General features: G+C 34.2%; 2 protein-coding genes across 2 annotated transcripts; one reads left to right on the top strand and one right to left on the bottom strand.

Annotated features, from left to right (window-relative positions):
• Nucleotides 1-18854: 18854 nt before the first annotated feature.
• LOC131064034 (F-box protein PP2-A15-like) lies at nt 18855-37014 on the bottom strand. The gene is made up of 3 exons (XM_059217562.1): nt 36859-37014; nt 19430-19548; nt 18855-19317 (listed from the first exon to the last, which is right to left on the bottom strand). The coding sequence occupies exons 1-3, from the start codon at nt 37012-37014 to the stop codon at nt 18855-18857; spliced, it is 738 nt and encodes a 245-aa protein (XP_059073545.1).
• Nucleotides 37015-41455: 4441 nt separating this feature from the next.
• LOC131064121 (probable glutathione S-transferase parA) lies at nt 41456-42588 on the top strand. The gene is made up of 2 exons (XM_057998154.2): nt 41456-41903; nt 42109-42588. The coding sequence occupies exons 1-2, from the start codon at nt 41574-41576 to the stop codon at nt 42532-42534; spliced, it is 756 nt and encodes a 251-aa protein (XP_057854137.2). The 5' UTR covers nt 41456-41573; the 3' UTR covers nt 42535-42588.
• Nucleotides 42589-72089: the final 29501 nt, after the last annotated feature.

Here is a 72089-nt window from a genome sequence, read left to right as displayed (position 1 = left end):
AGCTAGGTGCAACATTTAGTTTAAGTGTTGTAAAATCCTTTAGCAAGGTAAATCTAATAGGTCTTGATACTCCTAACAGGGTAAGCTATCAGAAATAGTTGAACATGTAGCTCTAACTGAGCAACCTTTATTATTGCAGTAGTGAAGTTGTGGGTGCCATCCCCACCACAGTTTTTCTCTCTAACCAAGAGTTTTTGCGTAACCAAAATATGAGTTATGGAGTAAATCATGTATGATTGTTATTTATTTGTTTTAGCTTTATGTTATGTTGCAGCAGTTTTGGGTTTATGCATAACAATAAAAATATTGTTGATAAAAGGATTTGAAGTACTGATTCACCCCTCCCCTTTCAGTACATTATCTTTCCATATTGGGCCTAACAATTGGTATCAGAGCTTGAATCTTGGAAAAAGGTTTAACAAACTAAAGAGAAAGATCTTATCAATGGAAGGCTATAAATAATCTCAAAGAATTGTGTATCTGCAAGAAGAGTTGGATCATGCTAATCAAGTGATTGCAGACATGCAAAGACAAATGCAAAAATTATTGAAAGCTAGAAGGAGATTATCTGATGATTTGCAGGACTCTCAAGAGTTAGTGGAACAAATTGAAACATCATCTGAGAAGAGTATATCTGAAGAGACTGAAGAAATGATTGGAGTATTGAAAGAAAAGAACAAAGCACTAGCTGATTAGCTAAAAGCAATGAAAAGAGGACATGAATATTTTAGCACACAGATGACTAAGAATCTTGATGCATTGAGGACAACTGAGGATAAAGTAAGAGATCTAGGAAGAGAAAAACAACAACTTGAAGCATTAGTATCTAAAAAGAATGATGAAATCATAAGATTGATTGGGATTCAACAAAATCTGTCAAATCAATTAGGTTATGCACATCATGAAGCAAATCTAAAAGATGATGAGAATCAAGCATTGAAACTTGAAATATCAAGGTTGACAAATGAACTTGAAATAGAAAATAAATCCAAGGAAACACTCAAGAAGAGCTATGAAGCATCAAAGATGTTGGATGAGCACCTAAATACAAGAAGAACCAACAAAGAAGTAGGACTCAGTTACAAAGGAAAAAACTCTACCGAGAAGGGAATTCATACAACTAAGAGAGGAGAATCATCAAAGCAAGCTAGAAACAAGAAGAACATCAAAAGAAAGAAGCCTATTTGCAACTACTATGGAAATCAAGGTCATACTGCTAACATGTGCCAAATTAAAAAAGGTAAGCAACTGAATGTCACTAAGTCTAATGGTTATTGTTACAATTGCAATAAATATGGTCACACATTTAACCAATGTAGGACAAAGTCTGTTAACAATTGTAAGAAGGAAAATTACAAAGGGTTTTGTAAAAATTATAATAGATATGGACATAGTACCGAAGAGTGTTGGTTTAAGCAGAAAAATTATATGTGGTCTGCACACTGAACAAATACTAGAGGTTACCGAACTCACATAGATCCTTATCGACAATATTCTACAGTACCATGGGATTACAATACAAGGATATGGTGTGAATGTTGTGGAATATATGGACATATAAGTGCCAACTACTTTATAAGGTTTAGAATGAACAACCGAAGATCATGGAAAAATCCTGGTATGACATGTTTTCAGTATCACAAAGTTGGACACTTGGCTAGAGATTGTAGAGATCAACCTAAAGGAGACACTAAAGAAATAAAAGACAAATTATAGATGATTTGGCAAAAGAAAGAAATTGTGTCAAATGAAGAAAGCACCTTACCTACTGAGTTAGGTACACCTATTCCAAATTAATCGGTAAAGGTATGAAGGGACTGCATTATCTCAAAGGTCAAATCTTAATAGTTCCTATTTTATTATGCACTTAATTCAAAATCTACATAACTAAGATGTATTAGTAAGTTTGAAATTCTATCAAAGTTTTTTGGAGCACTATATAGGAGGACTGTCAAGTCGGTGAATACAAGAAGCCTGTCAAGTCGGTAAATGAAGAAAGTCTGGTTACTCGGTTAAAGCGCAAAAAGGAAAGAAATTTTAGTGGAACCGAGTGCATTTATGTGAGGCCCTACCCCGACCCAGCCTATCTCTTCAGTTATTTTCATTTTGGAACCATTTTGGATGCTAGTTTTGACACACTATGGATATAGAACTTTTCATGATTCCACGATTTTTGGTAACATTGATATATATGGATGCTTCATTTCTATGCCTTGTGGATTATAGAATATTATATGATTCTAGATTAGGGTAATATTGTGATGATGCAGGTTATTATCTGAATTTCAGGATTTGATAAAATGTTTGGAAAATGTTTGCATATATTGTAGATGGATCAAATTTCGAGGATTATGAGGAAATTGCTTTGAATTGTGACAAATTATATTTCATAATGTCAAGTCTTTGTAGAATGAATGTATTGCATTCTGATTTTGTGATTTTATATATTATATGAGGCTATTTGGGAAGTACTAATGTTTAAATTGAGATGTGCAGGAAAATATCCATGTGACCATGGAAATATTAGGGAGAATCAAGCCTAGGCCAATGTGCGTTAGTAAAACCAGGGGTTGTCTATTTGGAGAGACAACACCCCGTATGTACTGTATTTTATTCGTAAATGTAAAATGTTGCATGAGTGTAATTTGTATTTATTGGATTGATTAAATTGTTTAAGGGACAATTGCCATGTGGTTATTGTGATGTGGAATTATTTTGTAGTGTCACTTGACACCTATGTAGTATGTTGTGTTGGCAATTTGTCATGTCACCTTTTTGAAAGTTTTATTTTTGTTAATGGTTATATCCCCTAATTATCCTTGAAGGAACCAAGAAATCTAGGTTAGAGAGCCACAAGGAAGGTCAACTCAGAGTTGACCCGTAGGTTAACTTCAGGTGGACTTTCTGAAGGTCAAATCAACTCCTAGAGTCAATTTTAGAGCTTTTCTATTAGGCCTCATGGGGTACCTATGGGTGAAGGCCAAAATTGGCCATGTGTCTTTCCCTTAGGACTTGTTTAACCACCCAAAAAAGTGGTTTTCCCAAGATGGACGAATTCCATCTATAGGAGTGCCATCCTTGGAAGGAGAACCTTCTTGGAGATAGTAATCCCTCTTCCCCATTCCATTTCCCTTCTCTAGGCACCTAGGTTAGGGAGTGTGTAAGACCTAGGGAAGACCAACCCAATGGGAGATCACTCACTCTATCCAAGAGGTTGGAAGGAGTGAGAGAGGCCTTCTTAGGCTAAGAATGGAAGCTTAGTGAGTTAATCACCCACTCTCCATTCTTGGAGATTTTTGGAAAAACTTGGGAAAAAAAAAAAGAAGAGAAAACCAGTTTTAGGAATTAGAGGAATTTGGGGGCCAAGGATTGCAGAAAGTTGTGTGGATTGGGCAGCTCATCTCCAACTAAGTTTAGCATACCTATTGGCAGAATAAGGTTGGTTGTTATCTCCTCTTGTTCATGTTGTTTATCTTAGTTATGTTGTTTTGTTGAAGGAAAGAAATGCTTGTAAAGAAAGTGTGTATGTATAATGTTGTTGAAGAAAATAATGTGTAGTTCTTTCCTATGTTTCTTTTTCTGTTTTGTGTTCTTGCTTTGGGAGTGTCCAAGATCTTCTACTCTTGGGAGAGTAGGATGATCTTGGGGTGGAAGAAGCATGACAGCCTTGGGTGAGAGGCTCTCCTTAAGGAGAGTGATCTCAAGGGTGTCCTTTGTGACCCTTGCTGCATAGCCTTGTGTATGCATTTGGGGGTCATAAGGGGAGAGAAATGGCTTTGAGCCCTTGGGGGGCATAAGGTGTATGAGATGAATTCTGTTGGGTATTTTGTGTTGCCATGAGGTGGCTTGTGTTATATTTTTGGCTGCAGTCTCCCCAATGGTACTTGGTCCACTTCCACCCATAGATTGATCTCCACAAATGTGGTGATAGTGTAGCTTGGGATGGGAAAGTGTATGTGTTGTGTGTTTTCCCTATTGTTATGTTGTATTGCTTGGTTGTAACCCGTCTATGTCTTGATTCTCCTAGCTCGGGGGTGGCTTCTGGTAAGCCTAGGCTGGGAGGTGAGCATCCCATGGTCACAGTCCTAAAATTTACTTGCAGGTGGCTTGGGAAAAAGACTAGGAGTTGCAGATTTTGTGTTGCAGACTTCTATTTCAGATTTCTGATTTTTATTTGAATGCAGAAAAGAAGAAAGAAATGTAACTTTATGATTTGTAGCAAAAAAAAAAGAAGAGAAAGTGCAGATGTAAATATAGGACTTAAAAGGATTCTGTTTCTGTTTAAATAAATGTAGTTAATATTTTCTGTGTAAAAGATTAGAGAAAAAGGGGACTGTTAGACTATTTACCCATTTTTCATATTTGGGTTATTGTAACTATCATTCTGGAAAAAAAACAATGTAAATGTGACTTTTATTATATTTGATGACTATTGTGTTTGTTGTAGTCTACATTTAAATCTGGTTTGTAACATGTTATTTACTGCAATATTAAAGAAAAGAAAACAAAAAAAAAGGATGCATTAGGAGTTCTTATTCAATATTTACTAGTTTTATTTACTGCAAATGTTAAAGAAAGAAAAAAAAGAAGAAATGCAGTAGGGTTATTATTTACTTGCATAGTGTAAATTCTGTAATTTTATGACTGTTTTAAAAAGAAAAGAGAGAACTAGTATTGTCTTTATTTCTCACTATTAATTTGCACAATTTAGATTTCTGTTATTTTATGACTGAAAAAAAAAAGATAAAAAGGGGGTAAACAGAATTTGTTTTATTTCTGTAGAAAACTTTAAATAAAAGAAATAAATAAATAGATCTATTCTAAATGCTGTTAGAAGACTAAAAACGGAATGTAGAGGGTTAAAAACCTCAGATCAATATAAGGGTTTTAACCCTATTACTTCAACATCTAGTCATATATATCTTTGTATGTATATAAGTATATATATTGAAAATATATACCTATATAGATATAAAATATATATATATATAAGCTTCCTGTAATGTGCATACCCCTGTAACAACAAAATAAAGGATGCTTTTTGAACTTGTGCATCTCTGTTTCAAACATATAAAATATAATGCAGAATAAACCCTTTAATCATATATATATATATATATATATATATATATATATATATATATATATATTCTGCAATCTAAAATCATACTCTGTGGATGCCTGTAGAAGAAAATATCTTCAAATTCATAACTGATATTGTGCATATTATATATATATATATATATATATAAAATATACATTGATATTCAAAAATAAACACAACACATAAACTATGCCCCACGAAATATTTAAATGAAAAACAAAAAAAATATATATAAGTTGGCCGAACCACTGTGTGTAAACACAGTGGACGGCTCACGAGCCGCGCCACTGTGTTTACCCACAGTGGACGGCACGACAGCCGAGCCACTGTGTGTAAACACAGTGGGCGGTGCTCGGGCCGCGCCACTGTGCTTACCCACAGTGGACGGCACGGAGGGTGCCGCCACTGTGTGTAAGCACAGTGGACGGTCCGCGGCCGCCACTGTGCTTATACACAGTGGACGGCAACCGCCGTCACTGTGTATAAACACAGTGGCAACCGGGAGAGCCCGCGCCGCCTCCTTCTCTCAGTCACCCCCTTTGCAAAACCCTCAGCCTCTCCCCGCATGAAACCCTCCGCCTCCGTACCTGCAGTTACATTTCAAAAAAAAAAAAAGAAAGCAAACAAAGAAAAAGGGGTAATATAAAACCCTAACCCATTCGGGTTAGGGTATAAAATGGTAAAGAGGAAATAAGGTAAGAGGTAAAATATAAAAAAAAAGAGCAACGCTAACCCAATTTCGGGTTAGGGTTAGCATTTTAGGTAATTAGATATATATATATATATATATATATATATATATATATATATATATATATATATATATATATATATATATATATATATATATATATATATATATATATATATATATATATATAAAGGGAATTTAAATTGGAAATTTAAAGTTAGATTTTAGTATATAATTTGGGGTTAAGTTTATAATTGAAATATTATGGAATTTTGAACCCTGATTTTAATGTATATATTTGGGGACAAATTTAATAATTGGATTATTATGGGATTTTAGACTTTTGATAATAGGGGTTAATTTAATATTTGAATTATTATATGTCCTCATTCTTTAGAAATTTAATTTTAATTAATTCAAGGGGGTTAATAATAAAGGATTACTATAGTTGGATAAACTATACGTTTAACCCAGCAATATATTCAATTAATCAATGGACTTACCCCCCCATATCAATGGACGTTAGGAAAATTTATTTAGGAACCTTAAGCCCTTGAGATCGATTTTTGGTCGGATTGAAAATTAATTGACAAAATCAAGGGGTTTAGGGAAAATCAGAATTTGGCCTTAGCTTATTGTCGGTTTTAGTGGGCAAATGACATTGTAGTAAATTGAAACCCTCATCGGGTGGATGCGTATAATAAATTTTATATAAGCATCAAATAATCATTAGCAATATCACTATATGACCTGGAATGATTTAATACGTTAAGATAGCCAATTATCCCTTGGTTTAATTAGCGACAACTTGTCTTAGGTAATTGAGCTAGCTATCTAATCGGCAATGCAAATTAATCTTCACCAAATCAAGTCACTCGCTCGAGTTGGTTATTTAACTTAACCTTAGTAAGTAAGTTTATTTACATCCTAGATAAGACAAAACTTTAGATACAGTTGTTATGTATTAGGATTTATAGCGAGTTCATGACGTCAAAAAAAAAATTTGTTGTTCCGTTTTTGTGCCCTAAAGTTTGGGCACGACAATTTAATGGTTTTGACCTAACCTGCATGGAGCCCGATAAGGTATATTGTATACTTAAATCATTTACGCGGTCATTTTTCACTCACTGAGTTTTCAAGAGAATAGAGCAAAGTGAATCAAAGGCAATCAAACCTCCTCCAAAGCAAAATTCAAGGTATTTACATCAATCTCAACACATTGTTAAGCTAGTTTACCAATCATATCAAGTTGTTATTATCTACTAAGTGTGAAGCATCTACCGTTTGAAAATCTTCAAACCCTAAGGATCTTTTGTTAATTTTTATCTGAAATCTGCAATGGAACCTAAGATCCAAGATCTCGTTGTTGTTGAGAACATCGAAAAGCCCTCACTAAAATACTCTTTAACTCCCAAAATTGCATCTGAGCCAGATGACAAAACTGCATTTTCACTCATTCCAGATAGAGTTTTATTAGTCGAGGATGTGAGATTCTTTACCAAATGCTGAGTTGAAGAACTAGGTCACGTTGAAAATAAAAGACACATATGATGAATTGTGCACCGATGGTAAAATGGATAGAAAGTATGAGCACATTAAGATCAAGGGATTGACTGAAGCCCTAACCTATCCCCGTGTCTTCAAACCCCAGTGGGTCAAGTTTGTTCTGAGCAGAGTTCATGATGACTTCATGTGGCTAGAAGAGTAACCGTTTAAGATCACCAAGGAAATCATTCATTTGATCACCAGTTACCCTATTTATGATCATGCCCGAGCTCAAAAAATGATATCATAGAAGGAATTGATCAGTTTAACCAGAGTAGAATCTGATTGTAGGGGACTAAAATTGAACAATGTCACTGATGCAGAGCTAAAGTTTTCCATTAGAGTAATAGGTTACTATTTCTTCCAATCGGCAAGGGAAAATAGTGTACCATGTGCAACAGTAGACTTAGCATATAAAATTGTGAAGAATGGCATGAAAATTGATTTATGTGAGGTATTGCTAAAAAACCTGCTTGAGAATCTGAACACCATAAGGAAGCCAAAGAAGAACAATAAGGCCAATACACTAAAGTTTGGATCACTGTTAATATGCATGTTTTTCTATTTTGAAAAATTCTTTCCATCAGTTGGTAAAGTTGTTTGGGAACTACACCAACCAATCACCCATCAAATCAATGACTTCATCAAGAAGCTAGGTGATAACTTTAATGATATTATGGATGATTACTTTAGCAAGTTTTAGGAAAGGATGCATAATAGGTACCAGATTCCACCCAAGCTAGTGGAGAAATACAAGGATGACATATGTTTTGAAGTGGACACTGATTACTATTATGTGAATGTTGTGGAACCAAGAACTCAATCTTTGCCACCTATGGGTTACGAGATTGATTTTGACATCACACAACAGTAGATAGATGCATTTCTTACATTACCAAGGCATGCTATCGAGCTGAGGTATGGAACATATGAAGAAGTGAAGGAAAATGTAAAAATGAGCATTGTAGTACCAAAAGCTACAAGGAAAGCAACAAAGATGATAAAGGCATTAACGGAGAAATTTGGAGAAGATTCTTCCTCCACACCTATCAAGGGCACTATAGCCATTACCAAAGAGGAATCTGAAGCCCAAGAGGCAGCTATAACACTGAGCACCGAATTGCCTAAGGGAAAAGTGTTTAAAAGAAAGAAACAGGATACATCAAGGTATCACCGACTCCTCCAGCAAAGAGACCTAACACAAGAGCATCTGCAACACCACTGAGTAAGAAAACAAAGAGCGTTGCTGCACCAAAGGTAACAAAAACTTACAAGAAATCTACTCAGAGACTCATTTTGGCAAAAGAGTCTAGTGACACTGAATCTGAAGATGCAAGTAAATTTCAGATTGTCAAGAGAAAGAAGGTAAATGTACATAGTGTTGAAAATTTATGTGCTAATCTGAAGCAATATGGTGGATTTGGATCATTTAGATATGTAAAATATGAATCCAGATCTGTTGATGAAAAGAGACAAATAGAAGAAGCTATCATTTGCACATTATTGAAATTCCATTTGGTCCCATTGGAAGTATGTAAATCTCTTCCAAATGAATTATATTTGCATATTGACAATAGGTGGAAGTATGCAATGGACTTAGAGAAATAGATGAGAGAAAGAAGTCTGGTATATCTTTTCCCAGACATGTCAGTAGATGAGATCACCAAACATCTGAAAAACTACCACACAAAATTCCTAGTCAAGCAAAGAGCCTTGAAATTGATGAATGGCCTTTACTTGGATGTAGAGAATGAGACCAAAGAAAAATGGAAGGAAATATTTTGAATCAAGAATGTTGGTGACCAAGCTAAAGTTGAAATAGTTGATGTCACCGAGCAAGATCCTGATATCACTGAGCAAGACCCTACTGATACCACACAAGTAGATGAAGATATCATGGATATAGAGGCATCAGAATAGGAAATGATAGAAGGGAATGCTTATGCCAAACTTGTATCCAGTGAATCAGTTTTGGAACAAGTTCAGCCCTATCCTCTGGTCAATCAACCTATTTCAACCAAGGTCCCTAAGGATACAAAGAAAGGCACAGAAGGTCACAAGTCAACAGCAGGAGAAGCTACTTCTCAAGAACAACCCTCTCAAGCTCCTTCTAGCACTGAAAATGTTGCAACCGAGACACCAAGCTTAGAGACACCAAAGGACACTACAGAGGATAAAGAAACTGACCAAAGTGTTGCCTCTACTAAGCAACCTACCGAGGGTCAACAAGCCTCACAAGCCATTGTTTTAGTCCAACCAATGAAAGGTAAAGAAAAGAAGATGAAAAAGAATAGTTTCAAATTAGATTTGTCAAAACCGATAGTGTTGCCCAATGTTGATATATCCAAATTAAAGGGGCAAGAACTCATTGACTTCAGTGAGCTATGCAAAGCCAAAGCTGAATAGGAGAAGCAAATGGCTATTCAAAAGAATAATAACGTACTTTAGAAGGTGAAAGAACTCTTAACCGATATGCTACCTGAAGCTATAGTAACCAAAGATGTAGCCATCCACATTCAACTAGATGAACTCCTAACCAAGATAGAGACATCTAGAGTAGATGCATCTGAATATTTGAGCAAGTTAAAAGACAAGGAGCTCAGTGCTAAAATGACTGAAGAGGTACAAAAAGCTATTGCTATTGGCAAAGTTAAACTTGCCAAATTTATTACTGAGTTGACCCCTCAACTCAAGCACATTCTTTATTTATTTCAGAAACTCTATACATTCTCTTTATTTATTAAAGATATCAAGAATAAAACTAAAGTAATTGAGAAAGAGATCACTAATCTCTCAAATAAGTTGACCACTGAGCCTAATTCCATTCAAAAAATTTATACCAAGCTACAACAGCTCATGGCTCAACAATTGGAACTCAGGAATGAAGAACACAAGATAAGAATGGACATAATGACACTTCAAACATTATTCATTCCTCATCTTTCCTCCATCCAAGAACAGATCAACAAAGCTATCTCCCTATCCACTCAATAAGAGGAAAGCACCTTAGATGGACTCATTTCACTGTTAGCTGACATTACAGCTCAGAATTCACTCATGGATAGTGTTAAGGATGGCCTCTCTACCGCTCTCACCTATGCTCGAACAAAGTACAAATCCATTTTTGACCAGTTACCACCACCAAATGGTAACTAAGTCTTGATGTTTGTCAAAAAGGGGGAGTGAGTATCATATCAAAGTATACAGGGGAATGTAGTATACAGGGGGAGTATACCAAGCAAAATAGAGTATTCAAATACAGAGTCAATTTTGATAGGGAACAGAGAACAAAGCAGTGAACTGAGCAGTTATCATAGAACATTGATCACCGAGCATGCAAACTCAGAGTTTTGTAGAGTATATTGATAAGGGGAGTATATCTAAATATACTATTTTATTGACTAATGTATAGACTATCTGTTTACTCAAATTTTGTAAGTATATAGATTTTTGAGTCATGACTTTGAAAGTAGTTTTGTCAAACAACTCAACTAATGTCAAAAGGGGAGATTGTTACTACTTATCAAGTTGCCATTAGTTTTATATCCAAAGTCATTCTATATACTCTACTCAGTTACCTCTACCAAAACATTCAGTTGGTATGCACAGAACAGTCGGTTAAAGAAGAAAGTAGTCAAGTAACATTCCATGTCTACCGAGCAGAAATAATGATACACCAAGTTGATATACACCGAGTGAAATGTGTTACTAGATTCATTGAATCTAGACACACATGGGAAAATGTGTTACAAGATCGAGTAACATAGAACCGTTATCACATTGGAAATTGCACTTAAAGATTGTGTATGATTTTGAGGTCATCTAACCAATGAAATATTTTATATAGTTATTCATTCGATAAATCATGTTTGTAAGATCAAAGCAATGAATCAGATCATTGACATAAGAGATCTATTTATACAGCATGGATTAAGGATAAAAGTGTGATAGATAGAGATATACAGAGGTGTATGAAGCAAGACATGTGTGATACATAAGAAAGCACTAAGTGTTATGATTGTTACAAAGACATAGAGGTCATCGAGAAGGATTTCAGAGAATAGTCAAAGAACAGAGTAAACAAAAGGGTTTACCAAGTTACTTTATGGGTTACCGAGGTATGCTATAAGCAAGGTAATCTTATTTTGAGCACATAGAATCTGCTATAACATTTGAGATGTAAAGTTGCAGATATTTGTAAAGATTTTATTGAAATATTTTGAAGTTGTAAGAGAAACCTTTAACAGGGTAAAAGAATCTAACTAAGTCTATAAATTGTAAAGCCTCTAACCAGGTGCAGCATTTAGTTTAAGTGTTGTAAAATCCTTTAGCAAGGTAGATCGAATAGATCTTGATACTCCTAACAAGGTAAGCTATCAGAAATAACTGAACATGTAGCTCTAACTAAGCAACCTTTATTATTGCAGTAGTGAAGTTGTGGGTGCCAACCCTAGCGCAGTTTTTCTCTCTAACCAAGAGTTTTTGCGTAACCAAAATATATGAGTTATGGAGTGAAAAATGTATGATTGTTATTTATTTGTTTTAGCTTTATGTTATGTTGCAGCAGTTTTTGGTTTATGCATAAGAGTAAAAATATTGTTAATAAAAGGATTTGAAGTACTGATTCACCCCTCCCCTCTCAGTACATTAGCTTTCCATATTGGGCCTAATAATTTGAACATTTGGAGTTTATAATCCATGTACTTGGTTCTATCTTTGCATACAATGTAGCCTTAACTGATTTCTCTTCTTTCAGTTTCTCCAAAGCATTATCCTTCTCTTCAATTGCCAAAAGTAAGGATTCCTCATTTGAATCATCACCAATTTTATCTTTTGATGTAGGGTATGTGTAGGATCATAAGGGGCCAAAAAGTGGCGATATTCTACCTAAAGTCCTAATTGATAGGCTCAATGAAAAATATTTATAACTTTCAAATGGTATCACATTTTTTTTATCCAAAACATGTGTCACATTCTATGCTTCATATACTATAGGATTTAAAAAAATGAATTTCATAAAGTTTTGATCAAGTTATGGTGGTTAGACATATGAATTTTTATATTTTTAAGTTGTAGTAAAAAAAATCATAATTAATTATTTATTTTTAAAAAATACAAAAAACATGTATTACATATGGACACAACTCTTCTTATATCTAAAATATTATTAAAAAAATATTATGATCTGATTGTGCTTAGAGTGGTTAGATAGACACCCACTTCTTATCTTTTTTCTTGAAATTTTAGTACTACTACATTGAAATTTTAAATTTTGGTCAAATAGGTTTTTATTTTAGAAAACAACTAGTAGCTTACAAACTACATTCAATTTTATATAGATTTTATTCTTACATATTTTTAAAATAAAGTTGGAACTTATTCAAATTTTTATGTCAAGTTTCCTAACTTTGTTTTTTTTATTTTTATTGCCACTTAAGGGCTTGTTTGGCCCACCATGATCCTGCACATATCCTCAATTCTCCTCAATATAACATAATCCCTTCTTCTCTCTTCTATTAAAATTGGGTCTCTTAAACTTGTCCTTCTTCTCATTAACATTCAGTCTCTTATAATCTTCTCCGTAAGTGCAAATAGAAGCATAATGTCCAATTATACCACAAGAAAAACATTTAAGAGGTAAATTACCTTTGTACTTCCTAGTGCCTCAATGCAATCTTCTCACAAAATTTACTTCAACTTCATCTAGATCTCTGGTGCATTCTAGATCATCAAGTCTTGAAACATTAAATGTTGCTTCTCTCTTTTCTCTCTTCTCTTGCTCCATTTCTTAAATTTCATAGGCTGCTAAGGTACTAATAAGTTGATCAATAGTATATTTACTCAAATCATTGCACTCTTGTATAGAACATCTTCATGACTTGTAGGAATTAGGCAATGTCAGCAAAATATTATGAAGAACATCACATTCTTCCAAATGTCCACAACCATCTTTAATTCCATTAGTAAGACTAGTCACTCTCTCAATGTAGTTTTCAATGATTTCATCTTCCAACATTCCTAGGTTCTCATACTTTTGCTTCAAATTCATTAGCCTAGCCTACTTTATCTTTGGATCTCCTTCATATGTCAAACATAGTTGTTTCTTCCTTTAATCCGTTTAGTCTCTCAAACACTAAATCACTTATACAATTGAGGATTATTTCTCTAGCTTTTGTATTAGCCTCCTTCAACTTTATCTCATTTGCAATCTGAGCATCACCTTGTGGAGGTGTATATCTGGTCTAAATGATTTCTCAAATTTGATTCTGCAATGTCTCCAAATGTGCTTCCATTCTCTCCTTCTAGTACGAAAAAATTATACCGTCAAATATAGAAACTTTGTAATGCACGTCATGTGCCATATCAGATCTACCTCAAGCGGTTAAGCTTACTCAAGAGGAACCTTGCTCTGATATTAATTGTTGAACCTAAGGTATGACTAGGAGGGGATGTGAATTAGTCCAAAACCAAAATTAAATGTAACAAATAAACAATTAAACTTCAACACATGAACACCAAGATTTATACAAGGAAAAACCACAGTGAGCACCTACCCACAAAACATATGCACTATGCATATCAAATTACAAATAAAAGAGATAACTACTTCAGACTTGCACACCAAGGTTAACTACCCATAGGGAAAGATACAAAAAAGGACATGCAAAACTCGAAGCTAATTTCACTTAGGGTAAGATACAAAAGTTATATGAAAAGAACGATCTCCTAATCATGAAGTTGTCCATGAACTCTACATCAAGTGACCAACATCAACACACACAACTCTAATCTCAACTGCCAACAGTCTATCTCAAATATTTATCACAATCTCAACAGATCTTGCATATAATTCATACACAACTCTTCTTTTTCTCTTCATTGAACCTCACTGATTATCCTTGCATCTATATTAATCACACACTCCTTCCTTGTATATCTTCACTCTTCTATATCTACACAACTCAATTATACACATCCATATATACAAGATAGATCATCAAAGCTTAAAGAAAGTCAACCTAAATCAAAATACACTTTTCAAACAAAAAACACACACATTGATCCACTCCAAGAGATAGAGGGGACCAAAAAAAATCTTTCAAATATTAATTCACCAATCTGCAATTGCCGAAACATATCCACATGTTGTGTCATCTCACAATAATGGTTCCCACTTTCACTCGTGAAGGAAAAACATGGATGGGGGAAAAAAATTTGAGTGTTTTTTTTCATACTATGGGTGTTCGAGCGAGCAACCCTTTGGGGTTTGAGAGAATCCCCTCCTTAAATTGTATGTGTGACATCACTGGGGCTCGTTCAAACACCCCCCCCCCCCTTAAAGCAAATCCCTTTTTGACCATTTTTTAAATGTTACAAAATGAACCTAAGAGGGTTCATTCGAACCCCCTTTCTATTCTTCTTCCCCAAAATTCTTAAAATTTTCTATAGAATTTTGGCCTTCAAACATCTAGTTGAAGGCTGAAATGGAACAATCTTGACAACTTAAAATGTAGGATGGTAGTCCTCGAATCAAGCTTTCCAATGACTATAATTTTATTACATTGTGAATTTATTATGATCTTTTTAAATTTTTTTACCAAATATATGTTTTCACCAAACATGAACTTCTCTATTCAACACATTGGAAAATATAGTAAACTAATTTAAAAAATGCTAAAAAATATCTATCCATTAGGTATTGATGTCTTCTTTCTAACAAAAAATAAAAATAAATTTTTTGATATATATAGAACAATTTATTTGTTGAAACATACACCTATGTCTAAATTATAATTAGTATGACTTCAAAACTTACTAAAATGAAAAACATTCAACATGTTACTATCATACCAATTGCATGCACTAGGTATTGATGATACAAACCAAAATTGGAAAGAATTGAGTTTTTATCATTTGTAGAAAAAAAATTATGCATTTTGGGATGCACATCACTCTTAAAAATGTTGTTTGCTATAAAAATCTACTTTTTGAGGGAGATGGAAAAACTGATACAATTTTCTTCAAAAAAATTTGAAAATTTTGGGAAAAAATGCATTTAGAATCTACAAACAAGATGTTACAAATCACTAGTTTACATCATCTTCAAATCCTTAATGGTTTAAAAGTTATAGGTGTCTGAAAGTGAAGGTTTTTTTCAAAATGTTCATCTAAGTTTCATAGTTGGCGAAAAGGTAGTAACCATGTTGTGAGTTCACCCTACACAACTATATAAGCAATTAGTTATCAAGAACATAGTCTCCAATGTAAATAATTCAAATATTGATTTGCACATGCTTCCACAAATCATATTCAGAACTAAGGATAGGTCAAACATCGAATCTCACATCCAGTAACAATCAATGCCACAACACCCAGAGAACACAAAGAAGTTTTTGGACCATAGAACCATCATATTCATGAAACCAAAACTATACCCAATGAATATCTAACAACAACACTCAACACCAAAAATAGATTTTAAACCTACACACTTTCAGAACAATTAGTAGAACAACAACAACACAACAAGATAGCTCTGCACCATAGACATTCTGAACCATAGACATTCAAGATCAATCTAGAACAATAAGTTTGACGTCAATGACAACCATAGAAAAATATCAATGCATTCTTTCAATAGAGTGCATAAGATTATTATAAGTGTCTCAATATTATGACATGATGCAAAAAGGTGGATGTGGTAATGTGATAAAAAGCACTAAAGGTGGAGACACCACATAAAGTAGAAAAGATAACATGATAATTCTACCTAAAGTGGAGATGGTCCGACAAGCATCTATGTGGTCCCAAGGTAAGCTTAAGTGACATGTAATTGGGACCTAGGTGGAGAATAACCAAGGTAAAACACCTTTTTTACACAAACATAAAAAGTTTCTAATTTTTTATCAATCTCACTCATGGTGAGATTTGTTTCATTTTCCCTTATGGAAGTTATGTAACAAGTCTAGGACCTTCCTCTACTAATCTAATAAAATCACTCCCAATTTTAAAAAAAAAACTATGATTCAAAAATTATGATAAAAATGGTAAACAAAAATCTATCAATAGTAGAAAGAAACACATCATTTTAATCCTATTAATTTTAAAGTTTTCAAATTCTATCATATAATGGATCACAACATTAATCTAATTATTGGTCCCCTAAATACTCTCTAACATCCATACCCAACCATCTTATTCAACATTCCCTAATCTACTTATTTTGGGTCTTCTCCAACATCCAATATTCCCTATTCTACTTATTTTGGGTCTTCTCCAACAAATGTGCTCCTAAATTTAGGTGGCTCGGCTCAGTCCCCTATTCAAACCCCAACCTACAAGTTCTATGAGGAGATTAGATCTAAAATAAATTAATTTTGCACTACCTATTATGTTCAAAATGAGATTATTAAATGGAAGTTGTCTCAACTCCACAAGATGAAGGTGAAGATTATAAAATTAGAGGCTTTCCCTTAGGCTAAGACAACAAATCGGCCTTCAAAGGCTATTGATGAGATAGTATGGGCTTCTATGAAGGGGTTGGTAGATAAATTTGACAAGTGGGTTATTCTAGAGTAAAAGGAAAATTTATTAAAGCTATTATAGTTTCTTAAGAGGACAAGAAGAATCTAGAGAAGACTATTGTAGATATTCAAGGAAAATAGGACAAAATAATGAAAAAATGGAGAGTATCATGACATTTATTAAGGAGATGGTCAACAAAATGGTTGTCTCTATGCAAGTTTTTCCAAAGGGAATTAGGAAGGAAGAATGAAAAGCATAAAAGGACTATGATAATTGCTACTTCTATTGGTTCATTGGTAAGATATTCTTAAAAAGAGAATATTAATGTTACTGTAGATGTTACTCCCTAGGAGAAGGTCACTAGAAATAATGGGCTACTTCTTTTGGACAACCTCGATTTTCTTTGACTCTTTTGGGAAATCAAGAGATTTTTCTTTTGGGTTTTTTGGTCTTCTACTAGTCCTCTATTTCCTTTTTTTTGTCTACTAGTCCTTTTTAGGCATCTAGTCTTTGGTTTTATGATAGCCTCACTATTTGTGAGATCCCTTCTTAGTTGGCTAATATATAAAGGGGTTCAACCACTATCCCAATTTATTATTAATCAAATTATATTATCTATCATATTCATTAAATTCATTTTATTTAATTATTATTTTATCTATTTTTATGCCAAATTTATTTCTATATAACATTAATGCTCACCAAATAAAAAGAAATATTTTGAAACAAAATCAAATACATAGAGTAGAATAACATATGTAATAAATTGTATCAAGGTATAAATTCATTACTAATTATATATGAAAAATTAATCTAAATATTGAGTTAAAAGTTCAATACTTGATATAAATAATTCAAAGCTATGATCATCTTAGATATTTTTTATAATGCAATTTATAAACTTAAATATGTTTAAGTTCACCCAATTTAATAGACATAAAATTAGTAATGAATTTTAAAATGATCATTCCAAAGGCCATGAAAAACGTTGAAATTTTAATTTTCAAGAAATTTATGAAAATAACAAAAAATCATAACAATGAACCATAAAAAAAAAAGTGCAATGAATGAAACAAAGCATTTTTTTAGTGTGATTGTTATAACAAGAGATGTATGTTCCGAAGAAAACAAAACAAAACATGTTTCTAATTCAATTATTTGAAGCTATGAAGTTGTGGCTAGGGTATATATTGTTTTTCCTGATTTGTTTAATTTAATAGGATTAAGAAAAATTGGTGAGGATTATGTTTCTTGATTACATCATCCACCAATATTTAAATCCTTGAAGGTATGATATATAAGGGATGAGGTCAAGACAACTTTGTATAATGAATATCCCCAGTCTTTGACTCTTACATGAAGAGATATCAGTATAGGCTTGTGTCCTTATATCAATTAACAAAATGATCTTGCGAATGACATCAAATTCTTCATTAAAAAAAAGCAAAAACAAAATATAATACCTTAAACAAATTTAGCTAAATGAATCAAAAAACAAATTAAACAAATAGATGTAACTGTTGACTTCTATCTTGATAACTTCAAATTAATTTTGGTGATTAGAATAGTACAATTAGGTGAAATTTTGAATTAAATGATGTGACTTTAAAAGAGGTATGACAGAACATTGAGCTATTAGATATATGACACGACAAAAAAAAAATCGGTTTTAAATCAAATCTGAAGCATTGAGTCATATGGCAGGAAAATATGAATTAAAGAGTGAAGCCTCTTAGAATAAAAACCACCAATGGTCGAAAGAAAGAGAGAGAGAGAGCCAGACACTGCAAATTTTTTTTAAAAAAACTTCTTATAAAAAACAATCTGAAACTATATATGTCCTATACAATCTCTTGAGCTTTCAAGACCACATTTTCTAAGGTAGTTTAGATTATGGCAGAAAACAATCTATTCCCTGAAAGGGTCAAACAACACTGCACTTCTGACTATAATTACAACTGCAATTGTGAAGGTGCATTCAGCACACAGCTAATGCTTAGGTTCTATCTTAACACAGTCCACCCAAATATCACTCTTAGTGAAGGTGCAGTCTATATTTTTCATAGAGAACTCAATTTCTTTTGCCCCTTCACAGGGACGCTGCTCTTCTAAGAAGAATTCCCCAGCAACAAATTCTATCCAGCCATTTTCATCTTGTGAAAGAGGAGTCAGGCTGAATCCTTGCCCATGGGTTTCAACTGATTTTTCTAGATCGTCCAAAAATCTAGCAGATTCCATTCGAACCCCATCAGGCCTTACAACTGAAAAGATGAAGGAAGATAGATGCCCATACCCATATCGGCTAGATAGATTTCCATACCCAACACTGTTTTTATCCATTCTAACAATAAATGACACTGTGTAGTGTGTATTGGGAGACAAGATGTTGCAATTCAGACGTTGCCATACGTCAAACCACCACACATAGCGCAATCTGGCCACATGCTCGAATCTGAAGGGTAAAAATCCACCAATTTTTTTTTATCAGCTTCAATAATGATTGAACAATCTAAAATCAAATTATTTGAAAAAAAAAAATTCAATATAAATATTTATATTCTAACCTGGAGTCGTCCCGCCTCACCCATTCCCAATAAGAACTGTCATCACCCCAAACTATATATAAATCTCTCGCTGGTATCATGGAAGCAATCCTTCCAGTAAAATCATCCACCCAAATTCTCTGGGTCATACAACAGTTCTTAACAATCATGCGATTCATAAGTCGAAGTAAATTTTTCCCATCCCATAATCATTTCAAGCCTTGTTGTTAGGCCAGGAGGGGCAGAGTAAAAAACAAAAATTATTGCATATGAAGATGTGCATTTTGAAGAAATACTTACATGCTTATTTTATAGACAAAAGAACAGTTTAACTGTCATAAAAATCCCAACTGAAAAATATATTACAAATATGTTAATATCTATTGAATCACACATGAACATCACCCTTAAAAGGGATTACCATGAACTGCTTAAACTTCTCTCTACTAAGCACTTTGGTGAGAATATCAGTGGGTTGATTTTTGAAAATTTTCTTTGTCTGCTTTGATAGGTCTTAATTTGTGATTACGAGTCTGTTTGCTTTCACATGTCTCAACTTTGGAGAATGAACTTTTTCTTTGGCAAGCCTCAGATTTGGACTCTTTTTATTCATGTTGTAAGTTGGCAAAAATTTCAAATCTTAGTGGTCAATTTGAGTAGTCAACTCTATATTATCATTTAAAGTAAAAATAACGAAAATGGGATGTAATCAATAAAAAAAAATATCATGAATAACACATATTGGGTGTGATCAATATATTATAGAGGAACATATATACATCAATTGTCCATCAATAATATCTAAAATACCACATATTGGCTGCAAGATAATAGTAACATTCATTACTAGATCAATCATAAGGTGCCAACAATCTTGGAAGTCTCCACTTGAATCTAACACACAATATTCCCCCTTGATAGGAGAGAGGAAAACACCAACAATTTGGTCTACTTATGGAGTAATAGTTGAGGGGATACACTATACTAAACAAGAAATACATTAGTAAGGACAAGCATCATCATAGGCTACATACACAATATACTCATAACAATAAAATCATTCTTAATGGAATGCAGATTTGTTTCTTCTTTCTTTAACAATTGAGAGCTTTTCAAATATATCATGTCACATCTCAAAATATTTTCTCCGATCCCAAAGTCTTTTATTTGGTTTGGATGAATGAACAAATTTTGATTCAATGGATTTTCGTTTTCTCCTATCCCAAAATCTCTTATTGGGTTTGGATGAACTAACAGATTTTGACTCGATGGATTTCTGCTTTTGTGACTTGGGTTGGTGGCTTTTTTGAGCTATAGACATACACACAACATTTTTTCCTGGTAACACAAGGGAAGTAACAACTTTCTTCAAGGACATATAGTTTTAGTTGCTTTCTTTGTTAAAATGTTAAAAAGATGGTACATCTTGTTGAATATATTTTTTCTTTATATATTTCTTTTATGCTTTAGCATTGGCGTTTGATTTTGTAGCTTATTCATCTCTTGTCATAACAAAATATATTGAATGCAAAATTATATAAAAGTAGACTAAAATTGTCTCTTAACTTTTTCTAGTTTGTCAATCTTATTAATTCATAAAAATAAAATATCATCTTGATATAAACTAGATCCCACCGCATTGATTCAATAATACTTTATACATCTTTATAAACCCAAATTATTTCTTCTTGTCACAAAAATAAAATCATCTCATGTCTCTTCAACAACTTATAAATTAAATTTCTTTAGCTCCTTTGAGATTAATGCATATTATAGAAAATCATTTCTAACAACCAAACACCAAGCAGCCATTTTTTCATAGATTATACCAAAAATATGTGTTAATTTTTTTTAAGAAATAATCAATGAACAAGATGGAATACGCCTATGTAGACTACAAAGTGGAAGCAAAAGATAAAGAACGTATTACCAACAGGGATCACACAGAATATACCAACCATTATTCAAACAATGTAAAGAAAGGTGTCATCCGTTACAATGATGCATCCCTCAAAATATTGCATCTTCCATTTACGAAATGGTCGGTATTCTTCACACATTCCATTATTTTTTCTGAAATTTTCTCCTGGACTATATAAACTTCGTATGTAGGATTAACTGTGCATTAACATGATATGTTCAAAACAGATGGCCAGTGATCAGGGCGCTATTACATATGCACTCATGTATAGAACATACAGCCTGTAGGTATTAGAGACAGATACTACGCCAACAGTTTCTCTTTGTAATCAATTTTTGGCTATTCTTCAATGCTTTATTGGCACTTACCTCCATTGCTCTTTATTTTCTTCAATCTCTAGAATATGCTTCAAATATTAAATCATATTTCACTATATTTCATGTTCCTCATGGCTCTAATGCCACTGTTAGGCCTGGAGAGGTAGAAAAGAGATTTCTTTTGATTGTAAATTGAAATTTACATATTATAAATGTTGGCATGTTAATTTTTTCACTATGTTTGAATTCAATTGTAGTTTTTCAACATGATATAAAAATAAGATTTCTAAAACTAGAATAGAGTAGAATTCTAGTTTGTTGAGCTAAAAATAAGAACTCTAAAATTAGAATGAAGTTGTTAAATGTAATCTGTTGTTTTGTTTTTAGTTGCTCCTCTGTTCTATAGAAAGAAACAATTTGTATTGTTTTTTTTGTCTCTGATCTCTATGATTAGCTGATCCTTGATCTTATGATCAAGAAGTTTGTAATCTCAATTTGAATGAATTGAAAGTTTTATTATCTATTGAGCACTAATTTTTGTGTATTTTTTGATATGAAGCAATTTATATGTTTTTTATTTTCTTCATTTGATATCAAAGCTATTTATTTTCTTCAATTTGGTACCAGTGCTATTTATTTTCTTCATTTGGTATCAGATCCATGTTCAAGAAATTATCTAGGTTAAATTATTGAAGCTAAAAAAAGATCAAATGAGATGTTACTAGTAAGAAGGAAGATTGATGAAATGAGAAGATCATTTTGAAGATGAAGCTTTGCTACCACATTTAAAATTGCAAGAAAATCACGGATAAAAAAAGGATGATTTGCATGTTGAAGATGTAGTTTTATACCCTAGGTTTGTTAATCAGATTTATATCCTTTGATTATGCCCTAGATTGTAATCAGATTTGTAGCATTTTAATAAGTCTCATTCAGTAAAATCAGAAATGAAGTAAGTAAACAGGAGACAAACACACATACCCTAGGAAAACCTCCAAGGAGGAAAAAAACCTAGCATTAAAGACCCACAGGTCAGATTATATATTCTCCTCTAAAATCACAAGTACAATACTTAGCTTCTTTGTCAGATCTGATCCTTTTGTATGGCAGATCTACACTTGTAAGTTCTTCAAGTCTGTACCAAACCAGCCTATGTCCTCTTGGACAGTTTCACACAATTCTGAACAATTTTGCACTCCTCCTTCTGTATTCACACCTTATCAGGCAGAGCTAATTCGCTTTACTTGCAATTGAATGATTTGTCTTTTACAAAATATCTTTATTTATATGCATATTTCACCTTTATTAATGCAAGTTGGCCTCCTTTCTTTTGGCGCTAATATATTATTGTGGCATGTGTATTTAGGATAGCGTGAAGAATAGGGTTGGGCATAGACTTGGGGTAACATTACCCTTTAGGATAGGGCCCAGACCTAAAAAGGGTTTGAATGTTGCCTTAAGGCAATCCGAACCCATATATAGCCCTAGTTACAAACAACACTCCAACTTAACTAGGGAAGAGGAGAATACATAATCTGAACCTTTAGAGTTCCATCTAGCACACAAGCATAGAATTACATCTTCCACCTAGCACACAAGCATAGGATGGTTCTAGCACACAAGCATAGAAAGTGTAATACACAAGTGGGTCTTCACATAATTACAATTATCCATCTAGCACACAATCATAGATTGGACATAATTCATTCTTGCACACAAGCAAAGAATGATTCAAAGTGCTATAGATAGAGTCACTGAGATTGAAGCTCCCTCTCAATCAGGGTTCTGTTTTCCACAATACCAAGTCAGTCTCTGAAGTATTCGAACTTCACTCTGGATAAAGGTTTGGTAAGGATGTCCACAATCTGTTCATCTGTGCTAATGTACTTTAGATGAATGGCACCTCTTTGCACCATGTCCCAAATGAAATGATAGTGTGTTTCCACATGTTTGGACCGATCATGGAATACGGGATTTACTGACATCTTTATACAGCTTTGATTATCATAATGAATGGTGGTAGGACCATTAGCTTGACCAAATAATCCAACAAGGAGCTTACGAAGCCACACTGCTTCTCTGGATGCAACAGATGCGGCAATGTACTCAGCTTCTGCAGTGCTTAATGCTACCGAAGATTGCTTTCTACATGCCCAAGAGATCACTGCATAGCCCAAGTTGAAGCAGATACCTGAAGTACTTTTCCTGTCGTTGACACTTCCTGCCCAATCTGAATCTGAGTAGCCTTCCAAGAGGATTGAGGTATTAAGTGAATACTTCAGGCTATAACCAATCATGCCACGTAGGTATCTTAGAATGTGCTTGGCAGCAACCAGGTGAACAAGTTTAGGTAAGCTCATGAACTGACTGAGAGCATTCATAGCATAACAAATATCTGACCTAGTATTGACTAGGTACATCAGGGAGCCAATCAACTGCTTGTACTCAGATGGATCTGCAAAATCAGAGTTAGCTGCAGAAACACTTAACTTCTTTAAGTTAGATTCCATAGGAGTATGTATAGGTTTATAATCTATCATTCTAAATCTTTTCAAAATATCAATAGTATATTTTCCTTGACTTAGAAAAATTTCATTGGATCTTTGCCATACTTCTAACCCTAGGAAGTAATGCATTAGACCTAAGTCCTTCATTTCAAATTCTGAGGCTAATTCCTTCTTACATCTTATGATTAATTTACTTTCACCAATGAGAAATAAATCATCCACATACAAAACTAAAATAAGCATCTCATCATTATAAACTTTCAAGTAAATGTTAGCATCAGCATCATTCTTGCAAAATCCTAAGCTTAGTAAGTACTCATCAATTCTTTCATACCAAGCACGAGGAGCTTGTTTGAGCCCATATAAGGCTTTCTTCAACCTGCAAACATGAGAATCTCTTTTATGGATTACATAACCTTCTGGTTGCTCAATATAGACTTCCTCCTCAATGGCACCATTGAGGAAGGTTGTCTTAACGTCCATTTGATGCAACTCCCAACCTTTGGTTGCAACAATAGCTATTATAGATCTAATAGAAGTATATCTAGCTACAGGGGCAAAGGTTTCTTCATAATCTATTCCTTCTTTTTGAGAAAAACCACGAGCTACAAACCTAGCTTTATATTTTTCAATACTACCATCAGCATTATGTTTAATTTTAAACAACGATTTAGAGGAAACAACAAACTTACCTTTGGGTCTGGGTACAATGTCCCAGACATCATTCTTGATGATAGACCCATACTCTTCATCCATGGCTAATTTCCAAGCATGATGGGACATAGCTTCTTTGACATTGTGAGGTTTAGACTCAATGATATTGCACATCACAGAAATGTAGTTGGCGTGATTTTGGAATCTCTTGCTATCTTTAAGGTTCCTTTGGGAGCAGCAAATCCTTCAGCATCTTGAATTGTGTTTCTAACCCAAAGTGGTCTCTTCTTGCAGCCCACAATATCCTGAGGTATATCAGTAGAGTGCATAGGTTCTAATGGGTCATTCTGAACTTCCTGATCTGGAAGGTCAATAGTCTCCTCCTGTAACTCAAGGTTAGCATCAACTATTGAATCTTGATTTTCAATCACCATATCATTATTGTTGAATAATGAACCTTTAGATATTTTGAAAGCAATATCTTCTTCAAAAGTTACATCTCTACTTACCTCAACATACCTTTGACTTGGAATGTAGATCCTAAAGGTTTTGGAAGATTCGTTGTATCCCACCAAGATGCCTTTGTTTCCAGAAGGATCCAACTTGGTTTGTTTTTCTTTAGGCACATGAACATACATAGGGCTCTCGATTATCCTTAGGTGATTGATGTCGGGTTTGATTCCTGTAAAGGCTTCTTCAGGAGTCACATCCTTTAGGGCGCAATGAGGACATCTATTCTGAATATAAACTGTTGTTTTGGATGCTTCCACCCATAGAAAAGGTTGCAGGTCTTGATCATGGATCATGGCTCTTGCAGCTTCAACAATGGTCCTGTTCTTTCTTTCAGCAACTCCATTTAGCTGAGGATTGTAGGGAACGCAGAACTCCCTCTTAATTCCTGCTTTAACACAAAAGTCCTAGAAACTACCTGAGGTGTATTCACCTCCATTGTCAGACCTCAAACATTTAATTCGATTTCCTATAGTATTTTCAACTAAGGCTTTGAATTCTTTAAATCTGTTTAGGACTTCTTCAGACTCTTTAGATTGAAGAAAATAGATACATGTTTTCTTAGATAAATCATCTATGAAGATAACATAATATAGGAAACTACTAGGAGATGCTACAGACATAGGACCATATAAATCTGAATGAATAAGTTCTAACCTTTCTTTAGCCCTACTATCACTTTTATGAAAAGGATTCTTTACATTCTTACCCATTGCACAACCTTTACAATCATCATCATGAGATAAACTGAGTTTAGGCATACCTTTAACCATTTTACCGAGAGTGGGAAGAGCTTGGAAGTGTAGGTGACCCAATCTTCTATGCCATAGCTCGCATGATTCAGGGGTCTCATGAATGAGAGCTTGAATTGGATTAGCTGCAAGCTTATATAAACTATCACATCTATTTCCAATAATATGAGCATATTTGAAATTAGATTTCTTAAGCCAAGCGAGTACTTTCCCTTCAGGAAAATGCTATTTGCAAACCCTTATCTTCTAAGGCAGAAATGGAAATAAGATTTCTTTTAATACCAGGTACAAAGAGAATATCACAGAGTTGTAAGGAAATACCAGAATCTAGTTTTAAAGAGGTAGTGCTAGAACCTTTTACCGAGTGTCGAGCATCATCACCGATTACTACATGAAGGTTGGTGTCTTTTTCAATCAGATCTGAGAGATGCTCACGAAATCCTGAGATGTGTCTGGAGGCACCACTGTCAAGTATCCATGTATTGTTGTCCATGGGAACATTGCTGGATAGAGCAGATATAAGAAGGTAATCTTCACTTTGTTCGGCAACTTCATTTAAGTTGGCTTCCCTTTCCTTTGAGTCATTTTGACAATCTCTGGCATAGTGACCATACTTATCACATCTGAAGCAACGAATTTGAGAGGAATCTCTTGACTTTTTCCTTGGATCATAGAAGGAGGATCTAACATCTTTGCTTCTCTTTTCTTTCTTCCAGTGTCCACCTTTCCTAGATTTAGCTAAGAGAACATGATTATATTTGTGAGAGTTCTTGAGTTTTCTTCTTACCTCAATTCGAGATTCCTCTTCGATGCAATCAGATTGAAGACACTCAAAGTTGGGACGATCGGCTCTTCCACCAATGCTATGAATGAATGGTTCCCATTCATCAGGTAGACCATTTAATGCAATCATAACAAGATCTTTATCCAAGATTTGGCAATCAAGAGTGATTAGCTTGTCCTTTAGTTCATTGATCTTCATGAAGTAGGCTATGATTGAGTCTTCTTCTTTCATTTTCATGTGAAGAAGTTGTTGTCTTAGAGCAAGGGCCCTGCTGAGGTTGTTAGCTTCATACATCCCTTCCAAGTGTTTGATCATTTCCCTGGTAGACACAAACTTTGATATGATAGTGACAAGATGATTCTTGGCGGACTCAATTATGATCCTTCTAGCCTTGAGGGAATCTTTCTTGAACTGTTTCAGCTCTTCAGCATCTTCTGGAGGAGACAGCCTTTCTTCTTCTACAAATCTTAGCAGATCATTCTCTTCAAGGATCAATAGAATACGGACTTTCCAAGCAGCAAAATCAATGGCTCCCTCAAGTCTATCTTTAGCCTTCAAACCTAACATTTTAATCTAAAAACAAACAACAGCTATATGCAACAATTGATTTGCTAAAATCAGAAGTTAGTGACACCTTGGCTCTAATACCATGTAATTTTATACCCTAGGTTTGTTAATAAGATTTATATCCTTTGATTGTGCCCTAGATTGTAATCAGATTTATAGCATTTTAATAAGTCATCATTCAGTAAAATCGGAAATGAAGTAAGTAAACAGGAGACAAACACACATACCCTGGGAAAACCTCCAAGGAGGAAAAAAACCCAGCATTAAAGACCCATAGGTCATTTTATATATTCTCCTCTAAAATCACAAGTACAATACTTAGCTTCTTTGTCAGACCTGATCCTTTTGTATGGCAGATTTGCACTTCTAAGTTCTTCAAGTCTGTACCAAAACAACCTATGTCCTCTTGGACAATTTCGCACAAGTCTAAACAATTTTGCACTCCTCCTTGTGTATTCGCACCTTATCAGGCAGAGCTAATTCACTTTACCTGCAATTGAATGATTTGTCTTTTACAAAATATCTTTATTTATATGCATCTTTCACCTTTATTAATGCAAGTTGACCTCCTTTCTTTTGGCGCTAATATATTATTGTGGCGTGTGTATTTAGGATAGCATGAAGAATAGGGCTGGGCATAGACTTGGGGTCACGTTACCCTTTAGGATAGGGCCCAAACCTAAAAAGGGTTCGGATGTTGCCTTAAGGCAATCTGAACCCATATATAGCCCTAGTTACGAACAACAAAAGATCCTTGTTTTCTCATAACAAAAATCAATCCATAAGAAGCTGCAAGAGGAGATCAACGAATATCACAAGTCATTTATGTGATATTATTTTTAGTATGGGAAGTAGTCCAAGTTGCATGGGCAAAGAATTTTCAGTCATTGAAGTCAATCCTGCTGTCAAAGAAAAAGCCTCCATCCAAAGAGGAGACCAAAATCAAACTGACATTTGCATGTCAACTATAGAAGGAAACAAGGTTTTGAATAACCTCATGTCTGAAAATAAGGTGCATCCAAACAAGTTACGACCCAAATAAACAAAGAGATTGCCAAGGCAAGAAGAGATCGCCAAGGTATGAAAAAATCATGTTGATGTTGAGAAGATCCAAGTAGAGAAACAAAGTTTCAAACCACCTATGAAATAGGTGAAACCCTCAATTTGTGAGGAAGTCAAATCAAGGTCTTACAAAAGCCCATAGTCTTTTCATCAAAAATGGAGAGAAACTCTCTACACTTGAGGAGAGAACATTGCAAATCTACTGAAAGTTGTAGAAATTATTCTAAGCCATTGATGTGCAATCATGTGAGGAAGTTGGACCCAAGTCTTGAAAAAGGCTTGAAGGAGTTAGAAGGCATTGTTTTTCAATCCAAAAGGAGATCACCACCTGATACACATATATTGGAATAGGAGAAAATCCCCTTGAATTCAAAATAAGATATCAAGTTTTTTGTGTTAGCAATCCAATTCGTAGTTGAAATAAGGGGGAGAATGTCGGTATGCTTTTGCATGATATAAAAATAAGATTTCTAAAAATAGAATGAAGTAGAACTCTATTTTTTGGAGATATAAATAAGAGCTCTAAAATTAGAATGAAGTTGTTAATTTGTGTTGGCATTCTACACTCTTATGAGAATAGTTGATGTTGTCATTGATGGAAACCAACTGGCAACCCACCAGCAATAGATTTCTACATGCCCGACAGACACTGGCACTGACAAGAACTTACACCGACATTCAGATTACATCGGCAATAAAGCATACCGGCACTCAGGCCAACATGGGATGAACTTTTGTTTTTTGTAAGTCGACATGGTATATTGTAAAAGACTCATATATGTATGAGATCTTATAGGTCATTTTGATAGGAGAGATATGATATGTATGGTAGAAAATAATTGTTTAGTGGCAGCGAAGGTTTTTGGATAAGGTATCTATCTGAGCTTAAACCGGTACTGAACCTGGCATTAGAGATGTTGTTTTGTGCAATACATTGTATTGGATTTAATTATCCATTTTGTAGTCAGTGTGACTCTTCATTGAGCAGTGAGCTCTAGGCTAATGGCCTCCCTACATGTGCAGGCCTCTTTATTGTAAGTAGTATTTATTCATTGGCTGGTGAGTAAATATTGTGGGTCACAAATCCCACTGAGGTTTTTCCCACACCGGGTTTCCTTGTTAAATATCTTGTGTTATGGTGTGTTTCTATGTTGTCTCTGTTATTCTTGTTTACTGCATTAATTCTTATCTATTGGTACACTGTTTTGGTTTGCAAAGTTATAAATAAGTTTAAATATTTTGTTAACCAGTTAGACACTGATTCACCCCCCCTCTCAGTGTCTTTGGGACTATCATTGAATCTAACAATTGGTATCAGAGCCTAGTCCTCTATTTGCAAAAGCCTAACAGCTTGAGCGAGATTCTGACACCGATATAGATGGAGAACTAAAGAAAACAATTGGAAGAAGATCTTGAAGATTTTGATGTAGAAAAATTGAAGAGTATAAAACTTGAAGATGATCTAAGGACTGCTAAGGAATTCATTAAAGGACTTCAGGAGAACCTGGTTATAGCACAAAATAAGAGAGAGGAACTTCATGAGAAGATGCAAAATGATGATGATGAAAAAGAAACTCTTAGAGACATTGCAAATAAGTTGAGACAAGAAAACAGTAATATGAAGAAAGAAATGCAAGATATGACTATGAGGTTATGTAAAGATATTGAAGATAGGAAGAATAATGAGGAAGACTTGACTAGGAGACTTAATGATGCAGGAAATGAAAATATGAGACTTGGTCATGAAAATGATATGCTAAAGACAGATCTGATTCACATGCAACATGATAAAGATGAGATTGTGAGACAAGTTGGAATTCTGGAAAATGAGTTGATCACTACAAATGAACACAAAGACAAATTCAAGAAAAGTTGAGAAAGGCTTGATGACATGCTGAAAAGACAGAAACCTAATGGAGATACAAATGGACTTGGATTTGAAATTGGAGAAAGTTCTGGTACTACAAATAATCAAGATCAGAACAAACCAGTAAGACAACCTAATGCTTATAAATTTAATGGGAAATGTTTTAATTGCAACAAGTATGGTCATAGAGAAAATTAGTGTAGATTTAGAAATATTCAGAATACAAACTTACCCACTAGTCAATGTTCCAAATACAACAAAGTTGGTCACAATTCAGAAAATTGCAGAATGAATGTGAAATGCTATGTTTGTGGTAGATTTGGGCATTTATCTAATCAATGTAGATCACAAACCGGTCAAAGATATGGAAAGGCTATTCAGAGGAATAATGTAACTTGTTATGCATGTAACAAGAATACACTGGCAAATAATAAAGGATCTAGTTTGAAGGGCAAAGAAAAGGTAGATGAAGTAAAGCACGAATTTTCAAAACAATGGATTAAGAAGAGTGATCAATTTACTGATTAAACTATCTCTACATTGGTAGAACGGAGTAATCCTCCACTGGCAGGAGATTCTTCATCTAACTGAGGAATAATCCTTTGGGGGTATTGCAGCAAGTTAAAAATCATGCATTCTACCCTCGGTTGATGGTGAGAAGATACATTTCTTCTTTACCAGTAGATGTGTTAAGTTTTCACTTAACCGACGAGAATTTAATGTGATTTTAAAGAACCTTTTTGGCTATAAAGCACTAGAAAACCCTCATTTCGACTCACCAAGCATTCAAATATTCAGAGAGAGTGAAACTGAGCAAGGGCATCCTAAGGCAAAGTTGCGAAGTGATTTTCAGGCATTCAGAATTTTGGTTAAGAGGTATTTATCTTTTGAAATGGCAACCTCATCTTATGTTCCTGAGTTTATTGTAAAACCTATCATTGTAGAAAACATCAAACAACCTAGACCCGTGTTCATGATTATCCCTGAGATTGCAAAATAGGATGATTCTATTGGAGCTTTTTCAAAAATTCCGAAGGGTGTAGAATTTGAAGAAGACCCTAGAATCTACATACATTGCAACATAGAAAACCTAGGGATTGAGGATTTGAAGAAAATATTTAATGAGGTTATTACCGATGGAAATGGTGTAATTAAACCTGAACATAAGATTGTGGAAGACTTAGGTTTTGAAGAGATTCTAAACATTCCTGAATTTCCAAAGGAAGTTGTAAGACTTGTATTGAGCAGAGTCCATGGAGAGTTCATGTGGTTAGAGTCAGTTTGCAAGATAACTAAGGAAGCTATTAAGGCAGTTACTGGTTTACCTTCAACTGGTAGTAGTCCTGATAAAACCAAAAAAATACCTAACAAGGGAGTTATGGAGTTAACCGGAGCCACATCTGATAACAGCTCACTTAGAGTGAATGATGTTAAGGATATAAATGTGAAATATGTGAGTATGGTACTAGGATACAAAGAAACATGTGCAAATAGATTGAATTATGTTTCTAGCCTTTCTATTCACAATGCATATGAAATGGTGAACAACAATGCTAAGATTGATGTGTGTGAATGGCTTAAAGATGAACTAATTGACAATTTGAAGAAGATTAAGGGAGACAAGAAAGGTACTTTCTATTTTGGAAACCTACTAGTATGCCTGATGCTATACTTTACTAAAGAGATACCCAGCATAGGTCACAAGGATTTTGGTTATGACATCTTGGTAGGAAAAAAAATATAGGAAGCTTTCACCGGTATGACTGACTGTGATAAGAACATTGCAGAGTACTTCAAAACATTTCAAACTAATATGAGAGCAAGAGAGAGACTATCACAGAGTATAATTGATAAGTATGACAAGCAAATTTGGTTTATCATTAAGCGAGATGAAACTTGGATGGAAGCAGTAAGCCCTAGAACTATTTGGGTTACTAAGATGGGTTATGAGGTAGACCTACCTATTCTAGAAACATATGCACAAGTCCTACTTGATGCACCTAGGGAGCCATTTGAAGGAATATTTGGTAGTGCAGAAACCATTGAGAGTAATGTATCTATGCAGAAGAGGAGAAAAAGAAGAGAAAATTTTATCAGAGATGCCTCTAAGAAGGTCAGTGAAATCTAGGAAAATGTCATGAACATCAGCAGTATATCAGCTAGTGAGCTCGAAGGACTACAACCTGAAGCACATGTTTCACCAGTTGTAACATCTTCTGATACTAACAATGGCAAGGCTGCTGAGTTTAAGAGAGTGGAAAGGAAAAGGAAAACCTCACCCGTACCTCCTCCTCCTCCTCCTAAGAAAACAAGGACATTGAGGAAAAAGCAACAGGCAGTTAGGGAACCACAGAAGAAGCTTAGACCTAAGAAGAAATAGACACCGGTTACCCCCACACTGGATGATCTACTGAATGAGATTACACATGAAGGTAATCTGGTAAATGTAAACAAATGGTATAATTCCTTTAAGGATTCTGACAAACAAATCATTGAGGAAAGAATTATTTTACATTTAGATATTTACAAGAAAGTTTTGATAGAAGTGATTGATGAGTTACTCAATGATTTATACATGAGATTGGAAGCTAAAAGGCTATTTGTGATGGAACTGGACAAGAAAAGTTGAAAGTTGAAGCACTCTTGGTTGTACATCTAGTAAATTCTAAGGAAGAGATAGATGAGCTTATATCTGAAGCTAACAGGTCAGTATTTGTCAGTGGACACCGACAAGTAAGCTTGATGGCTGGAAGGGTTAAAGAAATTGCTAATGAGACTGCAAATAAATGGGACATATTTTTTGTTGAGAAGGAAAAGCAAGAAGAAAGAAATAGACCAAAAATGGAGAATACATTCAAGGTATATCAGAAAGACAAGGGAAAAGGTAAAATAGGTGGTGTACCTTCTATAAAAATAACAGATAACATCCCTCCACCGGCTCAGGATGCCCCTTCATTAACTTCAACATCACCGAATATAGTTACTGAAGGTATAAGTCATGATGATAGTAACCCAGAGTCTGAGATAATTTTTACAATGAATGTGGATACACAGAATATAAACATTGTTGTGGACAAAGAGACTGCAGAGGTTAAGGAAGATAGTGTTGAGGATAGCAAGATTTCAGAGAAACCAGCACAAATTGTTGATTCTCGGGAAACTAAGATACCAGCTCAAGAAGAGCAACCGGGGACTGAGAAACCAATAGAGGACAAGAAAACTAGCACAGGGCCACCAGAATCTAAGAAACCGACAGTGGTACAGACAGAGAAATAATCTGAGGTAGAGGTTCATGTTGAGCCTGTGACACCGACAGAGAAGCTCAATCAGACTGAAAAACCATCAAAGGCAGAGGCACATACACAAACAGATCCACCGAAAGAAAATGTAAGTAAAATGAATGCATCTAATGGAAATAAAGAGGATGTAGTGAAGGTAATTGGTCAGACATCTATTGAGAAGAAACCCACAGCATAACTGAGCACATCTACAGGTGAATTCAGACCCACTAAAATTATAGAAGTTGTATTAGATTCCATCAAGAGGATTACAGATTGCAATGCCTTAGCATTTAAAGAAATTGATAACACATTACCTATTCTAAAGATGATTGCACAAATTGTAAGATAGATCACATTAATGATTCTTTAGGTAAATTGGACACATTGTCCAAATTCATTGCTTATAATGTAATAACCATAGATAAGGTGAATGAGGATACTATTAAGGAGAGAGTTGACAAAGAGAGAAATACATTCTTTGAAAACACCATAAAGAAAAGTACCGATCACTTGGATACACTTTTACCGACACTCAATTCTACAATTTTGGAGTATAAGGAGTTATATAGAGAAGCATGTAAACCTCACTGTTTGATAGAGGACATTGATGAGGAGATTTAGACGACACAAAAATAAATTGATGATATTGCGGATAATATGATACGTTCATCTAGACTTATATCAGGTTTTGAGCAAGAAATGACAGTTTTTGAGGAGAAGTTGGAGAAACTTGAGAAAGAGAAGGCAAGGATAAGGTCCAATGCTCGGGAACTCAAAAGTAAACTTGGTCAAAAATTGGACAATCTTATTACTCACAAAGTTGAATTATCTAAGGCAACAGTACAAGGAGAGCGATCACCGGAGCAGAAAATGGACTATCTCACCGGTATGATCTAGTAGACTGAGGCAACTCTAAATGACAACAACAAGTTTATGCAGAGTTTAAATCTAGTCTTGGCAGACATCTTTCAAATAGTAACCAACCGGTTATAGACTTTGGGGTAGCATTTTTGTACTCTTTTGATTATTTATGACATCCTTTGTCATTGATGTCAAAGGGGGAGTAGTGGAGAGAAAAATGCATGTACAAAGGAGATCACTTGCTCAGGGGGAGCACATCTTTTTGGATTTCAAATTTGGGTAACAGTTTTGGATTTTTCTCATGAGTGTTGCCATCAATGCCAAAGGGGGAGATTGTTGGCATTCTACACTCTTATGAGAATAGTTGATGTTGTCATTGATGGAAACCAACTGGCAACCCACCGGCAATAGGTTTCTACATGCTCGGCATCACATATATTATACAACGGCACCGATAGGCACTTACACTGGCATTTAGATTACACCGGCAACAAAGCATATCGGCACTCAGGCCGAAATGGGATGAACTTTTGTTTATTGTAATATAATTATCTTTTGTAAGCCGACATGGTATATTGTAAAAGACTCATATATGTATGATATCTTATAGGTCATTTTGATAGGAGAGATATGATATGTATGGTAGAAAATAATTGTGGCAGTGAAGGTTTTTGGATAAGGTATCTATCTGAGCTTAAACCGGTACTGAACCTGGCATTAGACATATTGTTTTGTGCAATACATTGTATTGGATTTAATTATCCATTTTGTAGTCAGTGTGACTCTTCATTGAGAAGTGAGCTCTAGGCTGTTAGCCTCCCTGCATGTGTAGACCCCTTTATTGTAAGTAGTATTTATTCATTGGCCAATGAGTAAATATTGTGGGTCAATAATCCCACTGAGGTTTTTCCCACACCGGGTTTCCTCGTTAAATATCTTGTGTTATGGTGTGTTTCTATGTTGTCTCTATTATTCCTGTATACTGCATTAATTCTTATTTACTGGTACACTGTTTTGGTTTGCAAAGTTATAAATAAGTTTAAATATTCTGCTAACTGGTTAGACACTGATTCACCCGCCCCCGCCCCTCTCTTAGTGTCTTTGGGACTCATTGAATCTAACAATTTGTAGTTGTGCATGTGTTTTCCTCTATTTTTAGCTTCTCCTCTACTTGTTCAAGACCTCTATATATAGAGCCAATTTGTATTGTTTTCCTTGTCGATATTTCTATGATCAGTTGATTCTTGATCTCCTGATCAAGATGTTTGTAATCTCAATTTGAATTAATTAAAAGTTTTATTAGCTATTGAGCAGCAATTTTTGTGTGTTTATAGCTATGTAGCAATTTATATGATTTTTAGTTTCTTCATTTGATATCAAAGCTATTTATTTTCTTCAATTTGATATCAAAACTATTTATTTTCTTCAATAAAAATACTTAAACCAGTACTTTTGTACGTAGAAAAATGGTTTAACAGTATAATTATCTAAACTAAAAAATACATTACAAATGTACAATAACCCTAATGATTAACACATTAACACTTATAGGGGAAGGGTACCAGTAGTGGACATAGTTCCAATAGTGGACACCTTTTTGTCAACACAAACCCCCAGTACTAGATTGCAAAGGAGCCCAACAAATTGATAATGGAAAGTTTATTAATGAATATCACATGTACTAATAGTGGATAATTTTGCACAAATGTCCCGGTAGTGGTGCACAAACGACCCAGTAGTGGTGCACAAATGGACTAATTATAGTAAAAAAATGTCAAAACAAGTGATCTACTACTGGGGCATTTGTCCACTACTACTGCAAATTTGGAGTTATCTACTTTTGGTGCAAAGGAGTTCATGTATGGGTAGTCACTTTGAAATGACTACTTTTTGACCTTTCGACACATAACGATTTTCATAGTGTGCATCGTCACTGCCCAGAAGTTGAATCCTTAGTTATAAGGAGTTAAGTCGCATACGAAGACAACCAAAAAAATAAATTGAAATCTGACATATGGTTTGATAGTTCTATGTGTGTAAAGTTAGCTATGTCCACTACTGATACCCTTCCCCTATTATTTGACAATTAAAAGGAATCCACCCATTTGAGCCTTCAGAAAGCAGTTAAAATTGTAAAAATTGATAAAACACAGATATATTTTATAAATTTGTAAACCAAGGTGGAAGAATCAAAACATAAAAGAAACAGAATGAATTGTTAATCCCTACCTTGTTCCCATGGTATGTGACAAGAGAGAAGTAGAGCTGTTTATTTTATTTGATTCAATTATTTGAAGGGAAGGCAAGAGAAGAGATTGCTTTGGAAATGTTCTGGCCGAATTGTAGAGTGATCATCCTCTCCCACACCAAATTTGTGTCGGCAGCAAATCTCCAAGAAGAGCACACAGCGGCCAGACTGCAAACGTCCTTCACAGTTGTGAAAGACAGAATTGTTGAAATACAATTCTCTTCCAACTCCGCCCACGAAACCCCACCCTTTCTCTTTTTTCCCAAAATCTCCATCTTCTACCTGCTTTAAGATTTGAGGGTTTGGTCGTATCATCTATTCTTACAATAGAGTGACCCTTATCTGAGAAAACTCCATTCCATCATTTTGAAACTAAGCTACCTATCTTGAAGGACGGAGAAAACAATTGCGATTCACAGCTGTTCCAGATGACACATTTGGGCATGTCTTTTCCACAATTGTCCGAACACTTAATAGTAGTAATGTTAATGATTGTGTGGTTGATATTTACCTTATTGGTTTTATATTAAGTTATGATGTGTTCCAATACATTTAAACGTAAATGAATAAAGTTGTTTATTTGTAGTTGTTTTTAGTTTGGTAGGGTAATGTTTCTTGTATGGTTGTGAAATACCATTTTATCTTTCCTTATACTAGGTTCATTTATTCTTTATGTAAGCACAAACAGGAATATGGCAACCTACCACAAGAGTTAATCTGCTCTCTCTATGAGCCAAGAATCATGTTACTAGTGGATTGTCTGAAATTCTCCCCTCTACTGGTTGGCCAAACTCTAGCAGGATCTATAGAGTTCAACAATCTGTAAATAAAAATTTAGAAAAGGTGGGTGCTCTTACTAGTTAGAAATGAATTGATGGTGGTTTTGTTTTTGTTGATATGTTAGATAAACTAGATTATCATGATCCTCCTGACAAGACATCACTTAACATCTATTGACTTTGTTCGTTCTTGTTGTTTGGACTTGGTTGTTAGACATTTTTATTTTTTTTCTTGTTGATCAAGGTTGACCCCACAAACATTAAGAATATGTCTTCTGTGACTCACCCCTTTTTTTTTGTAAGTATTGTATTGTTTTCTTTATAATATATAAAAAGTAGCAAAGTCATTATTCTATAGAAATAATATTTAATTTTACAAACCATCTATATCAAAATTATTAAATACTTGTCTTATTTTTATTTGCTAAAATATATCCTTGACCATTGAACTAGATAATGATAATAATAGCTCTTCTTGCTCTTGGCTTTCTTTTCTATAATTAGTACATGCACCTTAATATTAAGATATTTTGATAATATCAATGTACTTTATTGAAGTTTTATAGTAAATATAGAAGAGATGAGTTATTATGATGCATCCTTTAATTATGTATTTTATATATATTTTATTTTGTATTGTATAATTGAAATAATCAATATAATTAGTTAAACAATAAATTAATTAAAAGAGCTCAATTAATGCATCATTAGAATTGTATATTTTACTATTTTTTATTAGTTTAACTTATTTTTATTTGATTCGATTATGTGTAATAATTAAAATAGAAGTGACATGTTTTTACATAAACAACTAGTATGTTCTTTGATTCTACCCTAATTTCACCACCATGTTTTGTCAAATAGGTTTCAGCCCCAATTTATCAATCTTCTTATCTAGTTCAATTGGGCAGTGCTAAATTGAAAACTTTGTCACACAAATCAACTCCAAAAAATCAAACTTTTAAAAATTCAACTAGGGCCCATGTTGAACCCCTCCAACTCATTGCTATGTGTTGACTGGAATGTGAAACATTTCAAATTGTATTCTAGGATATTGTATAAAAAGATGCACAAGCCCAATTAATTTCTCAACAAATCTATAATAAAGATCTCATATTCATCATTTGCATTCCAATTGCACAACTCTACCAAAGCATTCTGTATCATATACCAATCACCATTTTTTTCTTTGATAAATCATTTATCATTGCCTTTGGATGACTGTGACATCATCATGGACCAAACAATTCCTTTAAATGGCATTAAAAAAATTAAATAATACTTAAACAACTTCACATGAAAATTTGAATGAGTTATCTAGAGAATATTAAAAATATGTAAGAATAAAATTTGTAGAAAATTGAATGTAGTTTTGATTGGATTAGCACGAGAAAGGACCAAAAACCATTGCATAGCTGCCATTAAGACAAACAAAATAAAGCTCACAAAGAATGAGATTAATCATAAATAAAACATTGAAATTGTTTAGAATTGATCAAACAAAAACAAAAAATAGAGAACAAACAAGGGGCCAACTAATAGATTTCCAATAAGAGACTTCAGTCCCTTTTCTTCCTATCATTCTTTCTACAGCAAGTCGAGATGCTCCTTGAAATAAACACATTACATCCTGAATCCTCTACAATCTCTCTAGCATGGGTGGGGAGATAAGGAAAATTAATCAAAATATTTTTTTCTTTTTATGACCTTGATGTAGAAGACTACTCTAAGTCATGGTCACCATGTTACTTATCTTTCATTTCTTCTCCTTGTGGAGCTCAAGATCTTTTTGTAAAACCTGAATGGTGAGGGTCATGTTCTTTGTTGAATCCCTATAGTAATCTATCAACTATTTTTTTCTTTTCATGGGGACTATTTGGTTTTCTTTTTGTTTAAACACTTTAGCTTCCAATTGGGAGTTCTTGGCCTCTTGACTTAAGATTTGGATTTATTTTCCTATATCCTTTATATGTTTAAATTGTATTTGACTAAGTGGAATAGCAATAATATCTTTCTATGAGCTAAGAAAAATGATAAAAAGACACATCATCCTTCAAAAAAATCATTACAAGGTAACATTGAATAAAGAATTCTTATGTAAACTTGTATTTTTTATAATAAAGGGTTAACTATTTCTAGTTTAAAGATACTTTGAAATGTATCACAAAAGTTATAATTGACACTGATTATCTAAAATATGAATATAAATATCATTTAAGTGATACATAAACAATGATATTCAAGTAAACATCCCTTCTTAGAGAGTCAAATTGAAAATAAATTAAATGATAATATGAATTTATGCAAATGTTTACCCAAAGTTGTTACTTTTTGTGTTTTATTGGTAGTATTATCTACAATTAACTAAACATGGAATGAAACACAAAATATTTTTTCAATCTAATTGGTCATTATGCTCGCAAAACCCAAATCCTTGGAAATACATCATCTTGTATAGATTTTGATATCAAACAAGCTTGAGTTGTGATAAATTTCTTATGATAATTATCCATGCATTATTTCAAATCCCAATTAAAAATGTTTGATTCCTCTTTTCTAAACCAATCATATCAAAAGATGATAAATCTTTAGAAATGTTGGAATCAATTACAAGCTTTTCTCCTTCAAGTATAGTAAACATACCTTTCCATGACATTGGTGATAATCAACTCCAAATTTCAATAATATAACATTTACAATTTGTTCTTAATAATTTAATTTATTATTCTAATTTTATTTTAAAGATTTAAAATATCTCTTTTCTATTTTCTAAGTGTTTGAATAATCATGTCAAAATCTTCAGTTGTATTTGAAAAAAAATATCAAAATCTTTGATTGTATGTTTAAAAAAAAAACTTTAAAAGAGTAATTCTTTAAATAGCAAAATCATATAATAAAAAAATGATTTCTAGCTTTAAAATGTCTACAACATTAATCATGCCCGGAAACATCAACTCTATATTCCTACCAACATGGGACATCTTTATCAAAAGATGGTAGAAGTGGTAATGATAAATTGATGAGTTGTTTTTTCGAAGCTAATTGTTAACTATATCAGCAACTTTGAAGAGAAGGCACCTAATAATTATGTTGCAACTTAAAAAATAGAGCACACAAGTAGGATCAATGTTCTCAAGAATAGTGTGGTCATACTAATTTTGAATTTTAATGATGAGTAATCTAGGGCAAGTTTTTACTTAGCTCTTCTTCAACCAAGTAGTTTTCGTTTTACTTTGTTTATCCTTAATCACATTAGAGAGTAGAATAGAAACTTTTGCTACTTGAAAAAAATAAAATAAAATAAAATAAAATGCTCAAATAGTAATTGTACAGGACGATGTACATGGACTCCAAATTCTCTACAACGAATGTATGCCCGACATTGTTTGGTTATTTTGCCATAAGATGTGTATCCATTTTCAGGACAAGTTAAGAAGCATACCATAATACTATGGTCACATATGGATCCTTGTACTATTTTTCATAACTATAACGTACAAGGCTGAGCTCTAAGAGCCCAATACTAGTGCTGATATTTTCTTACAAGTTACCTGAAATCAATCATGATAAAAAGACAATTATCACGAGATGCTGCTGCAAGGCATATCAATTAGAATATGCTGAGCACTCCGAATTTCTCCAAAAAAATGTGTGTTCCACAAGAAACTGTAGGCCCAGATTCTCCGAAAGATACCCATTGATACAAATAGGTTAAAATCTTTCCATTAACAATGCAAATGACAGATGGTTGTACGACTAAAAACACATAAAAATAGCTGGCATATAGTAAGGGCTAGGGCCAACTGAACTATCAATCATTATTTACTACTTTATTGATGTATATTTTTTTATGGATTCTAGGTTTTATCATTTTGTTGTCATAATCAGGCGCCCACTGAATCATATAGTTTTATTAAAGGAAGGTTTGTTATTTGACTGCTCGACAAGGCATCTTCTGTCCCCCAAAAACAAAATAAGAAGCAATAATACAGTCCTGAGAATGGCACTCTCCTTTCATTCCTCCAACAGCGAGGAAATACATAGAAGTAAGAGGCATGGTACCACAAGACGAGAACGAGGAGGTGAAGCTGCTCACTTATTTTGCAAGCCCTTTCGGAATGAGGGTGGAGCAGAGTTTGCTCTTGAAAGGCGTCAACTACGAAAACATTCAAGTGAATTTGAGGGAAAAGTCGGACATTATGCTGAGGTCGAATCCTGTGTTCAAGAATATCCCCGTGCTGATTCACAAGGGTAAACCCATCTGCGAGTCGCTCATAATCGTTCAGTACATCGATGAAACGTGGCCTGCCTCCCCTCGCCTGCTTCCCCTCGACCCCTACGAGCGGGCGCTCGCCAGATTCTGGGCAGATTTCATAGACAAACAGGTTTCTATTCTTTCTTTTTCCTTTTTTTTCTTTTTCTGGTTTACTTCAAGTTTCATAGATTATAGATTGTTTGAAGTTTGTAAGCTGTTTTTTCTGTAGGGAAATAGCTTTCTGGTATAATTACGAGGAGACTTTGAAAGATACAAGTTGGGGACAATACAACTGTGGTTTGTGATTTTTTTACTACTTTGTGAGTTCCTTACAGGTATTCATTATAGGGAGAGAGATGATCCTTTCCACTGGAGAAATCCATGAGAAAGCCAAAGAGAAACTTAAAGATAGCCTTGAAACTATAGATGGGACTTTAAAAAAGTTGTATGAGGAGCAGAAGGGTCCATTGTTTGGAGGAGAAAATGTTAATGTGGTGGATCTGGTGCTGGGGCCAATAGTGGTATCAAAGAGAGCGTACGAAGCAGTGGGGGAGTATGATTTGGGTGGCGCAGAGCAGTTGCCAAACTTGTTTAAGTGGATGGAAGCATTCAAGGCTTCCCCTGCGGCAGCTGTCCTTCCTCACGCAGATAAAATGAAACAAATTTACGTCACTGTACACAATAACTTTCAAGCATCTTTAGGGAAGATACAAGCCCGGTATATAGATGATAACGGTGTTGTAAAATCCAGATATAGATAGGTTGGTTGTTTCTTGAAAAAGAAGATTAAATCTTCAACGATTCTCTTTGTCTGATCTCGGTGTTATTCTTGTCGTTGTCTTGGTATGGTTAGTCGGCCTCTTGGCAGCATCTCCTTCTACTCTCTTTTCTTTTGTATATTCATATTAAAAAACAAATGTGTTAGTTTTATTTTATTAGTTTCTGCCGACATTTCTGCATTCACCTAATTCAATTAAATCTAAAAGCATTCACTTATAAGAATGAAGAATTTGACTTTTTTTATTTTTATTTTTATTTTTTAATTTTTTAATATTTATTTAAAATGTACAGTTTTCTTTCATCTGTAATTCTATGGACAATACAGTTACTATTTTGGATTAGTTTGAACAGTGCATTGGTTACCGTGACAACATGCTTTTCCTATTTTCTTTTGTTGTACAATAATGATAGGTGCAATCAATTGATTTTTAATACTAATAATTTAAAAATAATAAGATTATGTAAATCTCAAAATTGACATAAAGATAAGGTGATAATCCCCCGTAGCATTGTCTTAATGTGTCTAATGTGGCTACATGGAATTTAAATTTTTTGGCTAAAATCTAACAAATTAGATGAATTTTGGTGGCCCTCCACATTGAAAAGTGGGTCTTCTTCTCTTGTTATTATGTAATTATGCCTAATAAAGCAAACTCTCTTACATTTAGCTTAACTTCATTTCTTGAGATTTTATTATTTCTATAATTTAACATAAATGTTAACATAATTTTTTAGTTTCTCAATGGTAATGGTTTTTTTTCTTTTCTTTTTCTAAATTTTGTGTTTGAACTAACCTTCATTATGTGTTTTTTTTTTTTTTTTAAATTTTAAAGACATATTGGCAAATATTTAACAAAAGATTTCACCAAACTTTTCTATTAATTGGAAAGATTGAGATAAATTATAAGAATGGTGAGTAAAGTGGATTCACCGAAGGGAATTGCAACAGAAGGAAAGCATTATTATTCCATATGGAAAAACATATTTAAGATTGATACCAAGAAAGCCAATTGGCAAGGGTGCATATGGGATTTTTCGTACTACTCAAAATAAAGAGACGAATGGAAAGATTGCAATTAAGAAGATTAACAATGTTTTTTAGAACAAAACTGATGCTTAGAGGACTCTTAAGGATATCAGGTTGCTTCACTAGATCATGCATGAAAATGTTATTGTCATGAAGGATATCATGAAACATTTAGAGAGGTTTAAGTTCAATGATGTTTAGGTTGTGCTTCAGCTCATGGATAGGAAATTGCATCAAATCATTAGGTCTTTTCAACCACTCACAAATGACCATTGCCAATAGTTCGTGTACCAAGATTGAATCGAAGATTTTTGGTTGTGTCTCTTAAAATAAGAGTTGTAATTAAATTTTTTTTTTTGAGTAACTACTAAAAATTGGGTCTATTGATGGTTACGGTTCATTAAAATCTAATTGGAATTCATTAGCTACTTTATGTCTAGTCTATTTGTATATTGTACTTATCCATTCTAATTTTTGGACATGTGGGTTTTTTTAAGTGATGAATAATGGTGTTTGCCTAAATCCTAGAACTTGGCATATTTCTAATAATCAAGAGGGAAAAATCCATCAAGCATTCAACTCTTCTTGAATCATGCTACTCATTGAGGTTTTGTACTAGAAGTACCCTAATCTCATATTGGAGTATCCCATTCTGTGGTTCCTTCAGTAAACTATTGGAAGAAGATTTTGATGCTTTGAATGTCTCTCTTTAGGTCTACATTATTTTGGAATTTTCGGTCTTTGTTGCATTAGAAAACCTTAATTATATAATAAATAATGTCATGAATATTAGTTAATCATATGGACACAATATTAAAATACTAGTGGAGTCTATGGTAAAAAGTAAAATGTTGAATATTCATATATTCTTAGGGATTTTATTTCATCCATAGTTAGCAGGCGAGATGAGGCTATTTAAGTCAATGCATCTCTTACATTTTCTTATATAATATTCTTGACTTTTTTATATTAATTATGCTCTAACCCCTATACTTTGATAGTAAGAAGAGGCTTTCATTTAATTCCATTGTATTATTCAATCTTTTTGTAATATAATCATCTAATTTTTCTTTTTTTTTAAATCAAAAAATTATGTCTCAACTCCTTTATTTTGACAATTAAATGGGACTTCCATATAATTTTCTAGTGTATTATTCAATTTTTTTGTGTAAGTTTATTTTATTACTTATATATTTACAATTTTTGCATTTGCTTACAAAATCAAACAATGTTTTATGACAACTAAACAAAAAATTTACATGAAGCAGTAGGAAATAGATATAAACAATGATGGATCTCTACTACTTGGGCTACCATTATTACTTATCTCAAATAATGTGATATGAATTCAACATTTGCACTTACAATCTGTTATCACACCAACTAAAACTTTAGTTGCATAGCTACAAATCACATAGATTTACAAAATTATTTGTATAAATTTTCAAGTTCCATGGTTCTATTCATAGACTATTAAAAGCATCTTATTCATTCACTACATTTATTTGTCTTCAACATCGTTCTAAAAATTGATCTATTATGTTCACTAAGTGTACTAATATCTATTGCATTTGGCAATTTGAATTGATTGTTCTAAATTGAAGATGTACAATTTACAACTCTACTAAACCTTTATTTGTTTCTATTTAATTATTGTCTCTATGAAAGATTTTTGTAACTTGAATGTTCACGATCATTGACCAACTTGGTATTGTGCATGTATACTAAATAGATATCATAAGAATGAAATGAAACTTCAATAATAACATATTATATCAACTACACCATCGACAGGAACTTGACACAAATACATCTCTTGTTTCTTGTAACTTGAAAAGCTAATGTAAGATGGGATTTTAACAAGATGTATCGTAGTTGGACATATTCATGTCCTTTTTATTAATTAGATTTTCTTTTTCATAAAACAATTTATAAGATGTATATTTTAATATGAGATTTAATTATTATATATTTTAATTAAGTTGGAATTTTAATATTTATAGATACAAAAATTAATTTGAATCTAAATTAAAAATTATTAGTCTTTTTAATTAATTATTATGAGTCCATTTAATATGATTATGTTGATTTATGTGTTATATTGATGTATCTAAAGACGTTCATGCATTTATTCCTATTGAAATCACATATAAATAATTAGAAGAGTATTCACATTAGACCATCATGTACTAAAAGTGTAGAACATTTTAATTAAATTAGCAACTTGCATAATCAACATAGGCAAATTTAATAGTTGTCTTTTATCTTTGTTTCACATTCACTATTCAAGAGCCAATTCACCTAAGGTATTGACTAAGGAGAACATGGTTCATTATTTGAATTAATTCACTTTAGAGCTTGACTAAGGAAAACATGGTTCATTATTTGAATTAATTTACTTTAGAGCTTAACTAAGGAGAACATGATCATGGTTAGCCAAATTCTCAAATGATGTGTCCAAACACCACCACACTTTCGACACAACTACATCAAGCTAAGTTATTTACTTTTTACTATTTCACTTAGTTGGATCACAATTTAATTTCACGCACAAGCTCATTCCTACACAATTACAAAGATAAATTTCATAATCATGGATCTAAAATAAAGAAAATCACAATCAATTAATAAATATTGATACATTTTATGAGGGGCAAACTGATAAAAAATAAATATATTAATAAATATATGATTACATCCATTCACAACATAATTACTTCCAAATATACATACGTATTGGTAATGCCAAAAGAAGAAAAACCCAAAGGAGTGTCAAAAAATACTACCAAGCCCATATAACATATAATAATTAATCCAAGCAAAATATATACTCCTCATATATAATCAAATTCAAATGTTAGGTTTGATCATGATGAAGAAATTGAAAGGGCACCTTAGGTTTATCCAAGAGTATAAAAGCCTAATCCATTATGTTTTATTTATCAACACTTTCAAAAGCTCATTTCATGAGCCAATCAACTACCATATTTCATTTTCTCAGTAAATGATCAAAAAAGAGAATAAATATTAGGAAGAGACATAAAATTTTCTCAATAATGGACACCAATATCTAAGAAAGATTGCTTGAAATACTCTTGTTTAAAAGAGTAGCTAAAATCATACAAACCATCTCAAGAACAACTTTTTCAAAGCTAACTAGCAATCTCTAGTCACCAAAACAAGAATAGGAAGGCACTCCATTTCATTTTTAGAAGAGAATCCCTTAGAAGTTAGAAGTGGAAAATAAGAAATAAACTAAACCTTGATTTTCATGACTCATTGCACTAGTTCTTACTAGATTTGGGTAACCTTTGGAAGACCCCTTGATATCAACTTTTAAAAATCCTAGAGGAGAAGACCACTTATCAATCCTATCCACTTTTTTGGAGATCTTGATTTGAACATTTGAAACAAGTGGTGGAAGGAAATATATTAAGACTATAATAAATTATAGACTTTTAAGGGGAAAGTCCTACTTCAAAAGAGCATCTAGAAATAACAGCTCCCTAAACTAAGAGTTTTATCTATTTCAAAATCGAATGGGAAGACAGTAATGATCTTGAAAAAAAATTTCTTTCCATCTTGCCAAAATCTCAATAGAATTAAAATAGGAACAAGATTGCTAGAAAAAACTAAATGAGGGAGTATAGGAAAGCATCCAAACTATCCAATAATTTGACTATTTAAGAAATATAAATTATAAGATTACTACATATTCTTCATCATAATAACCAACATTCTAAGCGAAAATGACACAAAAATTTATATGAGTGCTTTTTGCACTACTAACATAGAAAACACATTTGGACAAATCAATAAATCCTTTATTTCAAAGATTATCCCAAGTGTGCCATTTAATTTGACTTAAAATCAAACTAAAAAGATTATAGTTTTTTGAACTAAATTTATTATGAATTTCCTATCACAAAAAAAATATATAATAATAACATTCCACTACTAAAGATACTAATAGTGAAAAGATACCAAATAAGTCTCTTTGAAATAATTACTACAAACAAGCATACCAAACTTATGTACAAAACTACAAGGAATGTTAGAAAGTATATATGCACAACCAACGCAAGAAATAAAAAGCACACCAATAGGCCAAAGTAAGGGACCCTTTTATTCATATATCTAGGACCTCACAATTTAGTAGATGTCTTAAAATCATCGACTTTAATCCATAATATTTATTGAATGTTTATAATGAAGAGTTGGATATGAGGAAAATTTGAAAGGAGTGGATGATTTAGGACACAATTATCCTTCCAAAAAAGGAACTTTACCTTTATGAACAATCCAAAATAAACCTTATTTAACAATAGAAGCTCGTATTTTTATAGTACACTACAATGTAGAATACTTCCCAATCAAATCTATTCTAGGTGTTGTTGGTGTCCAAAAATGGGTTTACACTAACACGAGGGAGAGACAAAGTTGTTTTCTCCCAAAATATCTATGGAGAGCCACTTCCAATTGTTAATATTCTTCAGACTTGGACTAACAATAACAAGGATACAAGATCCTTTTTCTCTTTAGGCTCTACAAAACCAGGGAGGGTGATCCCCGTGCCAATTTGTGATTTCTGCGCCACACTCACAAATTACACAAGAAACAAAGTAGACAATCTCATATAAAGACTCAACAGAAAGGGAGAATGATCAGGAATGGAAAATTCCTTAGTGATCCTCAACCAGTTTGGAGCATGAGAAGATTAAAACACATGACAACATTCATGTAAATAAAAATACTTTGATATTCAACAAGTTATAGAAAACAAGTGGTGATTCTGAATAGAAAATCAACACCAAGGCATTCACTGAGCTATGATCAGTGCCTTATTCCATTGGGTACATGAATTCATATTGCATAAAATGCATTTACGACAGAATTTATCTAACAACATATAAATTTAAGACAATATTGCCTTGCAATATTGTCTTATTCACAACCCCAACCCATAACTACTTATCAAAAGCCCTACAAATATCCCTACCACTCTACAATTTTATTCAAGCATTTAATTATATCCTTAGACCAAAGCATGAACAAAAAATGCATACACCACAATAGTGCAATGAATGATAGAATCCTTGATAATATGCATTCAAAACATGATAGAACAATACACTAGAGAGAAATGGGTTTGAGTTATATTTATATTGAATAACTCAGTTGTTTCTGTAAGAATACAATTCATACATAACTCCTTCAAGAACCTACAAAATTACAGACATAAGACTCTTTCTATTTTGCTTTGTAAAATAACCTTTTAGAAATTTTTGTTTCACCTAGACTTTGTTATTTGGAAACAGAAATTCGGAACACTCACGAGACCAAAAATCTGAACCCCGTCTCATAGCCTTGAATTCCCTTTTATAAAAAACAAGGGAGCAAAACAAGCTTCAGGCTAGAGGAGACACCTGTCATCTCAGAATGATTACACACAACTTCATTCTGTTACACAAACATTCATCCTTGATTTCGCTTACGCAGGATCAAAGTATGCAGCTGCCTTCTTTAAAACTCGTGATGAATATTACCGCCATTTCTGTTATACAGGTTCAAAAATATTTGCCACTAGAAGACAAAAACAGTAATGCAAACTGTTTACAACCTTTATTCATCATTTAGATACGTACTAATCCATGCACTATAGTCTTCATTGAAATGGCCAATCAAAACTCATCACTTTATCAGCTTTTTCCCTATATGGAATATATTTAAGGGCTACTTGGTTTGCCTCTCTTTCAAAAGTTTCAAAAAATAATCCTGTGGAAATTATTTTATCCATGCTATCCTCTAGCATATCCATATTTATCTCTTCACATATCATCTCTACTTGGGTACTGATGACTCTTTCTGCCTCTTCCTTCCAAGATTGTAAAGGCTTGACTACCCCTTCTTTATCTTCAATATCTGGCAAAAGAGTTTGTTCCAATTCACAAAAACTTTTCATCAATTCCCTTACCTTTATTTCTATAACCTCTCACAAAATTTGGGCTTCCTGCATTGATTTTACCAACAAATATGTTGGTTGGAGTGCATGTGGTCTCTCAACATGATACTTAGAGGCCATGGACATTATTCTAATCTCATTCCCTCTTTGTAATCATCTTGTAAATAGAGGAATTGCCACTTCTTTATCATCATCAAATTTTTGTATAGCATTAAATAGCAAAGATTATAAGGCATGGACACTATTTATCCTACTATCAACTTTCTCATTCAACAATCTTTTCTAAAAGATGAGACTGCTTTGGTTAAGTTGATCTTGTAGCTTCAAGCTCATCATCATCATCATAGGGGACTAATGACATACTAGGGATACCGGCACTTGTATCAAGTTGAACTACTTCTCCTCCCTAGACCATAAGTGATGACATAGATCTTGATGGCTCAAATGGCCCCGTAAGTGCAGGAAAGGAAACCTTTATTTGTCCCTACTCAAAGAGTTTCACTCTCATTTGCAACTCCGCACACCTTTTCTGAGATGAATTGTAATGATTGAAAATCTTATCAAACTTTCTTATTAGCTCCGCCTTTTCTAAAGCTTCTCTTTTTGCACTCTCATGTGCTAATTTAGCAACATCAACATTTAACTTTGTAGCCTATACACTTGATGTGTCTGATGATCTTTTTATAATAAGTCTTCCCCAAAATTTGGGGTTTAAATCACTAATATTAGGCTTTCTAGGTCCTTCCTCTAGTGCCCATATTGTCAGGGTTGCATAATCATCCACAAAATCTGATCCTTTTAATGCCAACTTTTCTTCTTCTTCTGAACTGAAATGTTGACCCTTTGACTTCGTGATTGTATCAAAAGCCACGGCACCTTCTATGTCTCATTCTGGTAAGATCAAGAATCAAGCCTGACTTATAATCTTCTTGCCTTCATTAGCAGTGATTTCCTTAAATTCTTCCCTCATTTCATTCTCTACTTCTTCTTGGTTCTCTTGATCCGATCTATCTACCCTTTGGGATTTCTTCTCAATAATTCTTCCTTTGTACTCCTCAATCTTCATCTTTCATACTAATTGCAGAAAGGCTAAACTTCTCATAAAAGCGTCATCTTCAAGGAACTTATCACATGCCTCCTTTCTTGCATCTTTAAAAGCTTTACCCTGGATATCCAAAGGAGTGAGATCCAACTCCAAATTAGGAGGGAATGGAGGAACACCAAACTGCATTTTTGCACTTGTTGGTATAAACATATCTTCCTCCATTTGTTCTTCATCTTGCCTTACAGGTGAAAAGGATACAGGTGATGGCAAAGGACTTATGTCCAACTCTTCAAGATCAATGATCCTGATTCCTTTAAAATGCTTGGTTTGTATTTAGGGGAAGGATCTGCACTCATCATCCTTTTACCCTTTCTCCTTATTCACCTTCCCCTTATATTGCTACTATCCTCTTCATCACACATTTCTTCTCTTGTTGTTTTGTGAGAAGATTAATGAATAGGCCTCCTTCCTACCATGCCACTTGCTCTCTATGACAAAGGAGGTTGTGAACTTGACTGTTGTCAGCCATGAACTTCTTCAAGTTTGGCTATCTTCTCCTTTAAAATCAACTTTAATTCATCAAAATTGTTCATAACAAAATTGACCTTCACACAAAATGGGGAAAAATCCTTTAATGGGTCATATTTTGGATCCATCTTTTGGATTGCAACCCATAATTTTCTGAAGATTATCCACTTTTCTTTCCTCCATTCCCGAGTCATGAAGTCAATTTCATTTATGATTTATCCTCGAGAAAGTTATGCTCATGGGGCGGAAAACTTCCTTTTATTCTTTCTTTGAAAATATTGTAGAACCCCTCGGGATCACTGTGTCTAGCTATACTCACCCACAAATGATATGGAGCAAATAATTTATCAAAATGTTCATATCCTCCCTTCACAATTACAAAATAAGGGATGATAGTGTAATCTGGGAAAATCGTTCCTTTACCCCTTCCTTTTAAATCCTTGTCTTGAATGTATCCTATTTGCCATATTACTTCAACAAAACCCATTCTCAGAGGAACATTGAAAGGAAGAACATGTGGTGTTTTGGAGAAACCATAGATTCTGATAACAATAGTTACAGGATAATGGATAAAATCCCCCCAATTACGCTCAATCCTGACAAGTGGTAACCTTTCTTTGGGTCTTACAAAATCATGTAATTCTTTGGGAATTACTGGCGGATTTGCTGTCAACTTTTGCCTCAACCTAGAAGCAAAACCGTTATCAAATCTTACAAAGGTGGCCTCCTATCTATCCCAAGGCATATCCGTGCTCGAAAAACTACACTGGAATCTCCTGGTTATCAATTGTCCTTTTTAGGTTCATGGTACCCTGAAAGTAATCTGCATTCTAAATATGAACATATACATGAGTAAGGAATACCAAAATAATTTAGTATCGCCTAATTTGTTCTTAATATCCTGTTACCCCTCATGAATCTTTTCTTCAAGGTAAGGGGCAAAGTCAAAAACCATTGTATAATTTGGATGTTGTATTTGCATAGCCATGTACATAAAGTCAGGTGGAATCACTGTAATTGGATTGAAACCTAATATCTGACATAGAGAGAAGAAGGTAGCCTGAAAGTAGGGAGCAAAAGCACTAATTGGAAATGGCTCCTCTGAGCTAGGGCCGATATGGTATGTTGTACTCGCTGCTCTAGCCAAATGCATTGGAAGGAAATTATTTCTAATGAATTCTCTCATCTTATAGTACTCTGCCTTTTGCTCATTCAAATCCATCTGCACCAGGCTCGTAGATGGTTCATACATGTCAAAAATCTCCTCAAATTCTTCACTTCTGATAGTCAATAAAATCTCTCCTTCATTTCCCCTAAAAATCCTCGAGACAGGGTCATATCTGTTTGCAATAGCTTTGAGTAGGTCAACGTCCATGAAAACACCTGACACTAATAACTTACCCAAATCGTACTACTGGGGACTGGATAATGGGGAATGCAAGTTCTTTTGTCCATACCACAATTTGAACATTTCTAGTCTAGACATCGGTATACTAACATCCGCCAAGAAGAATGCTTTATCGGTTAAACCTTCCCCCGGGGTTTTTTCACTCTCAAATCTCTACCCCTGTTGGTTATCATTTGTTGAGGGCTTCAATTGATCCAAGAAATCCTCATATAGATTTCTTTTCATATAATCAATTTATCCTGAATGTTTTTGTGAGGGAACCAACTTTTGAAACTAGGGTTTTCCACTATAACTTAAAATTAAGGAAGAAAATACTAGGGCTAACATGAGATTTAAATTGTAATAGTAATTCAAACAAATTTCATTTGTCTTTGTTTATCTCTTAACCCTAAAACAAATTGAAATTCTTTTCTTACAACTTCATGCATAATTTATAACATCAATTCAGTTTAAGAACAGATGAAGGAGCTGAGATAAACTTCCTATTTCGATTTCACCAAAGAGATACCAATTCTGTGTTGCAAACAATCGTTTCAACCTTCTTCAGCAGCAAGAATATCTTCTGGATTGCTATGAAATCTTTTACGAATGAAAAACAACTTTTAAAAGTCTTTAATTACTGCTTAGAAAGGAACGCAAATGTCTCATCCGCCATTACTACTCGCGTAACCAAAAGGACTCTTAACTTGTATTTGAAAAATTTTAAAACCTAACCATCGATCATCCTCCAAGTTGAAAACTCTTACGAACCAAAACATTCAATCTGATAATTATTATCCAATGCAGCAAGCGGGTCCATCCTTGGCATGACCTGGGACATCCAAATCGTCACTTGTTTCACCACCTTTAGTGACCGCACCATCGACTTTTCCTAGCTCACCTTGGATATGTGGCATCATCTCGTGATGTCACAGTCCATACTTTCCTCGCATCTTTTGATCATGGGATCATGGAAACCGTCGGATTTGTTCTCTGTTTACCTTCTATCTGCACCAATCACTTAACAAAGTCTGCTAACTCCCAATCATTTCTTAGACTGCAATTAAAAAATTATCGCTTGATATAAGCACTTGCATAAATATTCATTTTAGTGACTCAGGTTTTAACTGCTCAGAACCGGTAACATCAAAAAAATTGAAAAGTCAAACCGTCCACTCACCGTTTTCTGCCAAACATACTTGGCATCATCTCGTAATGTCATGGTTTTTATCATCCTTGCACTGTTGACCACAGTGAAATGCAGGCCATCATATTTGTCTTGTCTTTAGAAACCGACCAAAATATTTAGGAATTTCGAACTTAGGAAAAATGCAGGCGCAAGCACAAATATTAAAAGGAGACTGACTATAGGGAAAACTTTATGCGACTTAGGAAAATCATTTCATAAACCGGTCTAACGCTACTTAATGCTTAGGGAATAAAACGGCCCTGCCAACGGAATATAACCCTCAACCTTAAGTGAGAAAAAGGTAATGACAAAATATAAAAAATCCCAAAGATTTTCTTTTATACTAAGACTTAATCAAGAAAGTCACAACCCCTAAAGCCCTAAACCCTGAAAACTTGACAGAGGGCATAATAAAACTAGAACAACCAAAATTTTGCAAGACCTAATTTTAGGTCCTATCAGTGGCTCTAGTTGGGGACGTCCATTTCACAGGAATAAGACGAAAAACTAGAATTTTTGGTGAAGCAGACCAATTGCAGAGCAGACCAGAAAGAAGTTACTTGGGCAGGGTAACTTCAATAAAAAGGAAACTACACTAATATATATATAACTGAACTAATGCTCATGGAAAATAACTACTTTCAAGAAAAGTAGAGCTTCAAGAAATGTCCATGAACAGGCAATTCAAGAGTATCACCATGTATATCTTGGAGAATGTACAAATCTTCTCCCCATTTGCTTTGGATCAGATATGGGCCCAACCAAATGGAATCAAACTTGCCATGTTTTCCCTTGTCCTCTATTCTGGCATTCCACATCACAACCAAATCATCAACTTGAAAAATCCTTGCAGATGCTCTTTTGTCATACAAGTTTTTAACTTGCATCTGTAACTTTGTATATCTGGTACTAGCTTCTCTTCTAGCTTCATGTAGTTCCATTAAAGCCTCAATCCTCAACTACATATCATCATGTATATCATTGTCATAATTTTGGACTAACTTATAAATATTTATCAGGTTGTTTTGGGGTAACCTTGCATGCACACCATGCACCAAATCAAAAGGTGCACATCCAATTGTTTTCTTAATTGTTACCCTGTCTGCCTAAACTACTAATCTCAACTTTGAATCCCAAGCTTTCTTATTCTTTTCTAGGATTATTTTAATGATCTTCATCAAAAATTTGTTGCTTGATTTAGCTTGCCCATTTTCTTGTGGGTGGTAAGGTGATGAATAGAAGATCCAAATACCATATTTGTTGCAGAAGTTTTCAGATTCCTCTGACCTAAAACTCATGGCATTATCAGAGACTATCCTCTCTAGACATCCAAATCTAGTCAATATATCATCTGTAAGGAAATTAATTACCACCTTACTTGTTTCTTTTCTAGTGGGTATAGCTTCAACCCACTTAGTGAAATAGTCAATGGCCATTAAAATCCAAGAATGGCCACTACTAGATTTGCATGCTATCTCCCAAATGAAATCTATACCCCATTGTTGGAATGGAGCATGCAAATTTATAGGTCTTAATGGAAGATTTCCTGAAAATTTCAATTTTCCTGAAAATCTTTGGCCTGGATCACATTTCTTGACTAGTTGATGTGCATCCTTGAAAACTGTTGCCCACTAAAACCCAGCCCTTAATACTTTGTGTGCATTTGTCTTGGCCATATAGTTTCCTCCACAAACTTCACTATGCAATTCAGACAACAACTTCTGAGCTTGATCCTGGTCAACACACTTAACATGACACAATCACTATTCCTCCACCAAAGTTTCCCATTTATAATGGCATATTTGATAGCATGTAATTTTAATGTCCTTGTTTTATTATCACTCATTTCTTTCAAACATTTCATCCTCTACAAATAATATATGATATCATTATACCATTTGTAGCCATCCATATCATAGATACAAGATCTGTGCTCTTCTTCCACAATATTTATTTGATTGGCATCCAAATTACTCTGGGCCATCAACTTTAATACCAATCCTTGTCATCTCACTAACTTAGTGATTTGGATATCAATATTAAATTCTTGGATCTTATTGATCCATCGACATATTCTTCCAGATACTTTATGTTGTATGAAAATATCTTTAATTGCAGCACTGGACACATATGCAACCATTGTTTCTCCCATCAAATAACTCCTAAAAGCTTTAACAACCTTCACTAGTGCATAAGCTTTCTTTCCATTTAAATCATATTTCAGCTCTGCAGCTTGGAAAGATTTACTAAAAAATGCTATAGTTTGTTCAAAATCTTCTGAATTCTTTTGCAACAATACAACAGCAATGGTATGAAAAGATGTGAATGAAAAAAATTGCATAGGTTTACCGTAATCGAGTGTTTTTTAGGATAAGTGCATTTTTAATAGCTTTCTTGATCTCTTGGAATGCCTTAACTGGTTCCTCATTCCATTCTATCTTTGCACCTTTCTTCAACATCTTGGATATAGGTCTACTAATTTCACGGAAATTAGTGACAAACCTTCTTAGAAAATTAATCTTCCCAAAGAAAGATTGGATACCTTTCACTGTTCTGGGCTGAGGGACTTTGTCAATTGCTACTACCTTCTCCGAGTCAATTCTTACACCATATTTTGAAATGATGTGACCCAATAACTTACCTTTGGTTACCCCTAAAGCAGATTTTTTTAGGTTTAAAGATATCCCATATTCAACAGCTGTGTCAAAAAAAAATTCAAGGTGACCACAGTGATCACTTTCCTTCTTGGAGTAAGTTGTTAAGTCATCCTGATATACCACTAAGAACACATTTATAATGTCACAAAATGTGGCATCCATGGCTCTTTGAAATGTCCCTCCTGCATTTGTCAAACCAAAAGGCATTCTTCTATAAACATAGGTTCCCCAAGGTGTAGTGAATGTTGTTTTGTATTGTTCTGATTATTTAACCATTACTTGGTTGTAACCCGATAATTCATCCATCATAGATAAGAACTCACACCTTGTTACCCTTTGTAACATTGCTTCCATATTGGGCAATGGATAATTGTCTTTTAATGAAGATATATTTAGATTTTTAAAATCAACACACAATCTGATATCTCCATTCTTTTTTCTTATAGGTACCAAGTTAGACACCCAAGATGAATGTCTGATAGGTTTAATAATCCCAACATCTCTTAGCTTGACTATCTCCTCTTGCATTTAAGGTGCTAATGTTGGATTAATAGGCCTCTTCTTTTGTCTAAAAGGCTTAGCATTTTCTTTCAAAGGAATCTCGTGTTGAAATAAATCTTCCCTGTAAGCCTTTAGGTCATCATATGACAAAGAAAAAATATGCTTATACTTTCTCAACAAATAAATTAGCATTTTCCTAACCCTAGGTGATAGTTTCTTTCCAATATATACCTTCCTTTGGGATCCTTTTGTCCCAAGGTTAATTTCTTCTAAATCTTCAAGGTGTGGGGCAGTAATAACAACCTTAGCATTATCTTAACTATCAAACACCCTTTCTAAAACAACCAGACCTCTGGGAGTTTTGTTTGTCTTCAATTGACTCACTTCCTTCCCAAATATTGTTTCTTTGTCATCCTCTATCTGTACAAAGGCACTGAAATCAATCTCCTAATTTTCATATTCATCTATACAATGTAGAAATCTTAAAATATCATCATCATCATTAAGAACCTGCCAGCTTTCAATGTTGTCAGGGACTAAAGGCCTCATTTGAATCTCAATATTTGAGATTCCAACAAAAGTAATGTCCTCTAGCCTTAGAGCTATATTTTCTAGGAGATCAACCATTCTATTATGGCTCCTTTCTTTCCATTCAATACCAAATGCATCAAAATTCTCAATTTGGTTCAATACAACATTTCTTTACTGCTTCAATCTTTTATTTTTTGATGCATATTTAGATCTGATTTGGGATATGAATAACTCAAAATCTCCAACAAACTTTGAGATTATTTATCCCATGTTTTTTGTATAGTCTCAACCCAAGCAGCAATGCTTCATATTCTGCCACATTATTTGTACATGCAAAGGCTAGAGTAAAGGAAAATTTAAAAGTTTCTCCATGAGGTGATATGAATAACACACCTGCTCTCGAGCCCTCCTTAGAAATGGCTCCATCGAAATACATAATCCACAAATTATCATCTCCTGATGATTTTTCTACTTCTTCATCCAATAATGTAGGTTGTTCCTTTTTCTTATGTGGAGAATCTTCAACCCTGAATGCATTTATCCTCGTGTCTACAAAACAAGTCATGTCTTCATCAGATTGTGCTGCATACACCATCATATATGGTACCTTGGATTCTCCTTTAACCTTTACATTTTTATCATCAATGCAAAAGGTAGCATAAGATAGGTCACGTTGCAAACTTCCACTCATAGAGGCACTCCACTTTCTCGATAATAACATCCCATAATGCGGTAGAATATCTACAACTAGTACACTCATAGTTAATTTTTTCTTAGGGAAAGCAACAAGTTTATAAGGTAGTGCCTTTATAGTTCCTATCACAAGAACTTCTCTTGAATCCATAGCACAACATCTTCCCTGAGGAGTACCTACTTTCAAACCCATGGATTGCATTATCCTTACTTGCATGACATTATTTGAGGCCCCATAATCAATCATACAATTCTTCAAGATTCCTCCATTTATAATAACACTCAGAAAGAAAGGGTCTACATTGTCAGGGCTCTCACCTACTGTATCTTCGAGATAAATTTGGGGAATCTAAGAAACCATTCCATCTAACTCTTTATCCTTTGTCTCATTTTTTAATCATTTGTTCCTTTACATTATGAGATACATTCTCATTTTCAACTTCAACAGAATGAGAAACGCCATTGACCCAAGCCATGACTTTCTCCCTATGTTCTTCAATTCTTAACATTTCTTGCAAAGGAACTTTAACTATAATCTAAGAAAGCAACTAAAGCATATCGACATGTGTGTAATATGGTAATTCAAGTGACATACATGATCTTATTCTTCATATTTCTTTTGTTTGTTGCCTTCAATACTTTGTGTTTCCTACAAGTCTTCTTCAGTGACCGAAGCAAATTTTTCAACCATCTTTGCCTTCATCTTAGGTGGAGAAGTTTTTTCAATAGGTTTCACAACATTTTGTTTCTTAGCCCACTCCGTTCTCTTGACCTCCTTAATTTTGATTGCATCTTTTCCTGATTTATCCTCCTTGACCTCTTTGCCTTTATTTTTTAACTCTTTGACAAATAAACCTGAAGGCTTGCCCTAGTCTTCACCCACAATCCTGTTTCTCAACTGATAGTTTTTTTTTACCTGAGCTACCATAGAAGTTGTTATTCTGGCAATCTCTTCATCTGAGGGTCTTCTCAAGGACACAAAACTCTCATCTTGTTCAGCATTACACATTCGGTCATCAACAGATAACTCTTCATCAAAAAAAACTTTCTGATGATATGTTTCATTTATTTGCCTTTGATTATCTATATCAAAGTCCTGGGTTTCCATGTCAATAGAATATTTTTCTTCTCCAAGACAGGAAGAAATCATAAGACAATCAAAATTGTCACCTTCAAAGGTTTCTTCCTCTTCTTCATGTGTCTCATCCTTGGCAGAAATAAATTGTGCTACAACACAATATTCAGGTGAATGAGGTGATTGACAAGCAACACACCAAGGTGTATCTTCCACCATGTTCATTGTATGTTTCTGCAATGGGTCAATACTTTGTTGTTCATGTTTACCCTTTTTCTTCTGAAAAGGATTTCCATCCTTCCAATTTGTATTCTAAGGATAATCCTGCAATATTGGTGGTCTATTAAATTTAGTAAACTGTGGCTTTTCTAGTACAAAACCCTTGTCATTTTTCGCTAGAGTTAATTTCAAATCCTTCAAGGTATTAAGCATCTTGTCCCGTATTTCTTTCTCTTTAGGTTTTGTGCCTAAAGACTTTTCAACTTTATCTTTGGAACTCTTAGGAAATCTAGGATCCTCTCTCCTTCCAAGATTACCTGAAGCTCTTCTATTTCCCTCAATATTTATAGCTATCCTAAATGCATCTCTCTGAGTTTGAGGATCTTTATCTCTAAGGATATATGTCATTTTTGCATCAAATTGATTAATATGTGGTTAGACAAACATTATCATCCAACCTTAAAACTTGAAACAACTTATGCATAGCTTTCTAAAATTTGATATTGAAATCAGACATATCCTCATTCAATGACTTCTTAATATTATTGAACTCATTTAACATGAAGCTGGGATTTGTTTTATCACCATACCACTCCTTAAAAAATCTCTCAAATTCTTCCCAGGAACTAATACTTGTAGTTGGCAATCCTCTATACCAATCCCTGGCATCCTCTATTAGATATTGCACAAATAATTTCATAACAACATCCTCATGCTCCACCTCATAGTCATTCAACTTATCAGTGAATGCCCTCAAATGTTCTTCTCCAGTTATAGCATTATTACTTGCGAATTTACTAAATTTATCCCTTAAGTCATTTGGGATAACATTTGGATATCCTTGGATCCCATCAAAATGTAATTGCCTATATCTTTCTAGGTGAATAGATCTTCTTTGAAATTGCCCTGATGCAGCTCGTCCTGCAACATTTGTTGTGGTATTAGCTGCAATAGAATCTATTCTGGTGCTAACCCTTGCAATTGTAAAAAAAATCTTTCAAAATTTGGGGTTGACTACTATTTTGAGTAGTCGCTTCGATTTTCTTCCCAATGACTGGAATTCTAGTGTTCTGAGTATTATAGACATTTTGGGCTGGAACACTAGCAATGACATTTGTTGTACCAGAAATAGCCTAAGTTTTGGATGTGCCAACAATGAATGAAGCATTGTTTAATGTTGACAACTTAAGGAAATCAATTTTCCTTTTCATCTCTGCATTTGAGGCTTCCATTTCAACTCTTTTGCAAGAGTTTCATTTTCTATTCTAGCTGTTTCTAGCTCAATGCCAATTTGGCTTTTGACTCAGATCTGGGATATTTGAAGATTTCTTATCATCTATCTTAACACCAGATATCTTTTGTTTTCCTTTATCCAGATCTAATTTAGGAATCTGAATATTTGGTTGACTAAGATCTATTAACCTCTGGTTATCCATATTAGTCTTAAGCTTTTTGTTTGTGATATTTTTGGATTTCTTATCTAATATCTCCCTTAAAATATGGCCTTCAACACTAGGTTTATCATTTTACTGAGCGAATGCTTTGAGTGTTGCTAATTGTCTTATCAAACCATCTCTCTCTATCACAGCTCTAACAACTTCAGATTCCTTTTCCTTTTCTCTTTTACTTCTCAAATCTATATGTTCTTTGAGTTCTCTTCTCAATGTATCTTTGTCTCCAAAAACCTCTTCCTAGATCTGGTAGAGTTATCTCAGATCCAAAAGTATCATCTAAATCAACCAAGCTCACATTATCTTGTTCCTGTATTGACTCATAACTATGAGAAAAATTTGGTGTGAGACCCAGAGGAGGAGGTACACCAATAGCATTTTCACTTTGGTGACTTCTACTTCTACTCTGACCTCTTGTCTTTTCTGAATACTGAACTTGAGTACATCCTTTTCTATGTGGTTGCATTTCTTCTTGAACAAGTGTATCAAATAAGGAATTGAAAAATCCTAAACTATCTGATTCTCAACTTTTAGAAGATGATGTATGAACCTTAGGAATAGGATTTAACTAAGACTTACTTGCATTCTTGTGCTTAGGCTTCCATGATGAGGGAGCGATGCTTGTGTCTGCATTTCTTCTCATTCCCTATCTCTATGGAGCTTAATGAAGCTCTTCCATTTTTTCTTCAGGATGCAGCCTCACTTAACCTCTGGCATTCTTCGCTTTACTCATAGTAATAGAGTCCTTCAAAGAATCATCAGAATTTTTTACAAATATACGCACTAGCGTAGAAACCTCAGAGTCGTCATCCAAATTACTTTGGGATATCAAATAATATACTGGTTGATAATCTTTGAAAGAAATTTGTGAACCTTGTTCATAAACCGAAATATCTTTCTCATGAAAACGTAGAACACCTTTTTCACAGGAAAACATGAACCGAAAACACAAAACCGTGGGCTCAAGCGTCAAATCATAGAGATACTATGAAAAACTCTACTATATTTTAAACAAAACCCTTCTAACCAAAGATTATCCACAGTTCTTCCCCAGCAGAGTCATCATTTTTTGTTGGTGCCCAAAAGTGGGTTGACACTGACACGAGGTAGAGACCAAGTTGTTTTCTCCTAAAATATCTATGGAGAGCCACTTGCACCTATTAATACTCTTCAGACTTGGACCAAAAATAACAAGGATACAATATCCTTCTGCACTTTAGGCTCTACAAAAATAGGGAGGGTGAGCCCCATGCCAATTTGTGATTTCTACGCCACACTCACAAATTACACATGAAACAAAGCAGATAATCTCATATAAAGACTCAATAGAAAGGGAGAATGCTCAAGAATGGAAAATTCCTCAGTGATCCTCAACCAGTTTGGAGCATGAGAATATTAAAACACATGACAACATTCATGTAAATAAAAATACTCTAAGCTTCAACACATTATAGAAAACAAGTGGTGGATCCGAATAGAAAATCAACACCAAGGAATTCACTTAGCTATGACCAGTGCCTTATTCCATTGGGTACATGAATTCATATTGCATAAAATAAATTTCCAACATAATTTATCTAACAACATATAAGCCTAAGACAATATTGCCTTTCAATATTGTCTTATTCGCTACCCCAACCCAAAACTACTTATCAAAATCCTTGCAAATATCCCTACCACTTTGCAACTTTATTCAAACATTTAATTAGCCGCTTAGACCAAAGCATAAATAAAAAATGCAATGAATGATAAAATATTTGATAATATGCATTCAAAACATGATAAGAATATAATTCATACATAACTCCTTCAAGAACCTACAAAATTACAGACATAAGACTCTTTCTATTTTTCTTTGTAAAATAAACTTTTACAACTTTTTGTTTCACCTAGACTTTGCTATTTGGGAACAGAAATCTGGGACACTCAAGGGACCAAAAATCCAAACCCCGTCTCATAGCCCTGAATTCCCTTTTATAAAATACAAGGGAGTGAAACAAGCTTCAGGCTAGAGGAGACACCTATCATCTTAGAATGTTTACACACAACTGCATTCTGTTACACAAACATTCATCCTTGATTTTAGTTACATGGGATCAAAGTATGCGTCTACCTTCTTTAAAACTCATGATGAATAATACCACCATTTTTGTTATTCAGGTTCAGAAATATTTGCCACTAGAAGATAAAAATAGTTATGCAAATTGTTTACAACCTTTATTAATCATTTGGATACATACTACTCCATGCACTATAATCTTTATTGGATGGCCAATCAATACTCATGACTTCATCAGCTTTTGCCCTATGGAATATATTTAACATCTACTTGGTTTGCCTCTCTTTCAAAAGTTTCAAAAACTGATCCTGTGGCAATTATTTTATCTATGCTATCCTCCAACATATCCATATTTATCCTTTCACATATCATCTCTACCTGGGTGCTAATGATTCTTTCTGCCTCTTCCTTCCAAGATTGTAAAGGCTTAACTGCCCTTTCTTTATCTTCAATATTTGGCAAAAGAGTTTGTTCTAATTCGCTGAAATCTTTCATTAATTCCCTTACACTTTTTTCTATATTCTCCGGCAAAATTTGGGCTTCCTACATTAATTTTAACAACAAATATGTTTGTTGGAGTACATGTGGTCTCTCGGCATGATACGAGGCCATGGACATTACTCTGGCTCATTTCCTCTTTGTAACCATTTTCTAAATAGAGGAATTTCCACTTCTTTATCATCATCAAATTTTTGAATAGGATTAAATAGCAAAGAATATAAGGCATGGACACTATTTAGCCTGCTATCAACTTTATCATTCAAATGAGTTAGCATTGAGCTAATTATATCCTTTTGTTGCCTAGCTGATTGATCTTCTGATTCTTTCGCCTTATTTTCTAATTCAACAATCTTTTCTAAAAGGTGAGACTGATTTGGTTCAATTGATCTTTTAGGTTTAGGCTCATCATCATCATCATCATAGGGGACTAATGAAATACCAAGGATACTAGCACTTGTATCAAATTGAACCGCTTCTCCTCCCTGGACCATAGGTGATGGCCTAGATGTTGATGGCTTGGATTGCCTTGTAAGTGCAGGAAAGGAAACCTTTATTTGTCCCTTCTTAAAGAGTTTCACTCTCATTTGAAACTCTACATACCTTTTCTGAGATGCATTGTAATCATTGAAAATATTATCAAACGTTCTTATCAGCTCCACCTTTTCTAAAGCTTCTCTTTTCGCACTCTCATGTGCTAATTTTGCAACATCAACATTTAACTTTATAGCCTCTATACTTAATGTGTGAGATGTTATTTTTCTAATAAGGCTTCCCCTCAAATTGGAGTTTAAATCACTAATATGAAGCTTTATAGGTCCTTCCTCTAGTGCCCATATTGCTAAGGTTGCATAATCATCCACAAAATCTGATCTTGTTAATGCCAACCTTGCTTCTTCTTCTGAATTAAAATGTTGACCCTTTGACTTCCTGATTGTATCAAAAGCCAATGCATCTGCTATGTCCCATTATGGTAAGATCAAGACTCCAACCTAACTTATAATATTCCTACCTTCATCGATAGTGATTTCCTTAAATTCCTCCCTCATCTCATTCTCTATTTCTTCTTGGTTCCCTTGATCTGATCTATCTGGCCATTGGGCCTTCTTCTTAGTAATTTCTTCCTTTGTACTCCTCAATCTTCATCTTCCATACTAGTTGTAGAAAGGCTAGACTTCTCACAAAAGAATTATCATTAAGGAACTTATCACATGCCTCCTTTCTTGCATATTTAAAAGATTTACCTTAGATATCCAAAGGAGTGAGATCTAAGTCCAAATTAGGAGGAAAAGGAGGAGCACCAAACTGCATTTCTGTACTTGTTGCTATGAACATATCTTCCTCCATTTGTTCTTCATCCCGCCTTAAAGGTGATGGTGAAGGACTTATGTCTGAGTCTTCAAGATCAATGATCTTGATTCCTTGAAAAGGCTTGGTTTTCATTTTAGGAGAAGGCTCTGCACTCATCATCTTTTTACCCTTTCTCCTTATTAACCTTCCACTATCATTCCTACTATTCTCTTCATCACTCATTTCTTCTCTTTCTCTTTTGTGAGAAGATTCATAAATAGTCCTCCTTCCTACCATGCCACCTGCTCTCTTAGACAAAGGAGGTTGTGAACTTCACAGTTGTCAACCATGGACTTCTTCAAGTTTGGCTATCTTCTCCTTTAATATTAGCTTTAATTCACTGAAATTGTTCATAAAAAAATAGACATTGGCACAAAATAGGGAAAAATCCTTTAATGGGTCATATTTTGGATCCATCTTTTGGATTGTAGCGCATAATTTTCTGAAGATTATCCACATTTCTTTCCTCCATTCCTGAGTCATGGAATCAAATTCATTTTTTATTATATCCTTTGGAAAGTTATGCTCATGGGGCAATAGACTTCCTTTTATTCTTTCTTTGAAAGTATTTTAGAACCCCTCAGGATCACTTTGTCTAGCTATACACACCCCCAAATTATATGGAGCGAAGAATTTATCAAAATGTTCATATCCTCCCTTCACAATTACAAAATAAGGGATGATAGTGTAATCTGGGAATATTATTCATTTACCCCTTCCTTTTAAATCCTTATCTTGAATGCATCCTATTTGCCACATAACTTAAGAAAAACCCATTCTCAAAGGAATGTTGAAAGGTAGTACATGTGGTTGTCCGGAGAAATCGTAGATTCTAATAACAATACTTACAGGCTAAGGGATAAAATTCCCCTAATTATGCTCAATCCTGACAAGTGGTAACCTTTCTTTGGGTCTTACAAAATCATGTAATTCTTTGGGAATTCTTGGAGGATTTACTGTCAACTTTTTCCTCAACCTAGAAGCAAAACTATTATCAAATCTTACAAAGCTAGCCTCCTATCTATCCCAAGACATATCTGTGCTCCAAAACTACACTGGAATCTCCTGGTTATCAATTGTCCTTTTGAGGTCCATGGTACCCTCAAAGGAATCTGTATTCCTAAATCTGAACATATACAAGAGTAAGGAATACCAAAATAATTTAGCACTAGCTACTTCATTCTTAATATCCAATAACCCCTCATCAATCTTTTCTTCAAGGTAAGGGGAAAAGTCAAAAAACCACTATATAATCTGGATGTTGTATTTGCATGGACATGTACATAAAATCAGGTGGCATCACTATAATTGGATTATAAACCAATATCTGACATAGAGAGAAGAAGGTAGCCTGAATGTAGGGAACAAAAGTACCAATTAGGAATGGCTCCTCCGAGCTAGGGCCGATATGGTATATTGTTCTCCCTTCTCTATCCAAATGCATTGGAAGGAAATTATTTTAAATTAATTCCCTCATCTTATAGTACTGTACCTTTTTCTCATTCAAATCTATCTGCACCAGGCTTGCAGATGGTTCATACAGGTTAAAAACCTCCTGGAATTCTTCCCTTCTGATAGTCAATAAAATCTCTCCTTCATTTCCCCTAATAACCCTCGAGACAAGGTCATATCTATTTGCAACAGCTTTGAGTAGGTCAACATCCATGAAGACACCCGAAACTACTAACTTACCCAAATCATACTGTCAGGGACTAGATAATGGGTAATGCAAGTTCCTTTGTCCATACCACAGTTTGAACATTTTTAGTCCACTCATCGGTATACTAACATCTGCCAAGCGGAACGCTTTATCGATTAACCCTTCCCCTAGGGTTTTTCCACTCACAAATCTCTATCGGGTTGTTGGTTATCATTTGTTGAGGGCTTCAATTGGGCCAAGAAATCATCATATAGATTTCTTTTCATATAATCAATTTGTCCTTAATGTTTTCGTGAGGGAGCCATCTTTTGAAACTAGGGTTTTCCACTATAACTTCAAATTGAGGAAAAAAATACTATGGCTAACATGAGATTTAAATTACAATAGTAATTCAAACAAATTTCACTCTTCTTTGTTTAGCTCTTAACCATAGAACAAATTGAAATTATTTTCTTACAACTTCATGCACAATTTATAACATCAATTCATTTGAAGAACAGATGAAGGAGCTTAGATAAACTTACTATTACAATTTCACTAAAGAGATCACAATAATGTGTTGCAAAGAGTCATTTCAATCTTCTTCAGGAGCAAGAATATCTTCTAGATTGCTATGAAATATTTTACGAATGAAAATAGATTTTATAAGTCCTTAATTACTACCTCGAAAGGAATGCAAATGTCTCATCCACCACTACTACTCACACGATCGAAAAAATGACTCTTAACTTGCATTTGACAAAGTTTAAAACCACACCATCGATCATACTCCAAGTTGGCAAACCTTATGGACCAAAACATTCAATCTAACAGTTATTATCCAATGTGGCAAGTGGGTCCATCCTTGGTGTGACATGGCACATCCAACTCATCACCTATTTGACCACCTTTAGTGACCCTACCATTGGATTTGCCTAGCTCGCCTTGGACACGTGGCATCATATTATGATGTCGTCCATAATTTCCTTACATCTCTCGATCGCGAGATCATGGAAACTATCGGATCTATTCTCTATTTACCTTCTATCTGCACCAATCACTTAACAAAGGCCACTAACTACCGATCATTTCTCTGACTGCAATTAAAACATTACTGCTTGATAAAGAACATGCAGAAATATTCATTTTTAGTTACTCGGATTTTAACTGCTAGGAACGAGTAACATCAAACATTTTGAAAAGTCAAACCTTTGGTTCACCTTTTTCTGCCAAACATATGTGGCATCTTCTCGTGATGTCACAGTCTTTATCATCCTTGTACTTTTGACCACGAGGAAGTGCAGACCGTCAGATCTGTCATGTCTTTAGCAACCGGCCAAAATATTTAGGAATTTTAAACTTGGGAAAAATGCAAGTGCAAACACAAATATTAAAAGGAGACCGACTATAGGGAAAACTTTATGCGACATAGGAAAATAATTTCATAAACCCATCTAACGTGACTTAACGCTTAGGGAATAAAATGGCCCCGCCAATAGAATACAACCCTCGGCCTTAAGTGAGAAAAAGGTAATGACAAAATATAAAAAGGCCCGAAGATTTTCTTATAAACCAAGACTTAATCAAGAAAGTCACAACCCCTAAAGCCCTAAACCCTAAAAACTTGATAGAGGGCATAATAAAATTAGAATGACCAAAATTTTGTAAGACGTAATTTAAGATCCTATGAAGTGCTACAAGTGTTGTTGTCGAAACACCAAAAGATAAACATGTTAATGTCTGATACAACCACTAGACTTATAGAATCCACAAGAGGCAGTTAAGCCATGTCACAAACCCGATCGTTGCGTTGCACAACACAATAAGACCAAGGGTGCACAACTTGCAACACTAAAAACATCCTTTATTTATCACCTTCCATATTCTTAAATTTGAGAATCCTAGCCCATTTTATTGAGTATTTTTACACAACCTACAATATAATTTGATAGATAAGGATTAGGAATTTAATTCAAACCACCTTAAACTAATACCCCCATTAGAATTGGGATCAAAAACTTGATCCCATATAACTAGCCTCCATTTTTTACATTCCATTTTTTTTATATAAATTAATTATTGATAGAGAATCTAATAATTTAAGGAAACTTTTAGAATCTATAAAATCGTAAATCTATAAATAGGGAAACGTTGGAGGATAAATCAATTTTCAACATATTCAAACTTACTTTTTCTCCTTAAAATCTAATTAAATACTTTATTTTAATTAATAAAATTCAATGTTAATACCAACAATTTAATTTAAATGATAGGGGAAATATTTATTTTAGATGGCAAGTCAGAGTGGAGGTGGCTATGGTAGTATTTTGGATGTTGCAGAAGAGGTGGATGAAGAAGGTGATGGTGACCTAAAGGGATTTTATTCTACTATTTGGTTGGTTATGGTGTTATTTTTTGCCCTATTTTCCTCCCTCAAGTTTGTACAGGATGGGTCTTCGAGAGTTTATTTATTTCCTTGGGCTTTTCCTTTTTCAACCTAGCTATGGGAATTGATTTTTCCTCTCCAGTTGATGTTGTAGATCTTTTGTGAGTTGTAGCTTCTTTGTGGGGTTTCAAATTCAGTTTTGGTTTCTAGGCTTGTTGGATAACTATTGGATTGGTGTACCAGTGGCAATGTTTCCCTGTTTCTTATTTTTTTTATTTTCATTCTCTTTACTAGTATGAGGTTTTTATTATTTTGGCTTATTTTATTTTTTATTTTACTTTGTTCATTTGGTGTACCCATCCTCTAGTGTGTGCATCCTCCTAGGTTTACACCCCTCTTTCAAAGGATTTTGGTGTTGTTGGGGTTTTTTTGAGAGGATATAGATATTTTTACCACTTATTTTTCTCATAGGACTCTTTCTTGGAGGTGTTGGGTTAGGGATTTCTTGTCCCCTTACTTGGTAATTCTTTCTTTTCACTTAGTTCTGTAGTAGGGGTTCAACCACTTCTTTCCCCTACAAATTTGGTTGGATGTCATTACTGTCTACTTCCATAGTAGGAGATTGTGGCTAAGGTGTGTGGGACTCCCCTCTAATCCCTTTCCCTCTTTGTCCCTTGGTCTTCTATTATTGGTGGCTAGATATTCTACTTTAACTTTCCCTAGATGGGGTCTTGATTAAGGAATCCTTATACATGTGGGGTTTCTATCGTGTGAGTTCCTCTTCTTATCTTTTCTCATAGGTTAGATTATATGGATCTACTTGGTTTATTGGTATGTGAGGCTCTATTAGTGACATGTCCTCTAAAGTGGTTTTTTTCGTTTCCTAAAGGCCTTGAGTTGGCTATTTCATGACCCTCTTCTTGGAATTTTATTTTATTTTATTCCCTCTCATGTAGCTCTACCCTAGCCAGGGTTGAGAGTTGATGGTGTATGGTTCCTTGATTCATCTTTGATGCTACTTGGCCATCAGTGTTCTTTTGGGTTGTTTTGGTTGCCATGCCTCTTTGGTCCTTGGTGGGTGGTTACATCTTTAGCCTACCCTAAATATTTTGCATTGAATCTTTGATGGGATTTATGTTTCCCTTCCCTTTTCTTATAGCTTAGTTTATCCTTTGGAGGATTTTTAATTTATTATATAAGCAGGGAGATGGCCCTGAACTGAGAACAACATATAATTACAAAGTTTAATCACTAGGCAAAGAACAGCCACCCAGAGACCAAAAAAAAATAGAGCCCACCCTTCAAAAATAATAAAAAAACTTTCATAGTTTTGCATTTATTTCTACATATCCTAGCTAACCTCCAACTTCTAGACTTATCATCCCACTTATAAACATCATCAGTTAGCATACTAATAAAGGTCTTTACAGTAACATCTACAGAAAGCATATTACTAAAAGTCTTATCAGTCATATCATAATAAAATTTAACATTAAAGAGTACATAGACCCAACACAACATCCATAATATGATCATAAGAAAAAAGGATCAAAAAACTAGAACCCAAAGAGCAGCGAATCCTTTTTAAGAAGATTCAAGTTCGATTGGAGTCTTCCGAGATTGTATTCCCAGGTATCCATCTACTCCTCATCATTGCCCGCAGCTTGCTTTATATGACCCTGCTTCGCCAACTTCTTCTTGTTCCTTTTAATCCTCCCCTAACTAGAAACTATGCCGAAAACAACATTCTTCATAACCCCATCTGTAATGAAGTAAAGGGAGCTTAAGGCATCACACAGGTTTTGGATCTTCAGATTTTGTTCCCCGTTCTTTGTCTCAAGAGTAGAAACTCTCTCCTTAAGGTCCTATAAATGCTCAGACAAATTATTATTGTCATCAGTCTTAACAGGGGAGTCCTGGGAATAGGGGTCCATCTCCTCATCACCCGACAAATTGGGGACTTAAGGGCTTTGTTCCACGGTATCTGAGTCCTCCTCAATCACGTTGATCTCATCCCCTTCTTCCTCTTCTTCCATTTACTCTTTGAAATTATCTTCAGGGTCATCCTCCTCCTCTTAGAAATCCTCCTCCTTAGGATTGTCCACAAAATTATCATCCTCCTCCAGATCATAAATTTCCTCCAGATTTTTAACATTGGTCATGTTATCAACTTTTTTGTTTTCCTATTTTCTTTCCTTAGCTTGAAGCCTAGCCGACCTCCTTTCCCCCGAGCTTCTTTCAATTTTGTCCAATTCCGAAGGTTTTGCCTCCTCATCATCCTGATTGTGCAGGTCTAGGTCTATGGTGATACTTTTACTGGCCGACTCTTTGCCAAATTTTTTTTTTTAACCAGGGAATTCTTGAGGGTTACATGCTTCCTCTTATCTCGGTTCATATTTAGCAAAGAAATCTCCAGGGATTCTTTATCCAGGAGAGAAAGGTTTTTTTTTCCACTATTCTTAGCAGAGGAGGTGGAGCCAAGTGAACACTGGGACATAGGGTCGACAAGCACAAGCTTTGAGGACTTACCAAGATTTTCAGAGGGTTTTCCTCATTCCCAAGCGCAAGGGACAAACTAATGAGGCCAGGAAAGTGGTCCAAAACAAACTTGTAAATCAAATAGACAAGAACCTAGTGGATCAGAGGGTTGACACCATTTTGAATGCATGAATCTAAGGAAGAAAATAAAAAGAAAGGCAAATTGATTTTCTCCCCATGCCTAATATGATTGAGAATAGGAAAATGATAACTCTGCACAGTGGTGTATCTACCTTCTAGCGTAAAATACTTCATAACATAATAGCTAACTATGGGGAATGGTTTAGGAAGAGCCAAGCGACCATACCCATTCTGAATTGCCTCCGACTTCTCCCCTTTCTCAAAGAAATTTTTCATAAACCCTTTGTAGTCACCACTGTTGCGTCTTTCCACCCGTTCACCATCATTTAGTAGACCAATGACCTTCGAGATGTAATCCAATGTCATAGTGAAGGAGATCCTCCTAATAGTCACAATACCATTCTGCCAAGAGTTGCAGAACCACGTCGTCAGGGCCTTATTATAACCATTCAAAGCTAGAAAAAGGGGTTGAAACTAGTACTCTGAAACATCTCTGAAATCTCCTCATTTTCATGTAGCCCATCATAGTTTTTAGGCTCGATTCTCTTGAGAGGGCCCCCCATGTCAGAAGTAGGGCAAATAGAGAACATATTCTCTATGAAAATGATCCAAGAAACATCTTAGGTTCTTCACAATTGCAAGAAAACATAAAGAATTATTTCAAGAAAGTTCATTTTTTTACTTTCACACCATTGTCATCACATGTGTGATTCCCTTTAA

Source organism: Cryptomeria japonica, chromosome 3 (assembly GCF_030272615.1).
Source record: "Cryptomeria japonica chromosome 3, Sugi_1.0, whole genome shotgun sequence".
Lineage (NCBI taxonomy): Eukaryota > Viridiplantae > Streptophyta > Pinopsida > Cupressales > Cupressaceae > Cryptomeria > Cryptomeria japonica.
This window is presented reverse-complemented; position numbering and strand designations above follow the sequence as displayed.

What these genes read in the sequence shown, in the direction of transcription:
- LOC131064034 (XM_059217562.1), bottom strand. Translation starts at nt 37,014, where the DNA reads ATGGAGATTTTGGGAAAAAAGAGAAAGGGTGGGGTTTCGTGGGCGGAG. An exon ending in TTGCTGCCGACACAAATTTG is followed by an intron (nt 19,549 to 36,858) that starts GTGTGGGAGAGG and finishes TGTATGACCCAG; the next exon opens with AGAATTTGGGTGGATGATTT. An exon ending in GTGAGGCGGGACGACTCCAG is followed by an intron (nt 19,318 to 19,429) that starts GTTAGAATATAA and finishes TTTACCCTTCAG; the next exon opens with ATTCGAGCATGTGGCCAGAT.
- LOC131064121 (XM_057998154.2), top strand. Translation starts at nt 41,574, where the DNA reads ATGGTACCACAAGACGAGAACGAGGAGGTGAAGCTGCTCACTTATTTT. An exon ending in CAGATTTCATAGACAAACAG is followed by an intron (nt 41,904 to 42,108) that starts GTTTCTATTCTT and finishes AGTTCCTTACAG; the next exon opens with GTATTCATTATAGGGAGAGA.